The sequence below is a fragment of the Alligator mississippiensis genome, chromosome 9 (assembly GCF_030867095.1).
Source record: "Alligator mississippiensis isolate rAllMis1 chromosome 9, rAllMis1, whole genome shotgun sequence".
NCBI lineage: Eukaryota > Metazoa > Chordata > Crocodylia > Alligatoridae > Alligator > Alligator mississippiensis.
The window spans coordinates 47,384,787-47,456,875 of NC_081832.1; the positions used below are offsets into that span (position 1 = coordinate 47,384,787).

General features: G+C 44.6%; 1 long non-coding RNA gene across 2 annotated transcripts; it reads right to left on the reverse strand.

Moving 5' to 3' along the window:
* Positions 1-40,034: 40,034 nt before the first annotated feature.
* Positions 40,035-49,797, reverse strand: LOC109283087 (uncharacterized). 2 transcript variants are annotated; one of them, XR_009454928.1, is made up of 3 exons: positions 49,370-49,797; positions 47,589-47,772; positions 40,035-40,228 (listed from the first exon to the last, which is right to left on the reverse strand). It is a non-coding gene; the product is annotated as an uncharacterized LOC109283087 (long non-coding RNA). The 2 variants fall into 2 exon arrangements; XR_002090129.2 differs by having other exon boundaries at positions 49,387-49,794.
* Between the last annotated feature and the right edge of the window lie 22,292 nt (positions 49,798-72,089).

The following is a 72,089-nucleotide window of genomic DNA, read 5'->3' on the forward strand; positions in this document are numbered from 1 at the left end:
AGGAGAATGGGAGGAGACTGAACCCCCAAGAGTATTTTGTACAGCAAGATTTGAGGTGGCTCTAGAAAGCAGGGTTGCCCTCTATGGCAGTAACACGATGTGTGCAAAAATGATATGAAGTTGTTCAACATCAATGTAGAAAGCTGGGAGGAGCACATAGAATCCTGTCTGATCTGGAGGGAACATCTGGCACTAGGTGCAGCTCAATATGAAGGGTTTTGATCCAGAGGATGGAAGCAAAGCCAGAAAGAAGAAATCAGCATGCTGTAAATTTGGACTTCAATTCAGACAATATATGGATCTGTGAAACTTGTAACAAGCTGTATTGCTCTCATACAGCCACAAACAGATTCACCAGGCATCTGACTAGACCTCTTATGTGTACACCATGATCCAGAGGATTGACATTTGTTTACTAGACTCCACCACTATTTGAGACCAGATGGTTCTTGATCTTTTTTTTTTCTTGCTGTGTGGATTCTTTTGCAAAACTAAGACCAACATAAGGAGCATAACACCACATTCAAAGTTCACTCAAGTAAGTGGGTCTCTTTCCACTGCCTTAAATGGGCTTTGGATCATGCCTATGCCTCTGTTAAGTTGATGAAACATACTCAGCTTAAATAGGTGACAGCCTCTCATCTCAGAAGTTTCAAATGAATATACAGGCAACCCCTGCTGCTTAATGCCATTTCACTTAGTGCTATAACGCTCATTTTAAATTGATATCTGATTTCAGTTAGTGCTCAGTGAGTTTCATTATAACACTCGCAACCGCCATCTTGGATCTTTGAAAACAATTGTGATCACCATCTTGGGTCATCAAATACTTTCAGTTTTGCTTACCAATTAAGAGTGCTAAGTGAGGGTTGCCTGTACAGCAGTTCTCAAGCAGGTCCCAGGTTTTGCTGCTCAACTTTGCATTAGGTATCTATTCCTGTAGAATTTGCTGATTGGGAAGTCTGTAAACAACACTCTCCCTTCACTTCCTTGGTCTAAATACAACAAGAAACAAATGTAAGCATAGCAATCATTTGCTGGCTTGCATCCATAGATGCTTCTCAAGCAAATCCCGGGACGTCATTCTCCTGTTGTACTCGGCCTTGGTGAGGCCGCAGCTGGAGTACTGTGTCCAGTTTTGGGCTCCACAATTCAAAAAGGATGTGGAGAAGCTTGAGAGAGTCCAGAGAAGAGCCACGCGCATGATCAGAGGTCAGGGAAGTAGACCCTATGATGACAGGCTGAGAGCCCTGGGGCTCTTTAGCCTGAAAAAGCGCAGGCTCAGGGGTGATCTGATGGCCACCTACAAGTTTATCAGGGATGACCACCAGTATCTGGGGGAACGTTTGTTCACCACAGCGCCCCAAGGGATGACGAGGTTGAATGGTCACAAACTACTTCAAGATCATTTCAGGCTGGACATAAGGAAGAATTTCTTTACTGTCCGAGCCCCCAAGGTCTGGAACAGCCTGCAACCAGAGGTGGTTCAAGCGCCTTCATTGAACACCTTCAAGATGAAACTGGATGCTTATCTTGCTGGGATCCTATGACCCCAGCTGACTTCCTGCCCTTTGGGCGGGGGGCTGGACTCGATGATCTTCCGAGGTCCCTTCCAGCCCTAATGTCTATGAAATCTATGAAATCTATGAAATCAAACTGGTGGGGCAAAAAGTAACCTACAACATAAAACAACCAGAAGCAACAACATTTTTAAAAGCCTTACAACAGCAGGACACAGACCCCTGCTTTTCCTGTGGCAAGTTAGGGTGGTTTTAGTGTTTTTTGGGCAATATCTTTCTAGTTGTAGGACAGAATTGATTGTTACTTACATGGGATGGGTCAGTTGAGATAGGGATTTTTAAGTATAGGTTAGACATACAATTCTGTATAAGATGTTTTGGATAGGGATGATCCTGCCTTGAGCAGGGGGTTGGACTAAATGACCTCTAGAGGTCCCTTCCAGCCCCATGTTTCTACAATTCTAACCCAAGGAGATCAGGGCAGTGGGGACCACAGACACTCAGAAGAGATTCACAGTAACTGTAACATATACCCTGGCTTAGGTTTTCTTCAAGTAGTCTCCTATTAAAATAAGGTACAGACTTGATACTTTACCATTTATTTTCTTTGCTGTAGCACTTTTTGTTCTTTTACTGTGACTGTATTGCACACTATTTCTGATGCGTATTATTATCTTTCTGAATGCTAATTCCTGTTTGTTTGCTGTCACCCATAACTGATCCCCAGTCAAATCGTTGCAGTCAAGAGCAAGATTTAGCTCAAGAAAAAGATCATTACTAATGTCTCTTAGTTTCAAGTGCCACAGTTCACAAATAACTTGTAGCATGGAAAAACATCCTTTATTTTCTGCTCTGGTAAGAAAGGACAGATTAATGTGTACTTATTTTATATTCTAAGATGACTAAGGAGTGTGAGTTCTTTCAACAGTGCAAAAAAGGAATAACTAGCTCTTTGCAAACCAAGGCAGTTGTATCAGCAGAAAGGTATGGAAGATAAGGCATGTAACCTCCAAATTACATAAAGGGATGAAGTATGTCTGAAATTACTCTCATCGTGTCTTCACACAGAAGCCTCTAGGGTCTTATTCAGACCTCACTTACACAATTTTAGATCAGTGAAATTCTTTGACCTCAGTAGAGTTTCTCTCAGTTTAACATATGTAAATCAGATTAGAATCCACCCTGAAAACTTCATTATTTTGTGATGATCTTATGGTAGAAGAGACGTCCCTATGAATTTTTGCATGGATGATGTAGATCCACTGATAAAGAATTTTCATGACTATTTGGAGTATTCACACTGTGAAAGTAGGTCTTATCCCAGATCTTATCCAGGTCTTATCTTACCAGTGAATTTTGCATAGACAGGGGATTTGTGGAAGCCAGAGAGAAGAATGCTGCAGTTACAGAGTTAAGCTCTGGGTAAAGGTCTTAGCAGTGAGGATGGAGGGGAAATTGGAATTTAGAGTTGTTACAAAAGATGTGAAATACTTTGAAGGAAGTCAGGAAAAGTGAAGAGAGGAGCTGAAGACAGTACAGGTTGTGAGCTTGGATTAGGGAAAGACAGTGGTTTATTAACAATTATGGAGAAGTAGTGGGGTTGAGTGGAAAATAAGCAGCTCAGTTTCAAACAAATGAGCCAGAGCTGGCAGCAAACATTCAAGAAGTGATGCTGGGGGCAGGTGAAGATATAAGATGGGACAGAAGAAGGACAGTCAAGGGAAAAGTGTTGGATTTGGAAGTCATCAGCATAGAAGTGATTCCTGAACTCACTGGACTGAAATATAATAGCACACAATTTAGTAGTTGCATCTACTTAATTGCATAGTTAACTGCTGGAATACAATGCTGACTGACTCCTCAATAAATCATTTGCTGTTCTCTGTGAATTGTATTTTTCTGTTGGCTTTTCCCTACTAGCACATGATAACCCAATCTGATTTTTCACATTCCACATCAACCACATCATTCAGGTCAGGTTGGGTCTGGAGGAGCCATTCAGCAGTTTCTGAAACCAGAAGAAGAGATATAATATCTTAAATACTGGCTCTTAAAAACGTATTTTCTTCTGATGGATGAAGATGGCCTAGGCCTTACAGCAGAAATGTCAGAAGATTAATTACAATGAAATACTATCAAGATAGTGAAAATCTATGTGCATATTATTTATATGCATACTGAACACACTAAAAGGACTTTATATCAAATAATGGTTAACTTATATCTCATCAGGTGCCTTCTACTTTGGTCATCATATTTTAGGAGGGCATGGAAGATGTAACTGGGATTTAAAAAGTTCAGAGAACAGCATCTTTATGTTTAGAAAGTTGAAGTAAGATTTAAGCATTAGTAATAGGAGCTGTAAAAGTCACTTGTCAAATGTTGTAAATTTGAATACTGCTTTACAAATGTACAGTGAGATGTTCTCTGACTTCAAAATCATCCAGTCTATGATGTGATTGCACTAGTAAGATTGCTGTCCTTACTAATGAAAGTCTGGCTCCATTGAAATTAATGGCAAGATGTCCATTGACAACAAGAGGGCCAGAATTTCACATTTGGTTTACTGAAGCTGGAAAGTAAGAGAGTTAGATATTTAAATGAGATATTTAAGATGAAGAGATTTACAACTGTACTAATCTTCCCCTTCCTATAGACTCTAAAAATATAGGACAACGGTGCATGGCCTTCAGACCCCTTATTTTAAAAATTTCAGCCCAAAAACTTATCAGGGCCTAGTTTCAGCTTTTAATCCTTATAACACAACACTCATTTCTGGTAAAACTTTCTCATTGTGCCTTCTACTACAGTTATTTTTCCATGTGAGCCAATACGCTATTCTGGGGTATCCTGCTTGGGAATCATCAAATTTAGGAGTTCTCAACGTTTTTCGATCAGTGTACCCCTGGCAGCCAGTAGAGAAGTGGGGAGTCGGTTGACAAGTTGGGGGGGAGGGCGAGCGGTCCCCCACATAGCACGTGGCAGCAAAGTCAGTGCAAAGTGCTGGCGGGCTCACCCCCCACTTCTCTGTTGTGCTGCTGTGTACCCGCTGGGGTCTTCCCAAGTACCCCCAGGGGTATGCATACCCCACCCCCTGCCCCTGGTTGACAAGCCCTGATATAATTTTAAAGCTTTTACTTGGCACTTTGCTGTTTACTGTGTTAGATGAGTAAATCCAAGGGACCATCCTATTTGGTTGATTTCAATTATTTTCTTTCTATCGTCAAAGGCTAAATTGTAACCAGTCTTTATTCCACATTATTTACTTAGCATGGACCTCCTCATACTACAAATGGCAATGAGAGAAATCGATGCCTGTGTACTTGTTACACGGCAAACCTAGGTCTCGCTCTGACTCTTGGGTGTCACTAACCTGTAAGCCAACAGTGACAGAAGTTCTAAAACTCCTCAAATGATTTATACAATACTCACATCAATACAGATAAAGTTAGCCCCAGAGCTCTGTAACTGGAAGCCTGGTTAGTGCAGCTGCATCAGCTAAGGAAATGTTAGCGTCATGTAGGAAAAGAAAATATCTAAAGGACTTGACTCCCATTCTATACATTATTGAGTGTCTTTTAGGGATGAGGTTTCATCTTTTACATAAAGAATTAAGAACACATTCCTAGTGATGCTTAAGACTAGGATGCTTTGCAAACTCAGACGGTATCATGAAGTAATAAAGAAGACTTGATCCCCTTGACATTCACAGACACCATGCCTTTCACCTTCTTTTTTTCTCTTTTCAAGCTAAAAAAAAGTAATTAAATAACTTTTTTGAAAGACTAATGAGAATTGATTTTTTTTTCCTCTCTAGGCATTCCGGGTGGAGTTCTGGACAAAACAGGTAGCTGCCTTTAAACGAACTTGAAACAAGGCATTCTTGTTCTATTGACAATACTGACTGACTTGGATAAAAGCCATTAAAGTGCTTAGCCGGTTTAAATCCTTTTAACTTTAGTGGGAACAGCAGGTGCTGATCACCCCTCAAGATTTTACTCAAAGAGCAGACAGAGGGGAGGTTTTCAAAAGAGCTGAAGGGATTTAGGATCACAAACCCAATGGACTTAGCCTTTGTCACTTATTTTATCATCTTCCTGTGTTTAGCACTATTGATCAAGACACTGAATCAAATATATGATCTTTCTCTTGATGGCGTTCTTTTAGAGGTAATTAAAGAAGATAGCTGTCATGCCAGGTCATGGACAGCCATAGCTAGAGGTTACCTTAGGGGTCAGGAGAAGCAGGTGAGGTCTGAGGGGAGCATGTGAAGTCAGAGAGTAGGGAAGCCAAAAGATCTGTCCGGGAAGCGATGCCAGAGATCCAGGGAATCAGGGAACAGGGTCAGGAAGCTAACCAGGTCAGGTGTCCAGGAAATAAAACCTAAATTGGGTCAGGTATCCACAAGGTCAAGGTAAACTCAGGGTCTGTGGACAAGCCAGTAGTAGCAGTACAAGCCAAGGGTGCAGAAACTTTTCTGTTCCAGGTCAGCGGTTTATACTGGAAGGGGTGGAGGGTCAGCTGACCCTGGCTGGCCATTCCTGTGGCAGGGAGTGGATGTCTGGCTAGGCCCTGCTGGAGGGTTCTGGCCACCTGTGTCTACCCTGATAGTCTGCTGAGGAGATGGCAGACTAGGTTGAGCTGCTGTGCCAGGCAGGCTGAGGCCTTAGGTCCAAGGCCAGAACCTGACAATAGCTTTAATCTTATCCTAAATTTTTCCATGTCAAATTTCAGTTTAGACAGGATGTTCAGTGTTGGATTACATTTTTGTCCTATATAAAAAAGATCTTTTTAAAAACTTCTGAACTAAAATTTCTGGGGTGGTATTAGTAAAGAGGCATTAACCCAGGGACCTGTTCTCTCCATCTGGGAACCCTTATGCTGTGTCAACTGATTGGCTGAACAGCTGCACCATCCACTTGTCATTCCAACTTTCCCACGTTGAAGTCTTGAGCACCATATCCCAGCACCTTCATTAGTTATTTATACCACTCTGAGTGTAAAGCTCTGATAAGGGCAAGGTTTATGGCAATCAAAACTGGTCCCAATAATTTTATTTTTAAAGTCAAGTCCCTGAATAAGAGTTTGCAGGATTTAACTTAAGTGCTTGTTTAGGGTTGTGCAAGTAAGTTAGGCATTCATACAAATTTCTGAAAAGATTTTGGAAGATCCCTTGAGACTGCAGTGCAGTTGGACACTATTAAATATAGCTTTCTTAAATGCAGTTATAAGTATTTTTTTACCAGCAAAAGGTCATCTTAAAGAAGGCAGAAATTCATATTAATATTTCATAATGAAACAACAACATTTCATTGTTGCCATGGTTTTGTGTACACAAATGATAATAAAACAACCACAGAACACCGAAAAAGGCAATCAATCACTAGACAGGAGGCAGGAATCATTAAAAAAAAGTTCCCCTGGTGTAGGTAGTATTTCTTACTTAAAAGCAAGTTGGATTTGGCTCGTTTGCAGAGCTCTGTCATTATAATCTTTTAATCTCAAAGCTGTCAAACCTCCTTAGAGCCAATGTGTTAGAGTAAAATGAGAGAGGAAAAATGAGAAAGATGCTCTTCTTCCATAGGAAAACTTGCTTGGTGAATGTAGTTTAGGATGAAAAGCTGGTGGTGTCATTTTGGTAATACTGGTAGTAATTGATTCATGTTATATTTTCCTGGATCATTCCTACATCTATAAAGCCAGAAACTTGGGAAAATAAGACATTGTCGTAAATCCATGGCCTTCTAGGAACTTCACAGTTGTGGCACACAAGAACTGCTCAGAGCCTCATGGCAGCAGCAAGGGCAGATTGCAGAGCTATAAGCTCCAGAAGTGCAGTGATCTAAATTCAACTCTCCACTAACTATCAGCAGTATAAAGCCTATGATATGCAGTTGAACAAATCATGTCTCGTACAGCAGAGAACAGTTCCCCTTGCCATCCAACTCGTAAATATTTCCTACCACTTCACATAATAATAAACAAATGGAGGTGGCCTCCTACAAAGTCCTGGTACAGTTTCCATCCATCACATTCTGTGAACAGGTTGTCCCAGGGCTATATGGCCAGTAGTGCCTCCATCCTTGCTACCTTCTAGTGGCCTCTCTCAAACTTATCATTAATGAACTTCCAGAAACTTGGTAGCCGCTAGGTCTCTGGATGATATGGTGAAGTTCCTTTGGCACCTTTTTTGACTTGTTAATATCTATGAAATAATGTCTGGGAAGGAAGGGAAAAGCACAGTATCCCAGTTTCACAGGCAGATGATCTGCATTGCTTCAGTAACCTTAGCTTTATTATCTCTCACATGGATCAGTCTCTTCCAAGAACAGTTAAACTGTCTGGAGACACACAGATACTGCTCATCACTGCTTGATGAGAACTGCCAATATCACCAGTTGTAATTGTGGGCTCACCTACCATACAGTTGAACTATAAGGGAACCTTCTTTTTACTTTAATGTTTTACCAAGTTTCCCTACAGTGGTTGGAGACACTAATAACATGCCCTGAATTACCTGATACAGCGATCACTTCCATATCTGTATTGGGGAGGTGGGGGGGAGAGGAGAAATACATTTTTATATAAGGCTTTTGCTGTCTGTTCACAGGGTTAAGCTGTTGTGGAGAGGAAGTTAAATTCCCCCTCTCATAAATAGGGCATTGAGAAAATTGTGAATTTCTGGTAGAAAATTTGTGACACATGCGCAGGTAAAGTATCATTTTTCACAGAATATTCACAGAACTACAATTGTTCTTGGCAAATGGATCCTGGTAGTTCCATGAATATTCTGTGCAGCAGACACCAAGTAGTGGGGGGAAAATATTACTGGTGTGGGGGGAGAGGAGGGGGAGGGCTCTTTGCTTTGAAATGGACTTCGGTTTTGTTAAACAAAGGTAGAAAAAAGCTTACTAGCAAAACAAAGTGAGGTACTGAAACATTTCATTTGAACTGAAACATTCCATTCACTTTATTTTAGATAATTTGGGAACTGACTAGAACAAAGATAAGCAGGTATTCATACCTCTTAATATCAGTCCCTAATTATCTTAGGCTCGGGAGCCAGAAAAGCCTGAACTAGTGGCCACTTTAAAAATAGGACAGCTGATGACTTGTTCAAAGACACAAGGGTAGTATAAGGGGGAGTCCCCATTACTTTAATGGAGGACCAGCCATAGGGAGATCCCCAGGTGGGGAAGCTGCTCATTAGGAGACTGCAGAGGACAGGTTGCCAGGAATTAATAGGCTAAGAGTACCTATTGCAGAGCTAGCTGCCCTGCAATAGTACAATAGGACACAGACTGTTTAGGTAGCAGAACACCTATTGCAGAGCTAGCAGCTCTGCAATAATATATTAGGAGGCACCATGGCAGCCATTAGATCAGGCAGTAACCCTAGTTGGAAACACCTATGGATGGCTGGGGAAGGCCTATGACTTGAAGGGGTGGGACTTAGGAAGTATATAACTCAGGGCTGCCAGGAAAGGAGCTGTACACTGAGATTGTTGGCTAAGCAACAGACTGAGACCCTGCTACAGTGCTAACTGCCAGTAAGGAACTGAAGGCTGGTCAGGAACTACCCTCTAAGAGAGAAGGGTTTTGTTATACAGCTAGGATGCTTAGAGATCTAGTTATAGCCCAGGGGCTTACTTTTTTTGTTACAGTTTAAACTGGAGCATTGGGTTCGGACTGACAGACAGAGGAGGCAGATATTATTGTAGTGCCCAAGGGGCAAATGAATACTTTAAGCCCTACCTGAAGTCAGGCTTAAGGCCCAGACAGGTGAATGTTGGGGAAGGTTGAAGCCTAAGCCAAAGGAAGGGCAGAACTAGTGGAAGTTAAACGGGGCTAAGGGGGACCAGCAATTACACAGAGATTTCCTCTGGACTGAAGAAATGCAGGCCTATGCCTGCAGTGGCTCAGACTACAAGCTGGGGGTTACTATAGCAGCCCTCCCTTCCCTTCTACAATGCTGAACTATGGGGGGGCATGGCCAGGCCCCAGCAGGACCTCTGATTAGGGAGGGGCTTAAACTCGCACTCTGCCTGCACAGTCCCAGGCTTTTCCCCGCTCACTGTTCAAGGAGTTGGAGTATTGCCAGACCCCAGACCCCAGCTAGCACTCTGAGGCAAAGGCGGGATATGCAGTGCATGCATCTGTTGATGCTGTATAAACTTTTCAATCTCCCTCTCCCTGCTTCTTCATACTGTCTACAAACCTGACAGGCGAGGGAGCCAGCAGGGAGCTGATAACACAGCATTTATCAGCTCATCAACAAAGCAAAAGCCTCTTTCATTAGTTCAAGCTCTTCTTAAACAGCTTTTTCCAAGGAAGGAATGGAGGGACATTACCAGCTGCCCTGTTAATTAGCTCCAAAAAGCCCTAAGCGGACGCTGTTCTGTCTGCCTGTCCCAGTGAAATAGGAAACGCACCCATACAAACTCCTCTCAGCATTAACTAGCATACCACATGCCTGGAGTCTGTGCTGCTGTGGGAGATGGGAGGGGAGGCCCTACTTGAGCAGTGAGGGGGGACAAGGGCAAGGGGAAGCCTGCTGTGCCTGCAGTCTCTGCCAGAGCTCTCGCTAGGGAGCAGAGGGGTGGGCCCAGCCCTGGTCTCTGAAGCAAAGAACACAGCCCAGCCCAGCCCAGACTAGCCCAAGGCTGCAAAGCATCTGGGGTGCTGGGGGACTCTGGTTGAACTTAAACAGGAAGGGGTCTGGGGCAGACATTGCATAAACCGGCTTGACCCAATTCAGTTAAGTCTAATACTACATTCAACCAGGTGTATCTTAAACCAGTTTCAACCATTTTGAAACTGGTTTATGTGCACTGAATTTATGTTCTGTTACAGGATTAAACCAGTTTCTGATCACTTAAACTGGTTTATGTATAATATCGGCCCCTAGTTTAAATGTTCCTCATAGCCTAACAGCATTATGTGGGGTTAGCAATACAGGCATTCAAAAAGAATAGATTCACTGTTTTTACCGGAAATGATCTTCTCTAAATGTAGGTAGCTTGTTTGAGACATTACTGGTGAGGAAGGAAGGCCTACAAATTAGGGCATGAGCCTGTGATTTGGAAAACTTGGGTTCAGTCCCCTGCTCTGCTGCAGACTTCTTCTGTGACTCAGGAAAAATAATTAGTTTCTCTCTTCCTCACTTCCCTATTTTTAAACAGGGAGGAACTGCACTCTCAGAGGGATGTTTAGAGGTGAATGCATTAATGACTGTGTAGTGCTCAGATCCATGGTCCCTGTTATCATTCTATGTCCTTTAGGAAAATACACTGAGAAGCTGTATAGTTGAGAAGTTGTCCTAAAGCTCCAAGAACCACAACACTAGAAAATTACTTTCTCTGTATCAGTAGTTGGGGCAATGATCTGCAACAAAATACAAGACCACAAGGATCTGGATCCTTCACCTGGCCATATTTTAAAGCCTAAAATCTACAGTTGCATTACTCATCCACAGAAGAAAGCAGGCTACTACTGTACATTCATTCAGATTATCCAGAGAGTGCTCCAGCCAGTCTGTTAGCATTAAATGCGCCATCCTTTTTCCAGTCTAGAGGAGACAGCAATAGATGCCAATCCTCCTCAGTTACACTGGTTCCCAGTTTCCTTCCTCATAACCACCAGCCAGACCCGTGTGACCAAATTAAAAAAAAAAAATAGTTCAGTCACTCAAATTGGAAATATATGTGATACTGTTTGCACTGGAGCAGAAGAAAGATTCCAGAGGTGTTATAGAGGGTAAAGCTAACTTCCCAGTGTGGAGAAAAGCCCATGCCTAATTTAGAAATAATGAAATTTAGGATTCCTGAGGAGATCAAACTCACTTTGTATGTCAGCAAAGGACCCCAATATTCCTTTTAATAGCTGAGGATTTGGAACTCCAGATATTTTCTGTCTTTTTTAAAAGAGTTTTTGAAATATCAAAGGCAGATTGCAGTTTCTTATTAACAGAGGAATAAAATGGGGACTTGGGATTTCAGCATGACCTATTTATTTATAACAAAGTGTAGGATTCACACAAGTCATCCCACATTGTCACCCATAAATAGTTCATAATTTCAGTTGGGAATGGGGTGGAGCATATTGGTTTGGGGAATCTGTAATAAATGTCATTTGCCAGGGAACTGATCCTTTGATTGAACTGTGTAGAATCATCAAGGAGTCTGTCAGCTGAACCCTGCTGCTGGGTTCACAGGGGCTGGAAATAAACCCAGGCTTGCTTGGAAGTTCAAGCTCAATGAACTGAAACTTTCAAGGACAATTCCCTACAGCTACTGTCCCCTCCCTGAGAAACCCTCAGGCTTCCCTACCCCCATTCTAAAATGTTCACCGATTTTACTGAGAAAGAGCAAGCAGGACATTATGGAGATAACATACAAAGAAAGTAGAATAACAGTAGAGCAGTGAGAGTGACCCCCAAAAGGAGATTTATACTGCTCAACACATGGTCAGTCATCAACAAAGCAGGCACCATTCACAACCTGATCACAGAGGAAACTCCCAGGCTGGCAGGCTTCACCAAAACCTGGCTGGATGACTCATCTGTCTGGCGGCTCAGTGATTCATGAGTCTACAGGAAGAAGGGAGGAGGGAAAAGAAATCTTTTCAGATCTAAGCTTAAATGTGAAAGAAATTCATTCCCCAATAGCAGACACTTGAGTGTGTCCAATTGATATGTGAATCCTTGCACAAAGCCAGTGCAGAAATCCTGGTGTGATATTTCTCTAGGCTCCAAAAAGTAATAAGTTGTAGTACCCAAATTTCCTAAGTCCATAGTTTAAAGAATTTCAGTGAATAGTTGGATATAGCACTCCACAAATTGGTTTAGTATATTCTCTCTACTATGGCTATGGAATTACAGAGGTGATCGCCTTACCCAGGTACACATTGAACCTCATTTTAGGATGGGAAATTTTAGGATGGATCTCATTTTAGAGACTGGGGATGGTATGATTACATCCCTTATCACCCAGTCACAGCCTATTTACTCCATGTGGAACTTTGGGCTATTATCATGTGATCTCAAGAATGCTTCTGCTTGCAACACCTACATAAGTCTCAAAAATGGGTTCTTGCAAAGGATTATTGCATTACCAGTACTTATTGCTTCAGACATAGGGGTCACAATGCTAAATGATTTGGAATCCATATCCAGATGGATTTTACAACAATTAAGTGCCAAAAATAAGCATCTCACTCCCTCTAATGGAGTTTGGCCAAAGAGTCAGTTTGTTGTTAGTTTGCCAGCTGTTATGATGAGTGTGCAATACAGGCCTCACACCTACTTCAGTCACAAGGGGCTTTTGCATTATCTGGATGTGACGCTAAATTTATTCTAACATGAATATATTTTTCACCTGGAAGAAGCCATCATGGGCTGTGAATTAATGATGCATAAGAAAAGCCATCTTAAATGGATTATAAACTGTTGGAAAGGAGCCAAAACTGTACTGTGATTCATTCCATTTTTGATGGTCTACACTAGGGTATCAAACTCATCTGGCCCTACAGGCTGGATGAGCGGGAAGAGGCTGGTCTACAGGCAGGATCACACTCTAAAGCGGCCACACGCACTAAAACTAGTGTATAGGACCAGACTGATGCAGATGCCACATGCAGTGCACACCCTGAACCAGCCTCATGTTTTGCATGTTGGATCTTGTGCATGCAAGACCCAGCTGCCTACAGACCCAGCTGTGCTTCTTATCTTGTTGCCCTGTCCTGCATCTTTTGGTTTGCATTTAGTCATTCACATGCTGAGACAATTAAAACTATATTTATTGCAATCGATAATTTTGGCTGCAACTTTCAAGGTATGTAAGTGGCTATTGCCCACTGAAATCAGTAGAAGTTAGGCTTCTAAAGGTCTGGGCTCGGTCCTTAGATTGTTTGTGGAAAACACCTGAGTGCCGTTTGTGATCCAGATACCTGTTCATGAGGAACTAATCTGTCATCACCAACTCATTTCACAGAGGACAACAAGCAACACTCACATGACACTATCTATCAAAATGTGCTGTACTGGAATTAGTTTCTTACAGAAAAGAAAAGTCTCTTCATCCTATTACCAGTTACAGGAACCATCCGGTCCCTCTCAAACCAAAGTCACAGGGTGCATCTTCACATGACGCTATGGCAACGTAGTGTCCATGAGTGTCTACACATAACCAGCAGCTAATTTGCCATAGCAGCGTGCTCCCCTGGTATAGCGCACTGCTACAGTGAAGTAGATGCTAAAAATAACTGTGCGCCCCACATACAGTGCAGTATAGGTGGCTACTGCACTGTGCTTTAGTACTTCGAAAACAAAGTACTAAAGCACAGTGCAGTAACAACATTGCCATAGGGCAACGTGTAGACATGCTCACAGAGTCCCAAATTAGCAATAAACCAGAGGACTGATTACCATAATTAACTTGCATGACATTTGCACCAAAAAAGAAATCCAAGTTCCTTGCATTTTGCTTCTGGTGATTATCACTTTAGTGAATTATGCTCTTCTAATAGAACCTGCTGTTTTTATTCCTGCTAATCTTGTATGCAGCAAGGCGTTTTGGGACATGTAGTGCAGCACTTACTGCTGATCAACCTCCATATTGACAGTGAGAGCATCAACTGGCCACATTTCAGGCCTTCACAGTCAGAACTTGGCTTGCAAACTAGACTTTGGCCCTTGCTGGTTTATTTATATTTGTGGCACAGGATGTGCTTTGTCCATATTCAAAGGGAGCGCTTGTTTCTTTTTTAAGTTTGTGATCATCCATAAAAACGGATACTTTGCATTTAGCCACAGGTTTATGAGCCCTCTGCTGCCAACCTAGCTCTACTGCTTAGCCTAGCGTAACTTACAGCACTCAGCAAACACCTGTGGATAGTGCATATGATGGACCACATTTAACTGTGTTTCTGTTTCTACAAAATATTACACTAGGAAAAGAAGTTGGACTTGAATGAAAGTGGTGGATCTAATTTTAGACAGTACCTATGAATGAAATTTGAAACAAGCTGTTCAGGAAATACCTTCCACTAAGCAACTGCCAGGGAGAGTATGTGATTTAATGGTAAATTAGGCAGTTCCTCTGAACAGGTTAGCATGCGAATTTTTTTTTCTTCCAGCTAAATTTGTGAAAAATCTTTCTTCATTTTTAAATATATGTCCATGCTCTTTTACAAGAAGTGTATGTCTATCAGCTCTTGAGACCAAGTTTCTTCTCTGCTCCAGTACCATATGCCATACATTGTCCTTTGAGTCACTTGTTCTCTGTGGCAACATTCATAAGCACTATTTGATTAGGTTTGGCATCTAGTTAGGCAAGGTGTACAAGTGGAAAAGTGAGGATACAAAAGGATTTTGACCAATATTAGGAGTAACAAAATCCAAAGGGTAAGCACAGCTCTGCTTGTATGAGCAGTCTATTGACTTCAGGATGATGTTGTTAATAGGTAAAAGCCCCAAACTGCTTTGCCTCACTTGTAACTTACATAGCAATGTATTGGGAAAACACTTTCCCCCTTCTTAGGTTTCTCCTTTATTTTTTCATAAATTAAGAAAAACCTAGATCACTCCTGCACTAACACCAGGGTAGGCTTCTGGCCTCCTTCTAGCATACCTGCCTTTTCTTCTTATGTACCAGATTTACGACTGAAGAGGCCTATCTAGTCTGTCTGCCATAGTGAGTCAGCAACAGCCCTGTACTTCCACATACTGTACTTAGGTTTAACCCTGGTTACAGGCACTTATCTCCAGGAGTAGTCTGATTGTCTTCATATGAGTAATAGTTAAAGAATTTTTTTTAAAAGATCCTTGCAAATAATGATGAGCCAAGGGGCCTAATACACCATTACCTCTATGAACTGTTTGAAAGTATTATAACCCAGTGCCTTGCATTTCACAAACCTTTCAGCTATTACTTGAGGGACAAATTTAAGAAACTTCCAATAGGAAAAGTCTTGATCATTTTGATGAAGGTTTTCTACCCTTTCAATATATATGGATCTTGTCAGCTGGAGGACTGAGCCAGAGACATTTTTAGTACTTTCTCATTTCAGCTGGGATGAAAATCTCATGGTAAACTTCCTTTTTATAGTTTGGCTTCTTTTCTTTTCATCCTATATTGACCCCAGCAGGGTAGAAAAAGAAGAAAAATGTTATGTAAGAAAAAATGAATTTGAAAACATTTATATAGATGAAGGAATAGGTCAACTCTTATGTTATCTAGTGTGGTCATCCTGTTCTTAGAAGTATTTCCAATTTGATTGGATTTCCTGCATAAAGTGGTAATTTTTACTTATATAAAGTAGGTATGTATGATGTTGCCATCTAAGATTTTGGTAGCATTTTACATCCAGTTACTCCATATGGAACAGGGGAATGAAGAACCAACCTGATGTTTGCAAAGGTTAAGGAAGCACAGAAGGGGCAGAATAAACTTCTAGGGCACCTATACATGAGCCAGATGTCTGCTCCAACACATGCTAATTAGCATGCATCAGAGCTGCCTCTGCTTCACGTGTATTCAGCGTCCCCACACTTCAATATGGTGGCAGGGACACTTTAACTAAAGCACTGAATACGCATACTTGGAGCCACTCTAATGAAAGCGCCCTCCACCTCAGAGTACATGTAAAGATGCCCTTAGGCCCTAAGACTGTAAGTCCAATAATGATAATATTGTGCACATTTTTAGAATGTTTCTTTTAGCCCCACTGAGGTCCTGAAGTCCTGCATGATACAGTTATATACGCACTTAAATAAAATTTATAATTAAGCCTTACATATCCCTAATAAGAAAGTGATTATTCTCCTAGCTTTATAGACAGGAACACTGATCCATAGTGACACGCACTGGCCATATAGAAGGTTTATAGCTAGTACAAACCTAGCCATTATGGTCTACTCATTTCTCTAATCAGTAGATCAGATTCTATCCTTCAGATATATTTCTGAACCTTCAGAGAAAGATTTGTCTTTGGGGATTAGTTATTATTTCAAATTAGACAATTTATCCATTTTATATAGTAATTTTAGCATACAAGCAGTGAATGAGTATTACTTATTTGGATAATCTGGAGCTGGTCCAGGATCTCCACCTCAGATGGTGTCATGGCCAATTAACTAACAGGGTCCATTAAATACCTTACTCAAGGCACTTGATATGATTTTTGCTGTTATGTATTGGTTATTGCCATGCCATTGTAAGAGATTAAAAGAAATAACCTTCCACATACCCTAAAAAATCTACCATGAAAGTGGGGGATATGTTTAGAGTATAACCAGGGTTGCCAACCCAAGAAATTTTTTTTTACTGACATATTGTGGCAGAGCACAGTGCGGGTGCTCACCACATGACACACATAGCAGCAAGCTAGAGAAAAGCCAGCAATGAAGGCAGCCAGGAGATACCCTGAGGGTCATGTTTTTAAAGGGGGAAGGTATATGGTGGAGCACCAGTGGGGTGCTCGCCGTTCTGGGGCTGTTACAAGCTCTATGGGAGCTTGCTTGCAGAGCAGTGGGGAAAAGCCTCCCCCAGGAACCATTTTAAGGGGGAAGGTGGGTGGCAGAGCACATCTGGTGTCTGCCACTTTAAGAGCTGGCAGCAGGTGATGTCCCATCTCTGATGAGTGGCCATTTTAGATCTAGGCCAGCAGAGCTGGATGCAGCAGTTTGCTACCTGACACCATGGAAGGAACATCTCCTGGTGAAGCTGCTGTTCCTGCAACAGTTTGGAGGTGAGGGAGAAGCTATGGGGAAAGAGGAGGCTTCTTGGTCCTGGGCATGACTTGAAACTGCATCCTGCTGGGATGTGGCAGGAGAGTCACCAAGAAATGCCAGGCCAATCACCTTCCTGTTGAAAGGTGAGTGTGGGGTACCTTAAAACCCCAGCCCCCACAACTGGGTGGGTAACCCTGTAGTAGGGCCTGAGAAGGCAGACCCATGTAAGAGAATATGGGCTAGTTGCTCAGGAGCCTGACTCCAGGCATCCTTGACTGGTGAATACTGGGGCCAGGTCCAGAAGGGTCTAAAGGGCCAGGGGCCCACTGCGAGGGACACCCAGAGCTGGGGGCCTGGGGTTCTGATTGGCCCTGGAGGTGATGCTAGGGCCTGTGTGGCCAAGGATCTTGGAAGGGCCACACCCAAGAGGGAGAAGAGTGCACGGAGCTTGGCAGCCCACAATGAGGGTAGAATAGGCCACCTGATGGGAAGGGATCTAATTGGGGTCCAGGCTACAGTGTTATGGGACCCAGTGTGGGGCCAAAGACATTAAGAATTTGGATGTCTTCTGCAAGGCTTGGGATGCAGTACAGGGGTGGTTGGAGCTACATACGTAGGCCCAGGAGAACAGGGCATTCAAAGGGTAGCCTCCCACCTAATTAAGACCATAATTATTTAACAACAAGGCATGGCAGAAGAAAACGCAGGTGGCGTGCCCAAAGGCAGGTGAGAGACCAGCACTGTGGCCGGTCGGGGAGTTCCCACTTTGCCAAACATATGTTTTATGTAATGTAAATGTACCAGGCCCTGAATGGCAGCAACAAGGACAGGGTTCAAATTCAGGAGTTCAGCACCAACTGTAGTAAAAAAGTTTGGCTGTCAATAAAAAGTTAGATTAGCAGTAAAACAAAATGTTTGGGGTTGGCAACTTTGTTTGACTGCAGCAATTGTTTTTTACTGTGCTGCTGCCACTCCAGGGGTCCCCTGCATACCACACACCCTGATACCTCCAACTTCACCTGCAATGTGCTGCCCCTTCAATCTGACCCCTGCCCCGCTGGCCCTGCTCCCCCATCCCAGCATGTATCACTGCCTGATCTGGCCCTACAGCTTCATCTCAGCCACACCACTCCCTCACCATCCTGCATGGAGCTATATAGCCCTGCCTACCTGAGCCCCAGCAGCATTACAAGCAGGGACATAGCAGCAGAAGTACACGGCTAAGGGGAAGGAGGGCTACAGAGGTTCCTGTGGGCCGCAAATCCCTGACAGAGCTCCATGCAGGGTGCTGCACACCCCCTCAGATACCAGGTGGCACTACTCTGCACTGCCTGTCCTCCAACATTCAGCCTTGTTCAGGCAACTGGAGCTTCAATCGAGCTTCATATGGCTTTGGGCTTTTTTTGTTTTTTGCTTTTTTTATGGACAAGAGTTTTTAGCCATTTACAGATAGTTGGCACCCTTGATTTTAATCCTTTATGGGTAATTGCAGAGGTTTCCACTTGTTGTGCAGCTCTCAACTATCACAGCACTTTGCATCTTAGAGTATTTAGTATCTATAATCTAGTTTGAGTATCTAGAATATGTAGACAAAAGGGAATGCTGAGATAAGATTCCTCTTCCCCTATGGATCTTCAAAGATTTTTTGGATTGAAGTTTAGGAGGGGCACAAAAGTGAACTTCTTCCACCTCATGAAGTACACAGCAGGTCATTTTGAGGAACTTTGTAGTTTGCAGGAGAGCCTTGTCCTGCACGTGTTAAGAGGTTCACCATGGAATGGAGACAGAAGATGCTACCCATTTTATATAGTAATTTTAGCAGTAGGGGTGTGCAGAATGGGCCATATTTGATTAGGATTCAGGCTGAATCAGGGACAGTGATTCGATTTACTGATTTGGATCACTGTCCTCGATTTGATTTGGCTGAATCTGAAGCTGAAGATTCAATGCTGATTTAGAGAATCAGTGATTCAGCTATAGACACAGCTTTAAATGTTCTTTCTACATACCTCAAAGTACCAGGCACAGCTCCTACAGGCTGCAATGCTGGGGCAGATGGAGCATCCCACAGGAGCGCAGTGGGGCCCCCCACGTGCTCAGCAGCAAAACCAGAAGTAGACCGGAAATACTTTCACTTCCGGGTCTGCAAGGGAGCCTGCAGGGGGCCCCCCATGCTCCCCCCTGGCTCAGTGATCGGCCACGGGGGGGCCCTGGGTGCCCCCCAGACCCAGGAGGCACTAGTCACTGAGCTGGGGGAGTGGGGGCACCACACTTGCTGGTAGACCCAGAAGTGGACCGGAAGTGCTTCTGGGCTGCATCCGGATCTGCTGCTGAGCGCACTGTTGAGCCTCATGCACTCCTGTGGGACACTCCATCTGCCCCACCATCACAGCATTCATGAGCTGCCTGGTACCTTGAGGTATGTAGAAAAAACATTTAAAGCTGTGTCTATGCCCAAATAGCCAAATCTTTCCGAATCTTTCTGAATCTATTTGAAGGGTTCCAATTTTATTCGGAGAGATTTAAGGGTCTCCTGATCCAATTTGTATTCAGAGACTCGGCCACCAAATCAGGCCGAATCTCTGCCGAATCGAACCAGGGACCAAAGCTTTGCACAGCCTTACTACCCAATAATCTTCTTACACGTGTAATCCCCAAGATTTTTTTATATCTACATTTTTTTTTCAAACCTAGAACCATTGAAAGGAACTTGTTAGGAGCTCCCAACTTTATCCCCATGACTGTCGGGCCCCCTCTACATATTACATGTATTATGCAATTAACTGGTTAATTGCACAATTAATTTAGACCAGCTGCATGTACAAAGTAACTATCATGTCATGAAAAGGTCCAACCAGATATCAAATTAGAGCTTGGCAATGTATAACAACTTTATAGCTGGTTTCTACCCAGTTTTAATTTGAAAGTGTAGCAATAGCTGTGCCCCCATGGCTGGGAGCCCCATTAGCTGATGGGGCTACCAGCCATAGGTTGCATCATGTGTTGCCATGGCTGCAAGCCCTGCAGCTGACAAGATTCCCAGCCATGGCAGCACCCCACACATTGCCACAGCTATAAGTGCCATCGTCTGACAGGACTCCCAGCTACAGCAGTGCCCCATGCATTGTCACAGTGAGTGTATACACTATACAATGGTACCAGCACTGGGTATATACAGTAGATCCATCAGCAATACTAATAAAAATAATAAATAGAAAAGTAACAGTCTACATCTATAAGGCATCTCTCTGAATAAAGATTCCAGTGCACATCAAACATTTCAATGATACCCAGAGCACAGCTCTGGATGGAGGCACAGCATAACACTATCCATACAATTTCAAAGAAAAGAAAGCTTATCCAAGACCACAGGTACAATGTGCTATTTTTAGGAAAGAGTCATGAGCTCTTTTGGTGTGACATACTGATGATGTTTTAAAGTAAAGCAAGGGAGGAGGATACTTTATTTAACCCTGCTTATGCCTTCTTAGACTGTAAGTTAAAGCATCCCAAATACCTTGGACCTGATTCCTATCTCATGCAAAGGTAAATCTGTGTTAATTCTTTTGAAGCCAGTGAGTAGCAATAATATAGCTGTTCTTCCATGATCTTCACCTTGTGTTCATTTCCCTTTAATCACCAACAGAGCACGGCTTGTACAAAGGCACAAACTGTCTTAAGTATGGTTTCTAGCATCCATAAATGAACAGGAACAGCACACATGCTCCAGCAGAGAGCATAGGATCTACCATGAATTACCTTAGAGTAGCAGCAATCAAAGCCTTGTATTAGTACTTCTGACCATACTTGTAGCCAGAGACCAACACAAGGAATTTTTCATCTCTATTCTAATTCTGAAAGACTTAAAGATATAAAGAGGAATGCTGATATATATATTATATATATATATATATACTATAGATTTCACTGGAATATATATATATATATATATATATATATATATATATATATATATATATATATATATATATATATACACACACACACAGTTACATTTCAATCAAACTGCTTATTGACAGGGAGAAGAGTTCCCCTTACTATGCTTTTGCATTGAGTAGCCTGGCCTCTTGTGTGATTTTTGTGATAGTTGAGATCTGGGTGGCACATGACAAAAAGCCAGGGGGTTGAGGAGCATGTTCCATTTATTTCTGCAGAGTGCTAAACTGCATGTGTGGAGTTGGTGAGGAATGAGAAGCTATGCAAAATGCTTTCATGTGGTTCCTGTTGCTAGGAACACCATTAATCTATATAAGTTTAAAGTGGCTCTGTCATTTGGAATTCCACTTGATTGAACAGAGTTATTCCAGCTTTTCATAAAAATCAGAATCTGGCATTTGGGGCCAAATTCAGATGTGCAACTAAATGTAATTCCCATGAGAAACTCAGAATCAAATTTAGCAGAAACTCAAGTCACATTAGCGGTTTCTTCCATGCTTCGTTAAATCAATGTCATGTTATTGTAACTCCAGTGAAATCTATAGTTACCCCACATACAACTGATGTAGCACAGTGGAGAATCATGCCTATTGCTTCAAAACAGGTGAAAGTTGTAAGGGAAAGCAACTTGCATTCACCTGGTGTTGATTTTGTAGGTAAATGCAGCAACAAACAGTCCCTATCACCTGTCCCCTGATATACATACATTTGCACATATATACACATACTCCTTCATTTAGCTCCTTTATTTCCCTGAACTGCATTACTTTTCTGATCACATATGCTCTCACCATCACTGATTTTACAACTGATGCTTCCTCTAAGGGACCCAGAACCACAAAGAAAGGAACCTTCTGCAATCTGGTCTCATGGGCCACATCCAGACAAGTGCCTAAGTGCTGTATGTGGTGCTGCAGGCACATCTGCAGGACCACATGGCACATATTCAGCTGCAAGGGAGCAGCGTGGAGGGTTGGGTTTTTTTTTGACCCCTGGATGTCCTGGGATCAAAAAAAGAGGTTAAAAAAAAGGTGGACTGGCACACACAGGGGCAATGTGCACTGCTCAAAACTGGATCCTGGCCTGCCAGAGGCATGCTTTGGCTGCCGGCCAGGCTCCAAGCGGCAGGATCGCCACTGCTGCAGCCCCAGGACACCCCCAGAAACCCCGGTCAGGCTTCTGGGGCAAGCCCAGTGCTGGCTCCAGCTTCCCCTACCTTACCCGGAGTAACTGGCCGTGTGCCAGAAGACGTGTGGTGGCACAGTTGTTCCCTAGGGACAACTAGCAGTGTCACAAGATGTCCTGCTGCTAGTTGTCCCCGGGGAACCAAATGTCTATGCTCATGTAAACGTGGCCATGATTTAAGCCTAGAATACTTGAGCTGAGTTCATAGCTTTGCCACCGACTCTTCTGCCTTTGGGCCTCAGTTTGTTACTTTTAATGTGGGCACAGTAATACCATTTTAGGCCTTTGTGAATATTAATTCATTATTTATCAGGTGCTTAGATGCAATGGCAGTGACACCATATAAATGTCTAAGCTAGTAAGCAAAGGTGTTGCTCTGATACTAGGTCCTGACTCCCTCCAGATTATATGAAATCAGTTTTAAAAACTGCACCTTGCATTTGGCCAGAAAATGAACCTAGATTCACAGTTAAAGAAATCTTATCAGTGAGCTATGTCGTAGGGTCTCCATAGTCCACACTGAACTCAGCAGGGGGTTTAACTATCTATGAAGAAAGAAGCCCAAACCCCTTCCCCCCACCCCGCCTCCCACTGCCCTCTGCAGAAACTACTCAAGTGAAAAGGCCCCCAGTGGGCTCACTATATGCATAATCTCAAACCCATTGAGAGAAATTAGTCTGGCCTTTGACTTCCATGGGCTTTGAGTCAAGTGGTCCAAGTAGGGAAGGAAAAGTAGTTTGGGGAATCTTTACAGAGAAAGGAGGAAACGTTCTTTCTTTTCTCCTGATCCACTGAGAAAAATGCATCACATCCTACGCAAGTGGCATGAAGCCCCTGGGAGGCTATAGATTCATAGATGTTAGGGTCGGAAGGGACCTCAATAGATCATCAAGTCCGACCCCCTGCATAAGCAGGAAAGAGTGCTGGGTCTAGATGACCCCAGCTAGATACTCGTCTAACCTCCTCTTGAAGACCCCCAGGGTAGGGGAGAGCACCACCTCCCTTGGGAGCCCGTTCCAGACCTTGGCCACTCGAACTGTGAAGAAGTTCTTCCTTATGTCCAGTCTAAATCTGCTCTCTACTAGCTTGTGGCCATTGTTTCTTGTAACCCCCGGGGGCGCCTTGGTGAATAAATCCTCACCAATTCCCTTCTGTGCCCCCGTGATGAACTTATAGGCAGCTACAAGGTCGCCTCTCAACCTTCTCTTGCGGAGGCTGAAAAGGTCCAGTTTCTCTAGTCTCTCCTCGTAGGGCTTGGTCTGTAGGCCCTTGATCATACGAGTTGCCCTTCGCTGTACCCTCTCCAGGTTATCTGCATCCTTCTTGAAGTGTGGCGCCCAGAATTGCACGCAGTACTCCAACTGCGGTCTGACCAACGCCCTATAGAGGGGAAGTATCACCTCCCTGGACCTATTTGTCATGCATCTGCTGATGCACGATAAAGTGCCATTGGCTTTTCTGATGGCTTCATCACACTGCCGGCTCATGTTCATCTTGGAGTCCACTAGGACTCCAAGATCCCTTTCCACCTCTGTGCCACCCAGCAGGTCATTCCCTAGGCTGTAGGTGTGTTGGACATTTTTCCTCCCTAGGTGCAGCACTTTGCATTTCTCCTTATTGAACTGCATTCTGTTGTTTTCTGCCCACTTGTCCAACCTATCCAGGTCTGCCTGCAGCTGTTCCCTGCCCTCCGGCGTGTCCACTTCTCCCCGTAGCTTTGTGTCATCCGCAAACTTGGACAGAGTACATTTCACTCCCACATCCAAGTCGCTGATGAAGACATTAAAGAGTATCGGTCCAAGGACCGAACCCTGCGGGACCCCACTGCCCACACCCTTCCAGGTCGAGACCGACCCATCTACCACGACTCTTTGGGTGCGACCCTCTAGCCAATTCACCACCCACCGGCTATGTTAGTCAGTTTATGGGATTCTGTCAAGACTGGCATTTTAGAATTACCCACCTGAAGCAAATCTGTCTGTGCATGGCAGGGGCTCTCCCATCTGTTGAAGAAAGAGCTCTCTCATAAGTTGCTCTACACAGAAAGACTTGCGCCTTTAGCTGGTTTCACATTCTGCGCTGGTGGGAAACACTACCCAAGTCTGAGATTTCTGACAAAACAAATTTGGGGCATTTTATGATTATAAATAAGGAATGTGCACAAGCTCAATCAGATATATATTCAGATTCAGCAAACCGTCTGTAAGACCTTCCTCTCAAAACATACATGCATTTTAAACCCAGTCTTGCCATCGTACCTTGGAAACAGTCATGGAAAACTATGTACACAATTGGAACATTGCAAAGCAAGCCCTGGAAAGTTCATAGAGTGACCATGCATAAGTCATGGGCACCCTCTGACACAGTTTATGGTCTTGGAAAACATCCCATGACTTGAAAGTAAGGATCACAGGGAACGAGCCTTCTCAAAAGAAAATGGCAACTGGCACAGGCCGTTTCTATACTTAGCCTTCTCTGCCACCAGCAGACAGCAGCTCCTTGCTCCCAGTCACCAAAGCACATGCACCCTGAGGCACGTTTGACAGCTCCAGAGCACAAAGTGCACACTGGAAGATACCGGCTGAGAAGGGACCATGGTAGCTGGCTGAAGGCAAGGGAATATCTACACATGCTTTCAGCTGGCTGCCTTACACCACTCTGCAGAACTGGAATGATTCTGCTGGCAGAAAGAAGGGTTCTGTTGCTATGGAGGAGCTTCAGATGTGGACACACTCCAGGTTTTGCTGGCAGAACTTTGCAGTGTAGCCTAGGCCTGTGAAAGCACTTACAAAGCAGCAGTTTGAAATTATTTTCTTTTCAGAGTTTATTCTTGTAAACATTGTTTCCATGTCTTTGCATTTGAAGTTGTAGGGACTTGACCAAGCATCTTCCTAGCATAATTTTCCTGAACTCCACTGAGTTCTATTAGGGATGAAGTTGATCTACTATGCTGTCTTGAAAAACCAAAGGTCATTTATGGAACTCAAGTGACACCAGAAGCTTTTATTCTTCGTTATTCACTTTGACCAATGCCACAATTTATTTTATGGCATAGATCAGTTTCATGCCCATATTTCTTGCTCAATCTTTTCTACTATTGCTGTCCTGCTGGCATATATGGGGCTGCTAACAAAAATTGGGATCAAAGCATTTTTCTTCCTCCCTTCTCTCTTTCTTTTTGAAGTTTTGATGTCCAATTGGAATTTGACATCTAAGACATGGCTGGCTATCATATTCTCAGCTGGTTGTTGCCAACCAGGCACTGGCAGGGCACTTCTCCAGCGGAACATTGGCAACCACTCTGGACAATTGGCAGGACTTCTTGAGTGTTCCATTCAAGAGAGGGGCAGGAGGGAGGTCATTAAAGCCATTCTGTGCTCTGCTGCTGTGACTGAAGTAGCAGCATCAAGTCTTTGGGCTGATGTTCAACTACTGTCAAGTGGTGTGATAATTATCCCCAGTGCTCCTGTCCTTGGAACTGGGAAGGAAACAGAAAAAAGGAATGGCAAAATAGAGTGTCTCAACCTTGGAAAAAATGGGCCAGATCCTCAGTTTAAATCAGTATATTTTCCTTATTTTCAGTACAGTCATATTTACACCAGTGAAGAATCTAATCCAGTAGGAAATCTACAAATGAAACTGGGGGTGATGGTGATATTTATGATGACTGATATTTTCAGTATTATCTGTTTGCTCACACTAGTGCATGAATAGCTGTTTTACTTCCCCAGGCTCCTTTTGGCTTCTCTGATCATCTTTCACTTAACAGTTATGTTCCGTTTTTTATTTCAGTAAGCTTCTATAGAAATGCTACAGTACAAATAGTTTACTGTACTAATGCATACATATGACAGCAAAGAGAAGGCATTCACACTGCCTCTACCACTGACTATATTTACAGAAGTGTTCAGCTTCCAATTAGGCACATAACAATGTGACCAAGTTTTCAGAAGTTCCCAGCACTTAGTTGCTTCATTGAAAACACATGGCAGCACATGGGCTTTGAGCCCTCTTGCAAATCTGGCCCTAAAGATTTTTCCCACATGTGCACAGAGTCTAATATGCAAGGAACACATGTAATAGTCGTGTTAGCAGAGCTATTGCCAAATACAGTCTGAAAAGCAAGTATGGCTGCAGCAGTAGTTTGACCTTCTAGGAGTGGGTGACCTAAAAAACTTAGTGGTTAGTTTAGCTGCACTAAGCATCCATCCATCTTTAAATCCACGTTAATTGTTTGAATTGAATTTACCTTTTTAGAAGTTCTAAATATATGGCTACCTAGGATGAAGTCTTGTTCCTTTTGAAGTCAATGAAAGCGTTACCATTAACTTCAATAGGGCCAGGATTTCATAAGGAATTCTTTTCATTTCAAGGATCTGTCTGGAACCACAATAGGGAGGGCCACTAGAATTCATTTCTTTCATTCATTATCTCTAAGGGACTAATGCTACAAGTCACTGAAGAGCTCCTGGGAGATGCTGAACTCTCTACACTCCCAAATGAAATCAAGCGAGCTGAGGGCCCTAAGCACATTGTATAGGACCTATTTGGTAGCACATTGTACAACCTATTTGATAGGTTAAAGAGATTCTAGAAGTTCACATAAACATCAAGGCTGAGCTTTTCAAAGGAGCTTAAGGGGATTATATACCTATAATACCCAAACTCTTGAAGTTTTAGGTGCCTAAGTCCTCTCAAGATTGGCTTATAACTCCTGGATATCAATATACACACCTGCCATTAAACCATCATATCCCCATTTCCACTTTAATAAAATTCCTGGAAATAGCACCTTATAACAACAAGCAAGCCTGCCTTAGTAACACAAAAATCATATTGCTAGAAGTCCAACTTTCCACTGGCAGCACTTCTAGTTAATACTGGAAATTCTAAATATCTGATTAAACATCACTGGAATTTTTGGAAACACATTGAGATTTTTCATGGGGAAATTTCTCAGAATATAACAAATACAACAAAATATCTTGTTGTGGGAAATAATAACTTTTCCCCTTATCAAGTACTCAGTTCCCCCCCAAAATTCCATGTTGTCTCAAGCAGTCTTAAAATGTCCTGTTCTTTATAATGAGCATTTTGCTTTTCAGAAAGAAGTGCATAAATAAAGTATACCTTTGAGAATAAATATTCTTCTGGCCCACAAATAATGACTTAAACATATAATTTCAAAGTTATCCTTGGTGTAACTCCTTCATCTTTATGAGAGTTTCAGCAGTGGTTAATTTAATCCTGTTAAGCAATATTTATAATAGATTTAAAATAAGGAATTAGTGGGATTTTGGAACAGTATGACTGATCATTACAAATGAATGAACCACAGTAGGTCTGTAGTTTCTGCTTAGTTCAAATAAACTATTCAAAAGTTTGAGACCTGATCCAAACTATCATAAATACATGCATCAGCAAAATCAAGTGGAAGTAAATAAGGATCACAATTCTCATTAGTATTTACCACTAAAACCTGAAGGCATTCAGATTGATGTGTTCTGTTGCCATTTCATCTCAAGGAGTGGTAACAAGACAACTGATGGATGAACTGGTCTGATGAATAAACAAGAAGTAGCCTTACATTTTAATTTGAACCTGAATCTTTTAAAATTTGAAATCAGGTGAGAACCACAGCAGTGCATATTATACTTTGTGGGCATGTCCATGTATGAATATTAATGCAATGCAATTAACTTTGGTGCAATTTATTGCTCCTGGTGCAGTGTTTACATGTGTGCCTGGGATTGCAGCACATTGAGCCAGGGCAGCACAGGGGGTCAGCCTGCCAGCTCACTGCTGTGGAGGAACTGGCTAGGGCATGAGGGTGCTACAGTTCAGGGCTAGCTGGCAGGCAGTTCCACACTGTAGCACCCTCATGACCCAGCCAGCTCCACTCACTGTCTACATGTGTGTTGCAGCAGAGTAAATAATTCTGTCATAGAATAGTGCTTGTTTGGGACAGCACTATCCTATGGCAGAGTTAGTTTACTCCAGCCCAATTAGCACTGCTCATGTAGATGGTGATGTTTTACTAATTAGGCAACTCTGTGCTAAGTGTCTCTTCTAGATGCCCCCAGTAAAACCTAAAACACAATTAGTTCCTGGTTCAGACTTAGTAAAGAAACTATGAAAGATGAATCCAAAAATGTTCCTGAACACTTTCAAACCCAAGCTAGCCATTTTATTATCCCCCAGTGGCATTGCGTCTGTCAGGGCTGACCATTATTTTTCTTTTGTAACAGGAAATACAAAAGGAATTGTATTTCCTTTTGTAGTAAAGTGAAATAAGATTCTGCTTGTAGCCTTTCTTTTCCTTGATTTCCCATCTGTAAGATGGGTGTTGTGAGGATCAGTCTGCAGAAGAATGGGAAATGCTCAGACAATGTCATATGTAGGTGATGCTATAAATCTTCAAGATGCCAATGGATAGACAGAAGCTTTTGGTCCAATCTGCTGTAATTCATGATTACTGAGAATGTGGTTTCATTGAACCAGGTATTTATTGGTGATACCTGTCCAATGAAACCACATAATGTCCTGTAAAGCCCAGGGCCAGAAATTCTCTTAGTATGGTTCTTCAGCATACAGTAGAGGTCCAGTAATGTTGATTCCTCATTTCAGACTTTAAATTGCATAAAGAACAGTTAAGCATGAATTAAAATTTTCCTTATAGATCCGTTTCAGAATATGCAATTGATGTTGCTGCTGAAAGGATACGTAAAGATTGTGAAAAGAGTAAGAGGTAACCTATCTATATTTGTGGAATGCAAGATCTATGAGATAATCTCTGCTTCAGTTGACATGTCTCTATGCCAAACTTGAGTACAGCACTGCGAATCATGCCCTGCCCACTCGTTCTTACTCAGTGCACACTTCATCCTGGAAATGAAGTGATGTATCTCTGAGGACGTGCTCCCATGCTGTTTTTAAACCCTATCTCTATAGCAGCTATGTTGCCTCACCTCCAAGATTCAGTACACATTAAACAGAAGCGCAGAAGATGCTTTTCAGTAGCAATCCTAATCCCACACATCAGAAGTGTCATGTATGTGGGGGCCTGAGGGCCCTGTCCCCCCCCCCCCCCCTCAGGAAGAGGACTGGCACCTAAAATGCATAAAACTTTCCACATCTCCCTCCTCTCCCCTGACAAATATATGTTAGTTCCTATGTGTACATTGAAAATTTAAGAATCACATCCACCATACGTGTTTCAGTTTTGTTATGTGGGTATATCTGAAACCAAAATTCTGTTTACCACAGTAGATGAGAAGCTCGCTCCAAAAGGGCCAAAGGACACCCTTTGACAGTGGGGACTGAGGCAGGGATGGAGGGTTTTTCTGCTCTGGTCCTGTAAAATTGTGTTCTGTTCCTGTAAAAATTATTTTGAAAATTATGTTGTGTTTCTTGGGGCATAGGGGGGAGGAATTTTATGTTGTTTTATTTTGGAGACAGCCACAGGCCCTCTGTAGAACAGCAGGGGTGCTGCAGGCTTGGGAGGGGTGGTGGAGTAGGGGAAGAATCTCCACTGGATGTGAAGGAAGACAATGGAGTGGACAGGCAGGGCCGGGGAAAGTGAGAAGAGGTTTATTATATGTAAATCTAAATGGTGGTTGAGAAACACAGTTGAGATTGGCAAGAGAGTTTGCTTTTCTGGGTGTTAGGCAGGGAAGTGTATGGGGCCAGTGTTGGAGTTTTCTAGTTTAGGGTTGCTATTTGGGGAATCTGCTCTTGTTATCTATCTATAAGCTGTTTTGCTATTATTGTAAGCCTCTCTGAGCCTTTTGGTTACAGTGAGATTAATAATAATACTAATAATAAGAGGAGGAGGAGGAAGAAACCGGCTAGACAAGTATTGATCCTAATTCCTGAGCACTGAACTAGAGGGGCTTGCACAGGCTTGGAACAAATCTTTTTCCCTTTTCCTGTAAATTCAGGTTTTACAAGCCTCCAAAGTTCTAGCTAGCAGGGCCATGGAGAGGCGTTCCTCATGCATTTACTTCATCCCAACATACAAGAGAGACTTTAGGTCTTAGGGCTGGAGGCAGACCAAGAAAGGGCTGGTGATGTTTGTGTATATGGGGGAGTATCTGCCATCTAAATGTTCTGTTCAGAGGGAGGTGGTAGGTACCATTGCTGCAGGAACTACTGCTTTCATAGGACAGCCAAGCAATGGCCTTTGAAAGGAGGTTTCCTCTCAAGAACCCACTTAAAATCCCTTTACTGCCTGTTTAATAAGCAGCAAGTATTTCATTGATCCTATATTTCCACCTTATTTATAGTAATAAAATACATTCTTTGTGGTGGTATTGTTTGCATTTGCAATGCTGTCACTTTACCACAAGCCCATTTGTTGCACAGACCTGCTTGCAGAGTGTAGTTTAATAATGTAATTAACATTTAAATATTGCACAACCTGGCAAGTCTTCAGTTCCAGCAACTGGGAGCCATGTCCAATGTAGCTAAATCCAGTAACAAAAATAAATCTTTGGGATACCCTGTGTTTTTTTACAGTAAGATAGTTGCATAAAACTGGACCAAGATTTAGGTAGTTGAATATCATAGAGGCCAGTTCTACACTGACACAGGAGAATGAATTACTTGATGTTAGAGGTCTTTTTCAGACTCTAATGTCTGTGGCTCCTTAGGAGAAGCACTAGATCAAGGAATAGAACTGCAGAAGGTAATTCCATTTTTATACAGTATTCAGCATTTTTGAAAGGATCTTTATTCTTATTTATAGAGGCAGTAAAGTGGTAAAGCCCTTGCTCATTTTTATTCAGTACTTTCACAGGCAAACTCATATTCAAATAATTGGAAGCTGTCAGGGGCTGTGTATATAAATCACACCCACATAGTTTCAGATTTTTTAGAAGTCTAAGTGTGTTTAATAATCACAGTGCCAACAAAACCAAATTTAAGGGGGATGAGAGTCTATCAAATCTCTGAATGTAGGCAGGGCTGCGCTGGATCACTAATTAGGTAAAAGACCTGGGTGAAATATGTACTGTAAACACATATGGCAGGAAGGATAATCTAATGGTTAGGGCATTAGCTGTGTTACATTCCTTACTCTGCCACTGACTTGCAAGACCTTTGGAGAATCACTTAGGGCAGAATCGTGGTTCACTTCACATACCCAAATGGCAGTTCTCCAGCCATTTTTGGCACTTGAACAGTTTGAGATCCTATTCTTGGGTGGTGTGGATTTGAAAGTGTATACAGTGCTGCATACTTGCCCAGCCAACATGCCACCTACTGCACATGCACACTGCACAGGAAGTAGGATCCCAAACTGTGCATAAGTCCCCAAAATTGCAGTTGCACAGATGGGCAACTGCCATTTGGGCACATAAAATGAAGTAGGATTCGGCTTTTAGTATTTCTTTTCCTTGATCTCCCATCTGTAAGATGGATGTTGTGAGGATCAATCCATAGAAGAATTGGAAGTGCTCAATATCATATATAGGTGAAGCTATAAATCTTCAAGATGCCTGTGGATACACAGAAGCTGTTGGTCCAGTAGATATGATTCATGATTGTTGGGTAACTCTGAGTACAGTCAATAAACACCCTTTCCCTTCAGTGAAAGCTCCTTACAGGATGTATTTAAAACATCCCAGCTTTCTGAGGTGCTGCCTTTTGGATAATCCTTAAAGGTGAGCTCCTTCTAACCTTCTTCACTTATCAGAGCAATTTTTTGGCAAAAGCTAGGGATGTCAGTGCAGATTTCTTGGACAGATTGTAAAATAAAATAACCACATTCCACCTGCCTAAAATGTAGCTGCCTTTCAACCAGATCCAGTATGTTTTACTTCCTGTCCTAGGCACCTAATAGCATAGGAGTGAGTGGTGGTTAGAGTGCTTCTGAGCTCCATTCCAGAGGTGGTACATTTCAGTGGGGTGTGAAATCCTTCTATACAATTTGTTTAACAGGTTGGGTACCCCTACCAATGAAAGGTGCAATATAAATATCTCTTATTATTCTTTATTAAATAATCTATATATAGGCTTTTCAAATAGACTCAATAGAACTTAATTAGCAAAAGTACAAATTTATCAAAATTAAATGGAAGTCAAGAGAACATACTGTCTAAGGGAACAAGGCAGTTCAGACAGTTCTACAGCAGCCTAAACACATGACAGACTCAAGCAGCTCCCAGTGCTGCCAACACAACTGCCTGTACAGTCTGCCAAGAAGCCAGATGCTGCTGCTGGAAAAAATATCTTCCACAGTTTGGCATCGGGATCCTATGATTACCATCCAAATGGGAGGGGAAGGAGTGGTAGAATGTGAGTTTAGTATTTAGCACCCCAGAACTGCACAGCAGCCTTTGAAGGAGGAAGAAGAAAGTTCAAGCAAAATATTTTTGCTAAAAATATGTTTGGAGAAATTATTTTAAAAAAATAAAAGAAAACTAAACTAGTATTAATACAACACAGAATATTTCATGTCAATACCAATTAAAGAAGTGAAACAAAAAAGGGTTGTGGATTCTTTTTCCTAGTAAATTTTGGTAAGGAATATTTTCATAAAGGTCAAGTATGAGTTCTTTGTCTCTTCTGCTGTTGCTAATGGAAAGTTCCACTGCAGATAGCATCACAGAAAACTCCCCATACCCAAGACAAATAGAGATGGGTCTGAACATTCCCAGTTTTGGGAAAGTCTGAATTTGTATCCAAAGTTTGCAGAGTTAGCTTTTCTCTCTGTAATGAACAGAACCAAAATCCCTACTTCAGCCTCACTCAAAGCCTAGGGGAAGTTTGAATCCAGCCTGTTCCAAGCTTTGCTGTTTAATCCCATTTCAAAAGGGAAAACCATGAAGAGATGAAACCCTGCTTAATGAGGTTGAACCACATTGCACCATTTTTGCACATCTGCATTTATGAAAATTGTGGCCATCCATGAGTTTAAAAGGGTTTAAAATCCCCTGCTGATAATGATTTTACTAGTGCTGCCTACTTTAGTCATCTACAAAATTACAGCTGGAGATCTGGGTTTAACAAATCTGGGGCATTTGCAGATACAGAGAAATAATCAAGCAGAAGAGTTAAAAAATGATAGAGGACAGTAAGCCATAACTTTTCAAAAACATGCACTCACTTTCAGTAGCAACATGCTTGGGTGACCATTGAATCAATGAGAGCTCAATTTTCAGAGGTGCTGAGCATCAATAACCTTTTTTGAAAATCTGGACCAGGTGTCTAATAGTTTCCCTGTGCTCCCCTGTCTGTCTGTATCCATCTTAGATTGTAAGAGGCAAGGGCTGAATGTCTATCCATGTGTTTGTATAATAACGAGCACAATGAGGTCCTTGTCCAAGACTGGAGCTCCTACATGTTACAAAAACAACAACAACAACAGCAGCATTCCAAGTTGGGTACTCAAAAACTCACATGTGCCAAATCCACGATCAGCTTTGAAATGTTATGCCTAAACAGCCTTTTTTCTTTTTTTTTTCTTTACACTTTATTTGGGCAGGGTTTGTTTTGTTTTGTTGTTTTTTGTCTACTTTTTGGTTTTACTGTTGTTCTTTTGTAACGTGTGCTTTATAGCAGATTTTTTTCTCATGGTTTGTTTTAATATTTCAGAAAAGCACCCTATTTACTCAAATCTAAGAAGACCCTAATTATAAGATGAACCACCAAAATTAAATTCTGTATATTGAAGACTTATACATTTCATAGTTTCATATTTGTTATAATTTTCCAGGTATAGAATCTAAATATTGGAGGTTTAGCTTGAATTTGTTCTGGCACTGCTACATCAGGGGAAATAAATCTGAAGGTTCAGATAGCCCGCTTGCCCTCTGCCTTTCCCCAAATTCTTTGCCCTGCAGCTCCTTCCCCCCCTCCTTACTGTCAGACCCTGGTCTCCCTGAGCACATGGAAGTGAGAAGCACATTTTAAAACACTGACCTTGAATTAAGCACAGCTGTAGTAATTTTCAAGGAATATCAATATACTTAGTTCATCCAGAATTGATGCATTTCACCTTTTTTGAAACTGGTGCAAGTTTTAGCACAAATACTTCATAAGGACTAGAGGTGTGCGAAATTTCGCTGGCCGTTTAGATTCAACACTGTTTTGACTCATTTCAAGCTCAGAACAGTGAAATCGAATCGAAACGAAGGGCTTTGAAACAGCCTCAAAACAAAATGAGGCTATTCAAAACGTTTCAAAAGATTTGAGTTTCATAGCAACCAGCAGCGAGGTGGTGGGAGACAGGAGAACCAGGGCTGCGCTCCCAGCAGCAGCCTGGCTCTCCCCATCTCCCACCGCCGGGCTGCAGTAAGCCTATCACAGTGCAGGGGAAGGGAACTGAACCTGGGCTCAGTTCCCCTCCCAAGTGCTGTGATGGGGCTGGGGAAAGGAACTGAGCCTGATCGGTCAGTTCCCTTTCCCACCCCTAGGAATGGGCTGGGAATGGGAAGTCAGCTCAGCTGGGCTGACTTCCCATCCCCAGCCTGATCTAGTGCTGGGGAGGGAACTGAGCAATCAGGCTCAGTTCCCTTCCTCTGTCCCAGGCCGCAGCACCTGCTTCCCTCCCTCATCTGGCAGGCAGATCAGGGCCCGCAGCTCCGATTTGCCTGCCAGATGACAGAGGCTGTTTCGAGCTTCCCCATTATATCTAACGGGTGAAATGTCGAAACAGCCTCACTGTTTTGACAAAGCAAAATGGAACAGCTGTTTCAAATTGAAATGAAATTCGAAACAAAACGCTGTCCATGGAAACCTTGAAACAAGTCAAAACGGAACGGTGCCATTTTGCACAGCCCTAATAAGCCTACTTTTAAGTAGCTCTTTGGCACCTTCCAAATCTAGAAGAAACATTTTTTTTATTTAATTTGTATCCAAGGCCAAATTAGCCAAAACTAATTCCAAATCCAAGAGTCCAGAACCATAAGTGGCCCTACTACTGGCAAACATCCTCCACCCACATCTGGGGCTTCACATGTTTCCAAAACCTTTGGCAGGCATCCTACTTGCAGGCCCAAGCCCGGAGGCTTGGGGTTTGGATACCCCCGAGTTTTGCTTGCCCTTAGCTCTAGGGCCCTCAGAGCAAGCAAGGGTGCAGACTCCCATTTCCATAAACTGGGCTTAAAGTTGCTGCACCTCGGCAGGTACTGAACCATGCCAGAAGAGCAGTTCTCCTAGGGTGCTGTTCAGGAAAACTGCCTTCTTGGACACAGATGCATGGTATTTACCCTGCCAGGTTAAGAAGCCACTATACTTGTCCTGAGTCTTCACAAAGCCAAGAAGAGAACAAACTATGCATTATATTAGTTCAAAGCCAAAAGACTCATGATTTACCATATAGTTTACTGGGCTGGGTCCCACCAGAATCAACAGAATTTCAAGCCATGGTCATCCCATAGCTCAGCACTGCTCAGTATGTGTGTCTACTCCAGATACCCCCCAATGAAGGATCCATGTGCTAATTAACCTCGCTCTTATGCCTGAAACCAGGTGGTCTTGTCATGAGTCCTGGGATGCTCCGAAAACGGGTAGGTAGAGGAGGCATAGGGCAGGTCTGGCTTCACCTCAATGGGTGGCAGGGCCACACTAATCATATGTGACAGACTGAGAGAGGGGGCAACAGAGGGACTTTGGGTGAACTGTTTGGGCCCCCTTCCTCCATTGGGTGTTATTTGCCAGTCATTTAAGGCTGGTGGAGAAACAGGAATAATTGGAAATGGGCAAGAAAGGTGCATCTCAGCTGTGGGACTGAAGAAGTCTAAATATGCAATGCAACTATACGCAATGTAGTGGCTCATCATGACCTAAAAATGAGTTGATGCTGAGGGGAACTGCACTTATCGAGCAATATTATATATCTTATTCAGATAGGCTACACTAACCTATCCTTGTGGCAGATTCCCAGCAGCATGTTTGCCCAATATAAGCCATGTATATTATTGTCATGCTCAGTGTTGGCTACATTTAATCACCTTTATAATTGGTGATTATTGGTGATCAGGGTGGTTTTATTACTGAGCACATGCTGCTTTTAGCAGCAGTTCAAAAATAGACAATGTATTTAATGAGGTTTCCTTGTAGGCAAATATAACATCTGGGCATTTATCCCCATGCTGGTTGTAGGAAAAAAACCTCATCTTGTATTCAAGTAAATGCGGTACAAATAAAGCCATCCATCTTCTTTCCTAACACTCTGATTGCTGAGCAGTGCCAGATTATTAGGATTGGCTAAGAGACTTTGAGATGCCACATGAAAGCTTGACCTAGGTCCTTCAGGGCTATGAAAACAAATAAGTAAATATTCCACCAACTGATAGATAAGGTTGTTAGTGGTTACATGTACACAGGAGGCTTTACCATGTACTAGACTAATTGACTGCATGGTAAAGGGTCAATATCTACACGTGCAGGCGCTTACTGGACTGTAAATTAGTCTACTGCTTGGTAAATTTGCTACCTGCAAATGCAGATAGCAAATTAACTGTGCTCTAATTACTGCACAGTAGCACACGTGTAGATGCCAAGCAGGCGTAAATTTGCTCCCAGTCAGCCCCATCATGAGAGGGCCACCATTGGGTTAGTCCCAGGCCCATTAAGCTCAGAGCTTCTCCAGCTCTGGGGCTGGGGTGGCTCTTTGCCTTCCCCAGCTTGGCCTTTAAAATGCTGTGGTGACCTTGGGGCCTGTGCTACCTGCTGCCTGCTTCTGGCCATCGGATCCCAAAGCAGTGGCCCTGGGCCAGCTGTGGCAACCTTCCTGGGCCTTGGCACTGGTCCCCAGCCCAGCCCCACCACCTGCCTGCCTGTCCCACACTGTGCCCCTGCACTATGTGCTAAAGGCACCTTCCCGGTCCCGGCAGACCCAGACACTCACCCACAGCCCCTGAAGGCCATTAAGGGAGTGACTCTGGTGTTGTTCTTGATGCCACACATCATCTCCCAGGGAGCCAGCTGCTCCCAGGACAAGACCATGAACCCTGGTGCACTAGGGGGTAAGGGTGCAGTCCAGAGCCAGTTTGACCATAGGGGGAGGCACTCCAATGCCCACATCTGTGAAGGCATGGTGGCCCACATGCGGAAATGTGGGCATGACCAGTCAGCGCCCCAGTGCCACATAAAAGTCAGGGCCTTGCGGGCACAGTGTGTCTACATCACCAACCAAGGGAGGACCCCTGGGGACACCAGGAGCATGTCCTGCTATGGTCTGTGCCCCCAGCATCATCCAGCAGCTCCAGCAGCCTGGGCCAGTGCCTGCCCCACCAGCTCTGGGTGTGCATCCCCACCAAGAAGGCCAGCCTGGGGGTGGCACCACCCACTCTAATGAGCTTGAGCTCCTCCCTGGAGGGAGCCCCTGCCTGGACAGCCAACCAGTGTGCCCCTGCCTTCCAGGACACCACCAGGAGCCACACATCATCACCGCCATCAGAGACAGACTCAGGCCTCTAGGCACACCTGCCATGCCCACTGGTAAACCCTGCACTGGAAAGGGGGCTCTCCCCTCCCTATCACTGCCCATGCCCCCACTCTCAGCCTGGCCTGGCTGAGCTCCCCCCAGCCCCTGGAGTCACCGTTCCCCCCCAATAACATGTAGGAAGGTGGTAAGCAGCACAAAACTTTATTGAGTAGCCAGTGCCCCCTTAGCTAGGTAGGCATGGGCCTCTCACACATGAAGAAATGTGTCAGTGCCTGCAGCAATGTCATCCTTGGCTGTGGGGGGGCAGGGACACAATGTAGGCACAGGTACTACTCCAGGTGGTGGTGAACATTGTGGGGAAGCATGGGCTTGCCCACACCACCAAAGCTCAAGGTCCCGTGTCAGGTTCTCAGGTGTGCTGGGGACACCCTAGCAAACCATCATCAGCAAATCATAGTGGGTTGAGCACCCCTCAGTCTGCACAAACAGCTTGCTGTGGTGCACTTGGGACACTCTCATCAGGAGCAAAATTGGGAAGCAAAGCACATACAGAAGGGGCCTGCCTTGGGATGCCTCTCTGGAGAGACCCCCTGAAGGTAGGGCAAGGACACCACCAGCTGTGTGTCCCAGTTGGCTGGAAGCCCCTTGCCTCCCTCACCTGGCCACTATGGGCCTAGAGGCAATGGAGAAGACAGCCTGGCCTGCAGGAGGAGAAGGGGAAAGTAAGTCTAGAGCACCTGCAGCAGGTGCTGCCAGGCCTGTCCCAGCCTGGGAAAGGGGCAGGGAAGGTAGGCTGCCCATGGCAAGCACCCAGTGGAGCAAGCGGGGTTGGGGGGGGGAGGGGGAGGGGTTGGCCAGCAGCTGCCTGTGCTAGGGCTTGCCTGGCCAACTTACCATGATCCCTGGCCACCTATGCATGCACGAGCCCCAATCTAAGGCCAGGTAGTGCACAGCCCCCTGGTATGTATAGGGCATGCTATCTCAGAAATGTTGCAAACTCTCACAAACAGCCTCTTTCTCCTGGCTGTACAGGTCCAGCTGCTGCATGCGGGGGAGAGGCATCAGCTGTGCATGAGAATGAGCCTTCAGGGTCACCATGAGCCTTGGCCGGGGCCCTACATACACACTGGCTCTGGCAGCAGTGGATGCAGGACAAAAGCCAGTTGCTGAACCGGCTGGTCACTGTAGTGGAGGAATGTCACCCCATGAATCCACCAGCCAAGTGAAGGGCTCTGTGTGCAAGTGGGAGAGGGCCCAGAAGAGAGCAAGGGAGGAACAGGCATTCTGGGAGAGGCTCCCAGCCCTCAAGGAGAAGCACATCACTCTCCTTGAGAGGAAGGTGGAGGCCCAAGAGTGGCAGGCTGCCATGGTGGCCAGGGCAGTGGAAGCCACAGAGGAGAATTGCTGGGTGCTGAACACAATCCTGCCTATGACAATCACCTTCACCCCACACCTTCCTGCTGCCCTGCCCCTGGCCCTAGCCCTGCTTGCCCCCTGACACCATTTGCCCAATCTCCATGCAGTCCCTTACCAGGAGTTGCCTGCAGCAGGGCCAGCACTGCATATGGGTCCCAGGCTGCAGGAGCGGGAGCTGGCTGTGCTAGAAGAGCAGCAGCTACCCTCATTCCTGGGTGAGCCCCCCCCACCTGTCACCCTCATCACAGCATGCGCACTTGTGGAGGTGCAGGCAGAGGCCAGGGTGCTGGGTTCCTGTCCTTGAGCTCTGCCTTGAAGGCACCCCAAACCATACTGTCCTCCCAATTCAGGAGAGCACACAGAGCACTGTAAATAGTCTGTACAAGGAAGAGGGTACTTTATTGTTGGGGGGTGGGGGAGCTTTGTGGTTTGGGGGGGAGGGGCTCTAGGGTGAGGGGGAAAGGGAGTTTGTGTTTGTGAAGGGAAATAAAGTGCTTTCCAGAAAACTGTCTGCAGTGAGCATGGTGCTAGGGGTGCATGGTTGGGCTGTGGCCTGGGGCTGGTTGGCCAGGTGGCTTACAGTGGTGGATGCAGGAGCAGGTGGTCTGCCAGTGCCTCTTACACCCAGTGCCCTGGCCCCTGCTGCCAGATGTGTGGTTTGCTCAGGGACTTGGGGCAGGGAGGCTGTTCCTATTGCTGTTGCCACAGCTGGCACTCCTGGTACCAGGAGTCCTCTGCCCACTTTGCCTCTTCCATCCAAGCCTCACAGCTCCCCCCCCAGGCCTCACAGATGTTATGCAGCCCATAGGCCACAATGATGACCCAGGGGATGTTGGTGGTGACCTGCCACTCCAGGTACAGTTGAAGCTGGTTGAGGAGCTCCTGGAAGGAGGCCCAGGTCATCCAAAGTGGCTCCAGCCACTGCTCATCATCCCAGGTGCACTGGACAACATGCAGCTACCAGCCCTGACTGGCCAGGCAGGTCCACAGACAGCAAGGCTGGAACCTCCAGAGTTCATGGATGGCACTGGTGGTGGTGTACACATATGCATCATCAACATCCCTATCAGGGTCCAGGAAGTGGGCCAGGTGCTGGGTGGCATCAGTGCAGGGGCAGGGGACCTCAGATGCAGCACTGAGCCTGGCCACATGGCTATACAGCACTGGGGGGGCAGGTAGGGTGGAGACTGCCACCTGGCCCAAGTCAGTCACCACAGCAGGAAAGCACAGTGAGCAGGGTGGGAAGCAGGAGCCCAAGGTACAAGTCATCACCCCCAGGCCCTGGGAGTGGAGCAGCCATCACAGTGTGCACAGGCTCTGGTGACAGAGTTGGAAAGGGCTGTGCCAGCATGCTACAGCCTATTCTAGGCCAGAAACACAGATGGCCAGGGAGCACCACATGGGCTCCTTTTTAAAGGAGTGACCCTAGCCTAGGGTTGAGCAAAATGGGGCCCATGGGCCACATGTGGCCCACCAGGCCATTCTATCCAGCCCATGGGGCACACACAAAAAAAAAAAAAAAATGTAGTAAATTAATATTTATTTGCTCCTGGCTTCCTGTCATCTTTGACGGGGGCAATAGGACCCAGGAGGAACATGCAGGACTGAGTAGCCTAGCCCACTGCAGCCCCAGCCATTTCCCTGCCTTCCTTCCCCTAGACTGCTCCAGCTCCACGTGGCTCTCAGCTGCATTGGCAGACTGTGGGAGCATGAGGCAAGCCAGTACCTTAAACTTTGGTGGGGGGGGGGGGGGGGGGAAGAAAGGGTTGTAGGGAAGGGCAAAGTGTGTGTGCGCACACACGCATGTGTTCGTAGGGTAAGTCCCACATGCACATCTCACCATACTCATGCACCCACAACCCCCCTTACACTGCCATACATGCAGACCCTCACACCCACACCCCAGTCACTCTCCTCCCACACACAAGTCCCCACAAACCCCATACCAACCCACACCCCACATAGCCACACAGACTTCCACATGCTCCCTCAACACCTATGCACCCCCATAGGCACAGCCTCCCCCGCACCCCACATACCCACAACCTTATACCTACCCCACCATGCCCCCCACAATATACCAGAGTAAGACTTCATTTTAAGCTATTGTGCAATCACCTGTATGTACACTATACAAACACATGTAAGCCAGGACAAAAATATTTTTTGAAATCAATTAATAAATAGTGTATATGTTTTTTTAAGAATATTATTTGGTATTTTTCTGGTTCCGAGATGGCAAAACCCATTGCTGAAATGAGTACTTCTGGGGACAAGGGGAGGGACTTCTGGTGGCAAAGGTCAGGGGGCAGGACTTCCAGTCACAAGATGGCAAACATGGGGCAGGGCACCTGTCAAAGGGTGGGGCTACCCATGCAGCTTTCCAAAACATGATAAGTAACCCTCTACCCAAAGTAATTGCCTGTTCCTGCCCTAGCCCCAGGTATCTGTGGCCAGAGCCTCTAACTCCCCCTGGCTGCTGCAGAGGGGCAGAGCAGGGCCAGAAGAGGCCTGGAGCAGGCTAGTGCCTTGAGGAGCAAATCTTCCAAATGGCTGCATGTGTAGATGCTGCCCAGGGTTGGTTTACAGCATAGTAAATTACTGTGCAGTAAACCCATCTAACTGTAACTGCACACATAGCTACACTCAGGGTTTTACAAAGTAATGCCAGTTTCCCTTGAATGAGCAATGATAATCCCTCAATGAAGCTATGATTGTTGTGTCTCTTGATCAAGGTCATAAGGAAGGAAAAGAGAGTAGAGACAAAACTTGTTTATCTCCAGAATGTCTTATACTACCTTGTTCCTGATTAACCTGTTAATTGCTTTGGGTAGAGTACAGAGTCTAAGGTGGCCTCATTGGGCTTGTCCAAATGAGTATGCACATGTGGATTGTGGCGACTCAGACCTGTATATGGCACTGCAAACTGCACATGGTGAATGTACAAGTCTGTGCTGCACTGCAAATTTGCAACATAGTGCCAAAATTTGATACTGGGAAGTCCCAGTATCAGGAAAAGAGAAAAAAAAAAATAAAATGAAAAACGTTGCAAAAAAGCAGCTTGGTGCACATAGCAGTAGTATGCACCACCAGAAGTGGAGCTTGACCATGCAAAGTCATGCTTTGGCTGCCAACCAGGCTCCATGCATCCAGATTGCCATCTCTGCTGCCCCAGGAGGACCCCAGGTAAGGCTGCTGGGGCTAGCAAAAGTGTTGGCCTCAGCCTCACCCTACCTGGGACAGTTTGGCATGCACCGGAGCACATGTACAGGGGCATGTGCTGGAGCACAAAGCAGTGACAAAGATGTGCACCATTGCTTTTAATGCCCCTGGATACACACGTCTCTGAACATGGGGATGCTCCCATTGGCTTTTAAATAACTTTTTATGAGCAACAGAGAAAGATTCAGTGTAAATGCTGTCTGTGTGCAGTTTTGTTGTAATTAGTTAGCCCAATATTTAACCTTTTGGTATCTACTTAATTTAGCTCACTTGCTTAAGGCTCTTCTTTGTCTTTCACTTTTATGTAATACATATGTAAAGCTAGTGAAAGACATTACAAGTACCCCAAGCTACAGTGGCATCAGTATACTATGACAGGTAAGGCAAACTTGGACATGGTATTTTTCTGCTTTCCCAGTGCCTGGCCAAGAGATATCTTAGATAACAATGAGGTAGCTGAGGTTTGGACTCTCTGAAATGGTAAAGTACAGTGTTTGTAGAAACTGAAGTACATGATAGGAATGGCACCATCTCTCTTACTTATATGGATTCATTGATTCATGTCAAGAAAGTCTGTTATGTGGAAATATTCCTGGATCCTCAATTGCTCCTATAGTCTCAGATGGACATAGTATCTTAGATCACTTACAAAAAGTATATTTCTGATACATGTCATAATACTACAAAATACCAGGACTAAAACTGTTGGTACCTTTTTTACTGCCATATTGCATTGCAAACTCAAGTCTAAATTACTAACTACTGGGTGCATCTACATGAGATGCTTTACTGCACAGTAGACTAATCTACTGTAATGCATACTGTGTAGTAAATTAGTTTACTGCATAGTAATGCACATGTAGACAGCAGACCAAAAGAAAATTGTTCCTGGTCAGCCCAAGCAGCAAGGAGTGGGGGAAAATTGTCCCCTGCCCCAGGTAGCTGCCTGCTTCCCAGCCTTGTGCCATGATCTGCAGATCAGGGTGCAGGACTGGAAGGCAGCTGGCTCAGAGGTGGGACAGTTCCCCCACCACCCAGAGCCCAGGCCTGACCCCAGCACCCCCTGCCAGTCTGGGGCTGGCACCCAGAGGAACCTGGAGCTCCCCCTGGCTGCTGTAGGGGTGGTAGAGCAGGGCAGGAGTAGCCCTGCATGGAACAACTCCTGTCGGGAGCAAATTTGATCCCGACAGGTGCATGGGTAGATGTGCTTCCAGGGAAAGCTTACTGCACCTTATTTTGCTGTGCAGTAAGCTTAAAGCACATTAATAGGATGTGTAGATGTGCCCATTATGTCTAGGTTTCTTTTTGCATTATCACTTTCCTAGATTTTCCTCTCTCAAATATCTGTTTTACAAATCAACTTATCTTTTCTCAAAGTAGATCTCTTTCCTATAATCTTCTGCCCATGTGTTGCCCAACTCCTGGTTTCTCTAAAACATTAGATCTCTGTTTCAGTAGTAACTGGGAATCCTCCAAGTTTAGAATCTTCTGTGAAGATCATTAACTTGTATATTAGATAGTCTTTAGACCATTAATGAGGACATTAAAAAAAAAAAAAAAAGAGCTTAGAAAAAAAAAAAAATCATCAGCTCCTATAACTCACTAAATAATTTTTAAGTCTCTCCTGACTGAATTTTATTATGGTTTTCATTTATTCACAAGTTTTTCTAAGCTGATCATTGGAGAACCTCAGCGATTCACCATGAGGTAGTTGACATCACATGTTTACACATGTGAGGACTGAGGCACTTGCCCAAGGTCACACAAGATATCCATGGATGAACCAAAAATGGAAGTTCTTGTGAGACCTCCTTGGTACCTTAACTAAAGTACTATCTTTCCTCTCAAAGAGATAGATTTTTCTGACATGATGATAACTATTTGATACTGGGCTAGATCCTTTTCTCACTTACTGGTCAGATCCACCCAAGACACTGACTGTGCAGTAGCCCATGACTACTGCACAGTAGCGTCACATGGTAGGAAGTCCTTATACAAGTACTAAATGACTGTTCAGTAATGACTGTGCAGTCAGCATCTCACGTAGAATGTGGCCACTGTGGTGTAAATCCAGAGGAAGGTCACTTAAGTAAATGAAGTTCATTTGAGTCTACAGCGGTGGAACAATGAGGTCACTGTTCTTTGCTTACTGGTCTTTCATGCAGTCCATTAAAAGATTTACCACTAAAACTACTCATTATTTCAAATACACATACCATACTGGATTTCTCATTCAATGGCATGGGTAAAAATTTTGAAGTAAACAAACAAAAAAAAAAAAAAAAAATCACCACATTTTGGGATGAGTGTTCTTCTAGTCAGGCTTAAATATTTTCTCTCTGTTAAAGCAAAGGTCTGCTATCCGGTTCATATACTTGTAGGTACCAACAAAAAGCCTAACATAAGGTATCCAGATGTTCCACATGCCCAGAAGTGTCATGGAAAGCATAGCATCCCCACAAAAAAGTCAGCCATTGAAGGCACTTCTTATATAGGCAGGTGGCAAGTTAATCTTTGTAAAGAATTACTCCTCCACACTCTGTCTGAAATTCAAATGAATCTCTATTTAAAGTGACTGGAAAAAGCTAGCCATTTCTTTAAATTACATTAACAGTTAAAACCATCTTTGTGAAATATGACCAATCCAATTGCATTTCTAGTGGCTGGTACTCCAGGTTAGACACTTGTCTGAGTAGTACTATAAGGAATTTTAACTCAATTATTCCATATATTGTCTACTGAAGTATTGAAGTAGCATTTGACATTACATTGCAGTAAGATTTAGTCATTTAATATGTTAGGATATTCTAAAATCATAAGTGGTAGAAGGCTGGGGCTAACAGAGCTCAGCCCCCCCAAACACAGGGCAGTGGGTAGGGCCACAAGGCAGCCCGGCCACAAGCTCCAGGTGGCTGCAGCAGGGGTAGGGAGGGACACGTACACAGCCAGGATTGCAGCCCAGTGTGTGGATCACTGGCTGCCCAGAAAGGAAGGCAAGTACCAGTTGATTCTGTGCAGGGGAGGGAGGGGAGGGGGGGTCAGTTCAAGGCCCCCATGGTGAGGGAGGGAGCACAGCAGAGGCAGGTCCTGGGCTGAATGGGGCCCCAGCTGGGCTGGATGGTGGGACAATCAGAGCCTGGGTGGCTTGTCCAGGGGCGTGGGGAGGAGGGCTCCTGCTGCTGTGTGCACACTGGGAGAAGCCCTGGGAACATATGCCCACCCAATCTGCATGTGGGGTGGAGGCAGCTGCCACTGTGCACTCACTTTGCACCCTGCTGCAGCTGCCCTGGGAGCAATGCAACATCACTGATCTGTACCACACCCCTGCCCACCTGGCAGTGGGACGCACATGGCATCATGTGGCTCTGGAGGCAGCAGCAGCTGTAACAGGGCACAAAGCACGATGCGCAGTGGCAGCCACCTCCACCCTGTGCACAGATCTGGGGGGCATGTGTCTCCCGGGCCTCTGCTAGGGTGTACACAGTGGCAGGACCCCCCCCCCCCGGACAAGCCACCTGGCTCCAATTGTCCCACCACCCAGCCCGGCCAGGGCCCCATTCACCCCAGCCCCTGACCCTCCTCTGCCCTGCTCCCTTCCTCACCATGGGGGGCTCAATCTGCACCCCCCCTTCCTCCACAAACTTACCTGTTGGGGAGGGGAGCATGCACATGCACGCACACATGCTCAGCACCCCCCCCCCCAATCATTTTTTCTCCCTCCGCCTATGTCTAAAATGTCTCTTGAAGTGTTCACATAGTCCTGGCATCATACTAATCTGTGTTTTAATATCAAGGTTTTGCCTGTAGTTCAAAACCCATTCTTGGGTCATCTTCTAGTAGAGACTATATCAGACTGCATGTTTAAAAAGATTTGCAACTCTGCATTTAAATAAAATTCCTTTCATAATAGGCACAGGTACACCTTGTGGGGGAAAAAAAAAAATCTGTTTCTTCCCATTAGATCCATCAAATCAGGAGGGATAGGCTTTTTTGTTTTTCCAGTTTGGGCTGCACAGGAGATGGAGGACTACAGAAAAAGGATTTTACCACCAAGAGGTTCTGATGATTTTGATGAGATGGAAGACAAGAGCAGAAGTGACAAGCCAGGTACCCTAACAGGGGCAGATCCAGGATTTGGCAGAGGGAGTGCAGGAGCACCACACATGCTACACGGCTTGCTGCACCCTGGCTCCCAGCCTCTTCTCTACCTCAACCACCAGTGTGGGAAGACTGCTGGGGAGTCTCTGGGGACTTAAAAAAGAAAATAAATAAATAAAAAATAAAAAATCTCCAAGGCATGTAAGAATCCCACTTCTTCTTGCTCAAATGCACATCTCTCCCCCTCCCTCGTCCACCTGCTGTTGCTTTTCTGCAGCTTCTCTTGCTCCTGGGATAGAGAAGCTCCTCCCGCTTGCTCCAGCTAGGCTGCTTGGAGACTGGGCTCAGCTAGGAACAGCAGCAGCAACAGGGAGTGTTTCTTTTCCCCACACCTGCTCCTGTGGGCAACAGGCAGGGTGAGGAAACCCACCTCTCTCCTATTGCTGCTGTCCCAGCTAAGCCCAGCCCCATGCAACCTGAGTGGAGCAGACAGGAACAGCTTTGAAGCTTCCCTTGCCACAGGATAGTGGGGAAAGCAGAAACAGGGGAAAAGGGGAGGGAAGCAGATGTGACGTGCCTTTGAGCATGGAAGGGAGGCAGGAGGGATTCTTGCATGATTTGGGGATTTACAGAAGCCGTCAGAGGCTCCTGTGCCATGGTCCAGTCTGAAAAAAGAGGGGGGGGGGGTGTGCTTCCACACAAGTGCACCCTCTGGATCTGCCCCTGTACACCATTGCTTCACTGTAGGCTCCCCTGTTCTCTGTATTCCAGGCACCCAGGAAACTGGTTCAACAGTAGCACCTCCAATGTAGTAGTGAGGGACAGGAATAGAAAGAACAGAGAAACTGCATCAGCAGGCTGGAGACTATACTTATTGTATTGTGGACTCTGTAATTATTAAACAGACTTAATTGAGATTTAGCCTTCACATTGCTCTATTTCCTAGCAAACCCCATCTTCACACCCTCTGGTCTCTTATTATATGGGCCTGCCTCCCAATTAAGCCACACACCTGTTGTAACTCCAGAAACTGCCCAGTGCATGGCAGTCATTAATATCCTCCTCACCTTGTGACAGGGCCAGACTAAGTACCATGTTCATTTTCTGAATCCCTGATAGCACACGAAGCATTCCCAAGCTACAAAAGAATCAGGCTCTCCAGGTTCCTCACTGGCATGTTGCAATCTGTGCTGCCATCATCATCCTTCCAAATACAATCCACTTTATGCTCACATTCTCCAGCAAAAGTGTCTGTGGAGAATATGGGAAGCAAATGTTAGGGTTGTATGTAAGCTTATAGGGTGCAACTGTTTTCCCCAAACATGTCAGCTGGGATTAACAAAACTGCTAGAAGTGGGTCTGAACACAACTGTCAGATTTGACTATCCTCAGGCTGTGAGGAAGTTCTCATTTGGATCCAAGCTTTGCAAGTTCTTCCTATCTATAAAATGGGCCAAGCATAGAACTCGTATGTTCCCCGACTTCTAGGAAAGTGTAGATCTGGCACCAGAGTTTCCATCTTAACTAAAAACAATAAGCAATGCAACATACAAAGAAGACTGTAAATCATAAGCCCAGCCTTTCCTCTGACTGAAGGAGAACATTCTTTAGTCAAAGATGTTTTTATTTCTTAAATTTCCAAAAGCTTCTAGGCTTTCAGAAATCCTGAACTAGTGTTACATATCATCATCCTTTCTACTGGATTACATTTTATGAAAATCTGGTGAGCTACATGTAAGTCAGCAGCAAGCTGCAATCTTCGCTGGCTGGCCAAGTAGCATTGCAACTGCAGCCATGAACAGAGGTTCATTTGAAGTGCTCCAAACCCTGGTATGCTTCTAATTCAACACACAGCACCACACCGCAGATGTGCCTTCCCCCACAACTTGTCCTCCACTTTTCAAAGTGGCCATGAGAACATGCAGCAGTAATGTCCTACAGTCAAAGGTCTGGAGAGCAGAAACCCCTGCATGCCTCTGGTCTCCAGAGGTTTCTGAAAACAGTTGAGCACACAGGAAAGTGCTCACTGGCTATCTATCACACCTTCTCTTTAACCACACAGGGGAGAAGAACAGAAAGCAGTGGGATGTCAGGGGACTGGATTCACTCTAGTTACTCTGGTCATAGGACGGGGTTCAGTAAGATGGCCGTGATCTTCCTAAGGCCCCCTTACCGTGCCAAGTTGACCCAATGGGCACCCTCAATCCTCACCCGCCATGTCTTTGATGACAAAATATATAATTGGGAGGCTGCCTTTCACGCCCTCTTGGTCACAGTTAGCTGTACACTCTGACCCCGTGCATTCCCGGACCCCTTGTGGGTCCCTCTCCAAGATAGATGGTACAACAGGTGTTTCAGGGCACCCTAGCCTTATGGGCTACGCTTGGCTCCAACCACCCCTTTACCATGTCCCAAGCCTCACAGGTGGACCTGACATTGTTCAGTCTGGGCCTTGTTATAATTTGGCCCCTTGCCCTTTCTGGGCCCTGCCCCTTTTGGTCTGCCCCCTCTGGCGCTAGACCTCTCCATGGCCCTGTCTCACTCTGCCCTCTCCGACTCTTGGGCTCTCTGCAGCCTTGTCCCGCACTACACCTTCCTGGCGCTTCTCACTGCTGCCCTCTCTGGGGCTGGGGGTCAGTGCACCCCAAATGCTGCATCCCCACTGGCACTGGGGTCCCCACACTGCTGTGGGTCCCCTATGAGGACTCCTCCATGCCCTAATAGCCTCACCCAAACCACCGGTTTTAAACAGTAAACAAAACACAAGCCCCTTGGCTATAGCATAAACCAAAGCCACGCAGCTATAACAATGGTACTCAAACCACCCCAGGGACGCTCCATCCTTTACCAGGCTCAAGGCTGTACCTGCAGTCAGGCCACTCCTCTCAGCTTGCTCAGAGAGAGCTCCATCCCCCCTGGCTGCTGGCAAGGGGTTTATATGTGCCAGGCCCTGCCCCCCTTTGATCAGCTGACCGCTGACAGGTGTGGGTCACTAACTACTCTAGTTGCCCTGGTGACTAACAGCTGGGCTCCTGACTCACTGCTAGGGCTCTTTCCCTAGCAGTTTCCCCTGTTTAGGAGCAGGGCACCTTAGTGCTCTGCGACAACTCTATTATAAGACTTATTTTTACCTGCCCTCTGTCAAAAGGTAAAGTAACTTGCAATAACCTAGAAGGACAGAGAGCAATAAGCTTATTATTTTGGCATTTCACACTGTGACGGCTATAGGTGTTGCAGGGCTTTCTACCACTGCCCTGAGTTTGTTTTCCTACAAGCGGTGACAGGGTGGACCTCGGCTTCAGATGACTGGTCTGCCAGGAAGTTGATCTTCTGTTTCTTTCCTGCCATGACTTTGATGAAATGATATGCCTAGGAGGCAATGCCCATGGTGATCCTACCCAGTCTCAATTCCTGGTTTCTTCTGTGGAGCTCAGAACCTTCCCTTTACTCCACCCTAGCCTCTCCAGATGGTACTTGAAGTCCTCTGCAGCCAGGTCTTAATACTGCTTGTTAGTCTATTGTTCCACCCTCTACCATTAGGGTGACCACTGGCTTTGGTTAGGTGCACCCTTCCAGGGCTGGCCTTGACCTGAGCTCAAATATCCACAAAAAAAAAAAAAAGGAACAAAACCCACAAAAACCTGAGTGCTCTCAGTCTCCTTGGCGGGCTCAGTCCATGTGCCCTGGGATCAGGCTCTCATGTCCCAATCGCACCAGAAAGAAATCAGTCAGTCCAATCACTGTTCTGCATAGGCCTGCCTGGCTTACTTGTGAACATTCACAGTTCCAGTGAGATCTCTCCCATGCGCAGCAAGGCTCTAACCTGAGACAGCAGTTCTTCCGTCCTCTTCCCCGGATCCTCAGCTGTCACTCTGCTCTGGAGATTATCAAAAGCCATGTGCGTGCAGGCCTCCGCCTCCCTCCTTCTCAGGTTCACACCCAGGCGTTCCTCTGGCAAGTTTCGCAACACTTGCCTGCCGGGATGGTCAGCTGCTCCTCGCAGAGAATTGAACCCATTCTGCCCCTCTCCGGGGCTGGAAATACCCCGAGCAGCCTCCTTCCTCCAATCCGGAGCGAGATGCTGCTCGGGAAGTGTGGTGAATGTTTCTCTTCCCTTCTGGTCTCCAGCTGCAGCCCTGCCCGCCCTCCATGCTCTAAGTGTTGTTCGTTTTCACTTTCCCTGTCTGTTGCTGCACAGTACCTGGGGGCTTTTGTTTGCTTTCTCTCACCCTTTCACACACACATATCTTATTGTATTTAGCATACCACTGTATAACCAAGCCAGTATAATAAACATGGTCCTGTTAGAGGTTTTTATCAACCCTTAAACACGCAGTCAAAGTAAGGAGCTCTGAAATATGCAGTATCTCCATTTCTTCATCTTGAACTAAGTATTTTCACTGATCCTTTAATAGAAGTTATCAGAAATGCTTGTATTATAGCAACTACCTTCCTGGTTGGGCAAGATGTTACTAAACTAGTCATGTCTCCAGAGACGTGAATAAGCTGCAGGAACTCTTGGTCAATTTTTTAAATCAATGATTACCTTTATGTCTAGTTGCTTAAACAGAGAGTCATTCATTATCACATTTGCATTCCTGGGATGTTAAATTATCTCAAGGCCTGGTCTGATACAGTTCCAACTATCTGGTCTATTTCTAAGACTTATTTAGGTAGATTTCTGAATATCCTAAGGAGGTATGAGATACTTGAACACATAGCTTCAGTACAGTTTAAGATGTTTACAGCATTTTCTTTTTAGGGATAATATGATTTTATTCAGGGAATATAAGTCAGTTTGATTCAAAAGCTGCTGATCATTCCCTTTAAACATCAATTTGACTCAAAGAAGCCCCAATTACCTTCACAGAGTTGTATCAGTCGTAAAACCATAAGAAAATCAGGAAGTCACAAAACAGGGGCAATAATTAAAGTTCTCTTCAATGAAGAGAAATTAACCTGTTATTTTACAACCTACCAAAACCATGTGTTTGCCTTTAGTGTTTCCAAAACAGGGACTGCAATTTGGCAATTAGCCAACCACAAAGTTTTCTAGTAATTGGCAAGTCCAAAACAAGTTTTCACTTCTATAGTGTAATTTTAAAATGACCAGTTGGAGCTTAATTGGATTTTTAGACTAGTTTTATGGGACCTTACAAACCCAAAAAAGCACATTTTCAATATGTCAAATCCACACCTTTTACACTTGATATAAATACTATTTTGTTTGAAGTTCTGCACTACCTTTAAACCTTATTTATGGTCTTTCTTTGTTCTGCTGTAAAACAACATCATGTACTGTAGGTGTGTCAGACATTTAGGAGAACTCAAGAAACCTCATTCATTGCATTTATAAAAGTATCTGAAACACTGTTCATTCTCATTCTCAAAGGCAATATTGTAATTCATATAATTCACTCTTGCTCTTCCAAATTCTTTTAAACACATCCTTCTGCTTGGTCCAGATGTGGCAGAAGCCAAATACAAAGCCATTTTTAAATCCATTTTGATCCTATCAACTTGATCAAATAAATCAGTCAGTTCTTGGCAAAGTGTTCTTTGCAATGAGGCACTGTGCATTTGTGTGCACAGCTTACTTGGGCTCTCATGGACCAGTTTTCAAAGGTGTTGAACATTTTCACCCACTATGGCTGCTTCTGAAAATCACAGCATGAATGATCCCTCCTTTTTATGTAAAAGACTTGTTATAAAGATAAACTGTTTTAATGTGTGCTTTTTAGACCCCTGTTACCGAGACCTGCAAGGTTAGGGGCAGCCAATAAGACAGATTTGGGGATACACACATCTGTGTTTACAAGAAATCAGTGAATCAGTTGTAGCAAACAATGTACTAGCCAAAATGTAGTATATTTTTCTATTAACAATTTATTTTCTGGTATTTTATAATTTTCTTAAATTTATAACGAAAAGTTATTGGCCATATTATAATTGATCAGTAAGTTGTTTGCAAGAAACAAATTGTGAGGATTCAATATTCATATGACTATTGATATGTTTCCTAAGAATGACCAGGTGAAGGCCTCAGTGTTTAATTCTGAATAAGAAATCTGTGTCCTACTCACTAACAGGTCTTAAATTCCAGGTACACAAAAGCTCTACACTCCTTTGAAAATCAGCAGTATTTTTTCCCCTAAGGTGATAGCCTTAAATTTTGTCACAAACTAAAATTTTCCTTGGAACTGAGAGACACGACAAATAATTTTAAAGGTTTAAAACAGCAATACTAGCCATTAGAGTAGGGGTGGGCAATTATTTTGGCTGGTGGGCCACTTAATGAGTTTTGGTGAGCTGTTGAGGTCCACACACACAAAATCTTTTAGAAGATATAATTTTAACAAATTATAGATAAACAAATAATATATTAAAAATCAAACATATACTATATGTTAATCTTTTTACAAAAATATTTTTGTCCTGATTTCTGATTTTTGAGTAGTGCATGTAGAAGCAATTCATAATAACTCAAAATGAAGTCTTACTCTTGTATATTATGTGGGGGGTGAGGTGCTTGTGGGGGTGGGGGAGGGGGATTAATGAATGTGTGTGGGGGGCTGCCCATGTGCTAGGTCATGGGAGCTAAGTGGAGGTGGGGGGAGGGAGGAAGGTGGGGACAGGGGGGCATGCAGCAGAGCTTGCTTAGGTAATTCAGTGCAGGTGCAGTCTGCCTGCTACCCCCATGCAGCTGGCAGATACCCCCACAGTGCTCTCCAGCTGCTCTCACTTGGGGTAGCCCACACCCACCCGTGCCTGCTCCAGCCGGGTGGCCCCTGTAGAAGCATATGGGCTCCAACTCCAGCTCCCATCTGCATTCCACCTACTCTGCCCACCTGGCATGATAAGCAGCCAACTATAGGTGGCCAAGTGGGTGGAAGGTGGCTGGGAGCTAGAACTAGATCCCTGTGCACTGGGGCAGGAGCTGCCTAGCTGCAGCTTCCCTACTGCCTGACTGGGCATCTGCTGCCTGGCACGCAACCCCATGGCTGCTGGCCTTCCCCACACTACCTGCTGTCCAGAGTGGCACAGCAGGGGCAGAAGGAAAGGCCACTGGAGGTGGGGAAAGCTAAACAGTATCCAGGCAGCTGCAGCTGCACCAGGAGCAGCCCTGGCAGGAAACTGTGAATGCTGGCTAGGGCTGGGGCCAGTGGGCATAGGTGAGAGCACGGCACCAGCTGCCCTGGAGTGGGAATGGGTGGATCTCAGCCCCATGCAGGAGCCATGGAGCAGCCAGGGTCAGATACAGTCAATTGGTGCCCTCCTATGGGCCAGATTCAATCAATTGGTCAGTCAGATCTGGCCTGTGAGCCATAATTTTCCCAACCCTGCATTACAGAATGGTAAATTCAGCATGGGATCTTTGTTGCACCCTTACCAGTGGACCCTTCCAATTTCATGAGTTCTAGGCATAAAGTTCACCTGTCTCTCACTTAGATCACACACCCACTGTGAGCTTGCTGTATCATAGCTATTCATTCTCTCCATTGTTATAAGAGGTCCAGCAGCACCCATGGGATGAAAGAAATGGAAGCCTGTCAACAAAGTAGATGGAGAAGGGTAAAAGGAAGGAAATTCTTGCTTTGAGAGGAGAGTACAAAGAAATGACTATGGTAACATCTACACTGGGTTTTTGAAAATTCTCAGTATTGGCCTAACTCTACTCCCACAAATGTCAATAGCAAATATCACAATAACTCAATGGGAACAGAGTAGTCCAATTCTGAGGGCTTCTGAAAATCCTACCCTTCAGTTTTTCACAATTTACTCAAATGATGCCTTTAAAACAGTGCCCTGCAGTTATTTCTTTATTTTGATTTGAATTGTCATCTGGGGAATAATCTAACAGGAGAATCATGATGAAGAAAGATAGAATCATAATGTTGAAAATGATCTCAAAGGTCAATATGATCTGACCCTCAGCACACATGTAGGAATCCTATTCCTATTGCTATCAAATGCTTATCCAGTCTCTTCTTGAAAATGAAAATCTCCAGTGAAAGAGCTTTTACCATGATCAATCTACTCTATTGCCTTTCATTCTAACAATAAGGAAGGTTGGGGGGGTTTCTGGAGATCTAACCTAAATCTGTTTCACTGCAATTTAAAAGCACCGCTGCATGTCCTGCCCTCTGCAGAAAGGGAGAACAATTGTTCTTCCTCTTCTTTATGGCAGCCTTTCAAGTATTTCCTATACGTTGTCATGTCCCTCCTTAATCTTCATTTCTCCAAGCTAAATATACTCACCTCTCTCAGGCTTTTGTCATAAAGCTCACCTTCCAAATTTTTTAACATTTGCATTACTCACCTCTGGTCCCTCTCCAACTTCTCCACATCCTTCTTAAAATACAGAGCCCAGAACTACACACAATACTCCAGGTAAAGCCTAACCAGTACCAATTGGTACTATCACCTCACATGTCTTATACCTAATACTGCTGTTAATGCAGCTCAAAATTTCTTTTGTTTTTTCTGCAACTGCATCATACTGCTGACTCATGTTGAGTCTGTGATCTGTGAAGTCCCCAGATCCTTCTCAGCAACACCATAGCCCAACCAGTTATAGCCTAGCACCTTATATTTGCCTATGTTGAATTCCATGCTGTTGTTTGATGCCCTGCTCTCCAATCTCCCAAAAGCTTTTTGAATTCCACTCCTGTCTTCCAAGGTGTTTGCAGTTCTCCTCATTTTCATGCCATGCACAACCTTGATCAGGAAGTTCTTTATTCTGGCATCCACATTTTAATAAATGGTAAACAGTACTGGGTCCAGAATTAACCCCTGTGGGTGCATCTACATGTGCACCTGACTGCACATTTGTTACTGTACAGTCATTTACAGCTTCCTTTAGCAAGTACTAAATGACTCTGCAGTAACTGCCATTACTGCACAGTCCCAGCAGCACATAGATTGTTTCTAACCCTACCGTGCAGTAGCATCAGCCTCATGGTTCATGCCCGCCAATGCTATGTTGCTGTAGCGACATGCTATGGAGACAGCATTTCATGTAGACTCACCCTGTGTAACTCTACCTGAAACTTCCTGCCATAGATCTATTTATAATTACCCTTTGATTGCAGTTACTGAGTTATGTATTCACCTTACAGTAATTTTATGTAGTTCACAATTCTCCAGTTTACAAATATTCATGTGGGACTATATCAAAAGCTTTACTAAAGTCCAAGTATAGTATGTTCACAGCAGTCTCTTCATCCACCCATCTAGAAGTAGAAGAGGATCAAGTGGTTTTGGCACAATTTTTTTAACAAATCCATGCTGCCTGCTAGTGATCAGCCTTTCCTCCTCCAGATGTTTACAAATTAACTTCTTTATGACTTTTGCTGTGCAGGCATATTCATGGATTGCTGCTAGGTGACTCTTTTCAGTTCAGGCTAATGTGATGTGGACCAATTAATTCGGGCTGTGATAATTGAAGAATTAGGGTTGTAAAAGATGGGTAAGAAGGGAAGAAGATGAAAGGGTGAAGAGAGGGAGGAAGAGGGAGAGAAGCATTATGAAGTGACAGGCATTTTTTCATGTAGTCTAAGATCTCTTTATCAATATTCTGATTAGAATCCAGCCACCCCAAGTCATAAAATTTCCCAAAAGGTTAAAATTGTTTCTGTAGAGGACAAGCCGTAGGACTTAATTTATATCTAGGTCTTCTGCTGGCCATTAACATCAGGACAGTTTTTAAGTGGAATGATTTATTGTCAGAGGTAATAGTAGCATGCAGTAGAGATGGATCCAAGCCTCAAGATTTTGGTCTGATTCCAGATCCAGATTCCAGTAGCTATCTACACATTCACCATTGTTTATGGGTGTTTGAATCTGGAGGCTTTGGTTCAGCCCATTTCAGGGTTTAAGACTGGTCATGCAATTCTAAATCAGATCTGGATTCAGATATATAGGTAGAAAAAGCTCAGGCGTAAGACATTCTCCCTTCAGTCCTTTGGAGTTCTGATCCAAAGAAGTTTGAGTCCATTTCTGTTGAGACCTGCAGAGAAACTCAGTCCTCTAGAGGGCATGATGATATTCATACATTTTTAATAACTACCTGGAATTACATGGCTTCTCTTTTCACTTTTCAGTGTAAGCCAAGAGTAACAGTGTGACATTAATGAAGTTTCACTACTGTTAAACCTCAAGAGAGTAGGAGCAAACTCCCTATAACTTCTCTTGTCTTTGACAAGGCTGATTAGCTACTAGGCTCAAGACTTGGGTACATCTAGTGAAGAAATCTTCAGTGAGGCTACTTCAAGTTTCTTCTAGATAACAAAGTCCTGTGTGGAAATCAGTCAATGTTATTTATAGCACATACTCATTTGGGTTTATGTATTGGTAAATCTCAATATAAACTTGGCTGCAGTCAAACAGGACAGTAACATAATGGTCAGTGTTCCAGGACTGGGATTCATCCTTATCTGTGATCACTATGTCTGATAGCCACCAACATTAGGAGGTAACTAACCCAATTAACCTTATCTGTTGGCTGAATTCACTGAGCCAAATTCTAAAGTCAGCAGAGTTGTGCAGTTGTTAGGAAGGGCATCATTTGTTGCAGTGTACATGTTTCCTGGGCATGCAGACACAGCAAAGACAAACTAGGAAGCTTCTGGTTCAGAAGCAAGAAGCTCTATCAAGTTAAAGCTCTATTTAGCAAAAGTACATTTCTCCCATTGAGTCCACAGGAACTATCTTAAGCCTTGTTCATCTGAAAGTCACTTTTTTATATAGCTTACACAAGGCTTACTTGTCTATAATACAAACACTTGTACTTTATTCAGTTTTACAATATTTAAATCCCCTTATAAAATAAACGGCTAACTTGCTGGCACATTACCCATGCTGTATGTCCAGGATTTAACTAATTTAAAAGCTATTTTCTAAGATGCATTGCAGGGAAACAGAGAGAGACTGTAAGTTACAGAGAGAGAAATATCAATCTATTTTTGTGGCTGACTCTAGTTTCTGAGTACATTTCACATACTTAATGTTAAGATTTCTTTCCTGGGTTACTGACAGTGCCAAACCAACACCTGGGAACCAGAAAATGTGTTAATGTGTATTAATTTGTTATCATCACTGAGTTGTGCCACACAGTATCCATTTCCTTCTCTTTTCTTAGTTGCACTTGGAAGTCATCCTTGGCTATCTCATCTCCTTGTCCTAGACCATGATATTTATGGGTCTTATGTTTTCTCAATTTGCTGAAAAAAGAATGAGTCCATGTTGCTTTTTTTGGGTGAATTTTCATCTCATGTTTGAGAATGTGATGCACTTAATTGTTTTAAAAGACATCCAATGGTATATGTGTGAACAGACATTCCTCCAAATGAATATGCCTCACATTTCAACAATGAATCTATGAGGGAATATCATTAGACTGCCCTAAACCCAGGCTGACCTTGTTCTTGAACATCATGAGCCAATGCTTATCCTCACTTACATTGTAAGAAACTTCATAGTCAATGGGCTTGCAGGAGGGATTTGACAATCTCATTTTTCACTGTCCTGAAAATAAATGGTTAGGATTAAGCCAATGAAAAAAAACCAGAGAAACAGAGGAAGATTTTGTCAAGTACCAGCATAGAAGCTGGAAGGTGCTTCTAACATTAATGAAAGGTTTGAACAGCCTGATGAGCAGGGATCCTGTTTTTCTCTGATTTAAAAAAAAATCCCAATTTTCAGTTAGAAAAATAACCCCAAATCCACATTTTTTCCGTGATTAAAATGAAATACCACTAATCTATCTATCTATCTATCTATCTATCTATCTATCTATCTATCTATCTATCTATACAGTGGTGTTTATATCATTTTAATCAAGGAAAAATGTGGATTTTGGGTATACCCCCAAACACCCTTCTCAACCACAACACACACAACACAAACAAATACAGGGACAGAGAGAGAAATGGAAAGATGCTGTGATTCACTTCAGAGCTATTAAGTGAGTAAGTGGACTTTGGGGCCTACATTCTGTTTTACTCCACTCTGTTTGTGTCCCTGAAAATGGATAATGTCAAAGGTGGTTGGGTGCTCCTCCTCAGTGCTTTTTTTGGGATTAAGGGTAAAATGTTTGTTGTTACAAAAGAAGAGGCATTCATGGTTTTTCAGGGATTCAGGCTGAGTGAAAATATAATCCTACTTAATTGCCTACCTTGAGCTATATACCTAATAGGTTGAATAGAATATGGCCCAAAATGGGCAGGAACATGTGTAAACTATGTTGCATTTTTTTATTTGCAATTAATAGTCCAAAGGATTTTTAGGACATTCTTAGACATTGGGGGCAGAATTCTGTTCCACCTAGTGGATGACCAAACCACAGCTTAGGACCTACTTTGAGTTAAAAACAGAAATAGGAAGACATCTGCACATCTCTGGAGGGTGTTCCTATTTCAATAATGGGGGCACTTGCACACTCTGAAGGGATAATGGAATCACTCCTATGCCTAAATCAGGTAACTCAGAGTTAGGCCACATGCAGGCATTATATAAATGTCACCCTCCCAGTAGACACTACGAATGTTCACTCAATTTCTTCTGGAGGAAACAGGTCACTTTTGGGAGAAATATCTTCCAGTTGTAAATCTGCAAGATCTGCCTTAGAGAAAAATCTTTTACAAGAGTGAATGGTCTTGTCTGGAAGGGGAATGAAGCAGGGGGCAATGCTCCCTGTACTTCCCCAGTCTGGAGAATGCCCAGCAGCGGGGGAAATGGGGGGAAGCATTGCCTCACTGCTCCAGTTCCCTCTCAGGCCAATCTGGGAGGAGACAGGAGCAGCAGGGCAAAGACCTGCACCTGCTCCTTAGAATAAGGTCCCTGGTCTGAGAAATGGGCAGGGGCTTTGCCTTGCTATTCCCTTCCCCTCTCAGAATAGTTCAGGAAGGATGGGAGCCAGCTGATGCTGCTCTCTGCCTCTTCCCCAGACTGGGCACTGCTCTGCTTGGGGAATGGCCTAGGGTCTTGACCTTGCTACTCCCTCTGCTCTACTCTCAGAAACTGGCAAATGTCCCCTGCATGGTCCCCTCCCCCTCTTCCCCAGTCCCCCACCACCTCTCCTACTTACCAGCTCCGAGTCTGGCTGCAGCTCTCTGCTGCAGCCACCGGGGACTGTCTGAATCATCAAAGCTCTCCAAATCTTTTCCAAAGATTCGGAGAGCTTTGAATCAATTCAGACCTTTTAATTGGTCCCTGATTTGATTTGGATTTAGAGATTAAGCCACCAAATTGGGCCAAATCTCCTCCAAATCGAATCAGCTCATGAAACTTTGCACAGACCTACTTCCCACCTGTTCCCAGACCTTCCCACCTGTTCCCCATCTGGGGAAGGATGGGGGGTCTTTCTCCATCACTCTATTTCCACGGAGGACCAGGAGGAATGGAGCACCTACTGCTCCCCATGTCTTCCCCAGACTGGCATCAGCCTGGTCTAGTGAAGGTGCAGAGAGCACAGGAGTGGGGGTAGCTGCAGGCTGAATGCCTGTACACTCCTTTTCCTGAAACCTTATCTACCAGTGTCAGGTATCCAGGTTGTAGCCATATTGGTCTTGAGGAAAAGGCAATCAGGACTTGTAGTAGGGATGATATTTTTTATTAGATCAACAAGATTTTTGCATAAAAAATTCTTTAATTGCAAGCTTTTGGGCACAAATACCCTTTTCTCCAATGCCCGATGAACGGTGTTTGTGCCCAAAAGCTTGCAATTAAAGACATTTTTTTTACAAAAATCTTGTTGGTCTAATAAAAGATATCATCTCTAATATGAGTCCTGATTGTCTACCAGTAGAAATTTCTGAGAAATTTCCATGGGTAGAAATAAATGCCTATTCATGTCTCAGTGTTACTGCACTTTGTTCATCAAGTAAGTGAAACAGAATTCTGCCCTTAGAGTCGTGTTCTCTCACCAGTTGGTTATTTGTATCAAACTTGGTCTGGATTTTTCAGGGACAATTGCAACTTCAGCTGCTTCAGAATCCTGGCCTGGCACTTTACAGGAAATTGCCTGGGCAGTGGTAGAACTTGGTTTTCTTAGTTAGTCAGAATGTCCCAGGGTTACAGGCAATGGAAAACCTATCACACTGAGGTTTAGTACTCCACTGGTTAAACTACTTTTGTGGCAGACAGGCATAGTCTTGTAGATGTTTTAGCCTCCATGCCTATGATACAAGTATGTGACCAGTATCTGGCTATTCTGACTCATCAGCAGGGATCCTGGTTTTCTCTGAGTTAAAAAAAAAATCCACAATTTCATTTTTTTAAAAGTAACCCCAAATACACATTTTTCCATGATTAAAATGAAACACCACTAATCTGTTGATAGATAGATAGTGGTGTTTCATTTTAATCATGAAAAAATGTGGGTTTTGGGTACTTTTTTTAAAACAAAAATTGGGGATTTTTTTTTTAATTGTGTGTGCAGGGCTTGCCAGTCTTCACCTGGCTCTCCAGGTTTAGGAGACCGTGAATGCAATGGGTGGAGCAAAACCCACCAATCAGAGACAGACAGGGGAGGAGCCAGGAGGAGAGTTCACTCCCCCAAAACTCCAAAGTGGAGGTGGGGCAGGAGTGGACTTAGTTGAGAACTGCAGTTTCAGCCCCCCTAGTTGATTCATTTTCAATCTGGGGGGTGGAGCCCCAGAAGGGGATATAAGCAGCTGAGTGCCAAGCACGCAGCGCAGCCGGCGAGGGATGAAGAAGAAGGGGTCTCGGGGCCAAGAAGAGCTGGTAGAGCTGCCAGTGGGCATATCCAGCTGCCCAGAAGAGCCTGAAAAATTTGGCCACTGGATGAGAGTGGTAGGTGGTGCAGGCGTCACTGCTCAAGAGGGTCCATGAGGGACCGGGACCCTGAGAGCCACAGCAAGGCAGCTTGGGTCTCCAACCCCAGCACGAGGCTGGACTGCATTGCAGGCGTTGCTGTACGGAGGGTCCACAAGGGACTGGGATCCTGGGAGCTGCAGTGAGGTAGCTCAGGTCTTCAACCACAGCATGAGGCCAGGCACAGGAGTCAGCACTACTGCAGGGTGAGTCATTGTGGGGTGTAAGGCCCAGGAGAAGGAGGGGCTGGGTGGTCTGGTACCCATTACCTGCAGTAGGTCTGCAAGGGCCCCAGGAACAGAGTGGTCCCTGGGCACGGAGAGCAGCATTCAGAGTAGCACAGCCCCGGCCATGCACGAGGGGCCCAGGCACACAATTCCCCCCAAGGAGGACTGAGCCACTAGGATGCATGAGCGAGTCACACAGCTCCCCGGAGGCCTGCACTGAGCCCTCCCTGGAAAAACATTAGCCAGGCCAGGGGGATTATGAACACTGCCGCACCTGGCTCCTTGGGACTTGTGGGTCAGTGGGGAAATGGGTCTCCCACTGGGGAGTGACACTTGGGGAAGGTAGCCTCAATAAAGTGGCAGAAGGAAGAGATCCCCTAGAGGAGGGGAACCACTAGAAAACTCTTGCATCTTATATTTTGGAGTGTTTATTGAGTGTTTGATACACGCTGTGCATCTTGGAGTGTTTATTAACTGTTAACTGTACGCCTTGTATTTTAGAGTGCCATTTATTGTTGTACTTACCTGTTCATATCATTTGGGACCATTATTTTTACCATTTGTATTTGGGTGTATATATAGTTATATGTATTTATAACCTGTAAATGCTCACTTTAGTTCACTACCTTTTTATATATACCTATGTTAAGTTTGCACCCAGCTAAAACATCACTTTCTGTCCCTCCTCTATTGAGACACAATAGGTGGAAGGGAATTGCGAGTGACTGCAGTTTCTACCCCAGCACGTGTGCCCTGTTGGCTTTCCCCTTCTATTGGTGAGGGGGGACACGCATTTTCAGGACACCTGGATTACACAGAGAAAACCAGGATCCCTGCTGATAAGTCAGGGTAGCCAGATACTGGTCACATATTATATCATACGTATGGAGGCTAAAATGTCTGCAAGACTATGCCTGTCTGCCACAAAAGTAGTTTAACCAGTGGAGTACTGAACCTCAATGTGATAGGTTCTCCATTGCCTGTAACCCTGGGACATTCTGACTAAATAAGAAAACCAAGTTCTACCACTGCCCAGGCAGCCATCTAAAGCTAGCTGAGGTACTAGTAGCAGTCTAGGTCTGGCAGCATGGAGCTCAGGCTTCTCCATATAAAGCTAGTTTAAGTATCTTTACACGATACTGCAGTCTGCAGAATAGGTATTACCTTAAGCAGATTCTGTGCATTTACATCGTTTCCTACATCACTGAAGAAAACAAAGCATGTAGGCAGATAGGAAGGCATGAGGGGAACAGTACTAGGCTTTATTGGCTTCAGCACTAAACATGCTTGCTTAGATTGTTATTGCTACAACCATTTTATTCTGATTTATTCATGTCAGCCATTTTTAGGCCTCTTCAGCACTTCTCTGTAGCCATCATGCTGAAGAAGCCTTTGGCCAGGCTTCATTTTGCTTGGCTGGTGTCAGCTAGGGAGTGTGTGACACTGTTACACTGTTATCCAAGTCCATCTCCCCACAAGAGCTCAGACAGCCAAGCCCTGCTGGCCCTGATGGATATTGCTCAGCAGATCTTTGTCAGACCTGTTAAAACAAGATTTGTTACCATTGACCTACCAGCTCAGAGTTCATGCCTCTAACTTCAGAAGCAGTTATGTTCCATATAAAAGCATTATATTAGTGTCATTTACTTTTTGAAATAATTGACTGTTGTTAGATGCTCACCCTTAAGGAGGATTAGCTTAATAAAATAATAGTATTTCTTTATTATCCAGTGCTGGATGAGTAATTCATCCCTTTGCTTTTAGCTCCAGTATGGATCTGCTGCACATGGAACTGAGAGAGTTTTAACCTTAGACAGAGCCAACTGCTATACAAACTTCCCCCTAACCTCTGCCAATATATTTCATTGCTTGCTCCCACACCCTGGACTTCTCCTAATCAGTGGCTGCCAATCATGAAGGTATACAATGGTTTCATGCGTGTCCAACTCACCTGTTTGCTGGAGACCTGAACGAGAACAAACTTGTAAGTTCCTAACTTATTTTCACTTATTCCTATACGTGAGCCAAAGCCACATAATTCAGATCTATATCCAGGTTTCAAAACCTCCTGGACCCATTTTTATATATACTCCATGACCTCCTTCATTACACCAAGGTAAAGTATATGAGTCTCAGGTCTCCAAAGATGGGTGGGCTATTCAATTCTCAGGTTTTGGTTCAGAGCCATCATAGCATATGACCTAACAAGGATTTGAACCGCTCTCTAGAAGTAAAAGGCTGATTTTCTTTTGATTTTATTTATTTTCATTGACTTCAGTGATTTTATTTTTGATTTACACAGCTGTGAAATCAGAATCAGGCCCTCTGTATGTTAAACCATAATACAACAAGTCCCATTTTGGCCCACTTCATTTTGACAATTGTTATATTTATATTTGGAGCAGAGGACATTTTGGATCCTACATCTTAAGTAGCTGTTTGTTTTTATACCTGTTGACTGAATTTAGAGGAGAAGGTTATTCTAGCATCATGCATATGGGTAGAATGGTTCATTTTTGCCAACTGTCCTAGGGAGCAAAACATTTAAGCAGCAGGTAAGGTTCAAGTCCTGGTAGACTGGGCAAATTCTTCATCTTTGCAAAACAGATCAGTTAGGTACCAGGCAGTTTACTGTATTTGATTTTTTGGACAAGACCTTAAAAGCCAGAGTCCTGTCTGCTTTGCATGGGCACTGGAAGCCTCACAATACATTTTGTAAGTGGTTTCCTCTACAGTCCTCAGTCTAAATTTTCTAGGATGGAGCAGAGGTGTCGCTGGGCAGCTCCAGATACAGGGCAGCCATGCAACACCCAGGACAGTGCTGGCTGCTGCAATATCAGTTGCAGCAGCCTGACCAGCCACTGCTGAAATCATGATTATTTTTGTGTCCCCCAACAAAGGTGGTGCTTGGGGATGCTGCCATGGTCACTGTCCCCTCCTCCATCCAATTACACTACTGGGATGCAGTTGAAAATATTGGCAGACAGTACTGGCATACAACATAATGTAAGAGGATGATTACAGTCACTTTGTAAGAATGTAATTTCCTACAGGTGACCTCCAAGCAAAAAAATTCCAGTGGAAGGTGAGAGCACAAATCCCCTGTGAATGGAGGTCAGACATGTGGCTGCAGGTATAAGGAGTTATAGCATTATCTATTTTAAATGAAGATTACTATTACATTTTCAAAATTCATTTCAATATCCTAATTAAGAACAACCAAACCAAACTCTAAACTGAAGCCCTACAGCTCTCTGTCTATCCACAGATGGGTAGTTTTGCCAAATAATGATCTTTTACCCTGCTCACTATAAATGATTTTCTGTCCCTTCAATTTTTTCTACTTCCTCCCCTACCTTGTAGTCAGAAACCAAGTCATAATTTTTCAGATCAGGATGGAGGAATTTGGATCAGTAATTTGGGCATCTCCACACACTGCACATTCTCTAGTGCCTGCTGAAATACATTCATATCCATTGCACCTGGCAAACCTTTTAACCTTAAGCAGAAATAAGTGGAACAATCCTGCTCCCTTTGAAGTAAATAAGGTTGTCTTCTGCCAACAAAAGTGGGTGTAGTACTGGCCACCAAGTTATTTTGTACATGAACAACCAGCTGTTCTATAGACCAGTAGACGTAGATACATTTTATGTGGCTCACTCTTCACATGGGATTTAAAAGTTTGGGTCCAGCAACTACCTGCTCCTAAAGTTCTATCTTGCGTTCTTCAAAACAGTTAAACAATCATTGGCTTCAATGGAAGCTTGAGATGCATGTGGAATACAGGACAGAGCTCTAGATATACAGAAAATTTTGCAGATATAGAATGTGTGGATTGCTGCAGCAGTAAGTTTAGATAACAACTGACATGCATTGCTTTTACTCTGATGACCCATTTGTTCACAAGCAAGGTCTGCATGTGGTTATCCTTGCTTATAATGCATGCAACATGAACATTCAAACACTGTTCTCATCTCAAACTCTATGCATTTAAAAATAGCTTGGAAATATAATCAACTTACATAAAAAAAAATGTCTGCAGGGGTGGAAAGGACCTGACAGTCATATTGGGATGCAGGCACACTGTCTCCCAAAAGGGAAAAAAAATACACAGATGTAGAAACAGGTGTTCCGGATATGTCTTTCCCACCTTACATCCCTGTCCAAACTAATCCACATTTGAGGACACAAAGCACTGTAAGCATTCCTTCTTCTCCTGATACAACTGTGTTCATTCTTCCATCCCACAACTTTCAGCACCATGCATATTCCATCCACACAGAACATAACTTGCATACCTCACTCAACCGCAAACACACATCCTACTCGCAGTTTACTGTGCTTGCTAGCACAGAACAGGGAAAGAGTATTTAACCTCACTTCTATTTTGGCTGTTGTTCCAAGGCATGTGTATCAAGAAGGAGATCCCCTTTGTCTTTTACCCATTTATCCTGTGTCACAGAAATCTAAGCCTTATTCAACCTCTTCCTGTCCCTTTATAAACAAAATTGTCTGGGAAATATAGGGAAAGAATGTGACTATATGCTTGTTTTAGCTACAAAAAGGAATAATTGTGAGCTTCAAATGAAAAAATCCTGTTAGATTATTTCACGCTTCCCCAATAGAGGATGTAAACAGCATACTTTCACACTGCCTTTTAGACAAAAGACCAATTCATTATAATTACTATAGATCCTATTACCATATTTACTCAAATACAAGAAGAGGTATTTTCCCCCAGTTGGCATGGGGAAAAAAGCCCCTTATTTATAATTGCATACAAGGAACTCTCACTAAATACATTGTCTATCAAAGGCAATGGGAACCACCTAAGAAGCTGATTACATTCAGCCAGCATTGAACATGACTATAAAACCCATGGCTCATATTGGGTAAACTTACTGATAGAAACCATTTTTTTGTAGCACTTAAAAACACCAGCAGTTGCTCCCCCCGGGAGGGAATAAGTATTAGGCCTGGAGTGCTGCAGTACCAGGTCAGCATTGAGAGACACTGGAACAAGGTCCAACTCCCTTCCCTGATACCAGAAATGCTGGTGGGAACCCTTTTTTTTTTTGTCCCTTAAAAAAACCAGGCAGGTGCTCCCTCTAATGAGTTAGATTCTTAGATTCTGTGAAGCTCTTGGTTAATTCAATAGCAATAGGACCTATCAATAACTCAAATACAAAGACTGGAAATTAAAAGGGGACGGGTGCCCAGAAGACCAAAGTTATCTCCTTCTCATATGGTCATTTGTTTCTTCACTGAAAACTGTAAATAGAAGCGCACTGATAGAGATTTTGGCGGCTGATACCAATAGCCAATTTTTAAGAAGACATATCAGCTGATACTGAGCTGGGCTGGGGCTGGGGCTGGGGCTGGGGCTGGGGCTGGCACTGCCCAGCTGGGGCAGGGCAGGGCATGGGACAGAGCTGCGGCTCATCTGGGGAGCATAATGGGGGGCTCCCTCCACTGCACGCACTGCAAGAGGGTACAGGGGCAGGGCGTGTGGCCCCAGATCTGTGTGGGGCGGGGCAGGCTGCAGCTGCGGGCTGGGGCCAGGACTGCGTCAGGCTCTTCCCAGTCAGGGGTTGGGCCAGGCTATGCTCAGGGCAGGCAGTGGTGGCACTGGGAGGAGGGTTACAGGGGGGGGCTGCAGCCTTCCCAAAATTTACCATAGGCCCCCCAGCCCCCTCCTAGTGATGCTGCCACCCACCCCGAGCACAGCCCCAGCTCAACTCCCCCCTACATGCACCAAGATGAGCCCAGAGCAACCCTGGCCCCAGCCTGCAGCTGCAGCCCACCCCGCCCTGCACAGAACTGGGAGCACATGCCCTCACCCCCCTGTGCCCTCCCAGGGTGCATGCAGCAGCAGGAGCTACCCCCACAGCCTCTGGACAGGCTGTGGCTATGACTGTGGCTGTAGCTATGGCTATGGCTGTGGCTATGTGGCTGTGGCTATGTCCCGGATCCCGCCCTAGCTGGGCAGCATCTGCCCAGCCCCTGCTCCGCTCCCTCCCTCACACTATATAAGGTGGCATATCTCCCATTCTGTAAAGTGAAGGTCAGAAAGGGTCTTGTTTAAATTTTAGATCCCAACTACATTTGGAAGCAAACTCAACATACTCAGTAAGAGGGTTTGGCTCTGATGGCTGAAGAGGCCCCAAGCCCTGTTTCCTTCTACAAATTTTTACCCTGGACTTGGATAATTCCCTGAAGATGCTGCCTCTGGATCTAGCCCCTTTTGTGATGTTCCAGTTCATCCAGCTGCAAGCTCTTGCTTCATCAGAGTATCATTCCGTATTCCAAGGGGTGAAAGAAAGAATGGGAAACATAAAGCCACCAGCATCTTTGCTTTTGCTTCTTACTGACATTAGAAAGAGCAACATGAAAATGAATTAATGATGCTTCACGGGTAGGGGGGTGAACATTTTGAAACTTCAAAAAGGTTTTATTGCACTTTGATTGAAGGTTTGGGCAAATATTAGTCAGCTCCCATTCTAACCAAACCAGTTTCCCCATCCAGTTGGCAACCAACAGCCCTGGTAGTGAGGGTAGGGTTGTTTGAGAACCTCTGAACTCAATGGAAGTCTCTCCATCTATTGCACCCTTTAGAAAAAAACCCTATAAGAAAGCTTTTATATTTATTTAAGCTACACCCCAGCTATCTAAAGAAGTAACAGCAGCAGAGAATTTTCAGGTTTATTATTTTCATTTCAGCTGCTGGAATGGTGTGGACATAATGTGAACAAACGAACAAGCCAAGAGGGTGTCTGTCAGTCAGTGAGCCAGTTTTCAGATCAGACAGACACAAGCCCATAAAAAATAGGTTCAACCCAAAAGTCATGATAATAAATAATTTATTTTCATACATTTCAAAGCACCAGATACAGTAAGTCAATGTTTTCCTTGGAAGCAGGCTTTGCTGGGCGGCTGCATTAGCTTCCCACACCAGAAATAACATGTACTGTATGAGTGTAGGGAGACACCGACCACCATTCTGCCAAAGCCTACTTGATTTTAGCTGAAGGCTGCTGAGCCTGAGTAAATCACTCTGCAAGAAATAAATGCACATTTATGAGATGCACACCATTGGCAAATCTCACTGTGCTGGTAAAGAGATTGGGTCAGCCAAGCGGTCATCTGAAGAGTGCTGACTTCTAGATGTTTTTTCTTCATGTTCATTCTTCATTGGCCCTTTACAACAGATGAAACATGCTAGAGGTCATTTTAAAACTATAGGGATCTCACTTGGACTGGTGCTTAAAGCTACAAAATAAAACACACAGCAAAACTAGATCTAATCTCCATTCAGATAGGGAGTGAGTGTCATAAAGATCACACCCTCCACTCTCTACCATCATTCCCATAAGATATATAAGGAATTTTAGAATCAGTAGCTGTACAGGAAAGACCCTAAAATGCCATTCCCAAAAATGATGAAGAATGGTCCATGGGTCTTGTGGGAACCTGGCACTTGAATGTGCAAGACATGGGGTGAAGTCACCTATGCAGAAGAGCACAAACATGGGCACTGGATCTTGCAATAGTTTCTCAGGCTTAAATACTTCAGGCTTCTTTATGAACCTTAGAGAAACTTCCAAACTTCCACTCTGTACTACAGGTGTGAATACACGATATCCTTCTGTACTAAAGGGTAATAATTAGAATGACACCACAACTCAAAGCTGGGGACAGCAGCTATGTACACAGGTCTGTCAACTTCTATAGCATATAAGACCCCTTGCTTCATTTGTTAAATTAGTTGGAAGATATATGATGAATGAGGTAGGCAGGTGCAGCCCAGGGCTGCCCTGAATTCTCTCTCTGTCTTGACCAGTGTTCTGGATGATGCTGGCCCAGTTGCTTGAAACAGACTTTTCACAGGCAATCACTACCTATCTATGCCTCATTTTCTGGGTACCTGATGAGATACCCTGAAATCTGACTTGCAAAGGTGATTAATATTCACACCTACAACTGAAGGCACAGGGAGTTGTGCTTTGAACATATAAAGCACTCTATAAAAAATAGGTCCTAGGTATCTCAAATTGGATATCCAAACTTAATGGATACCTTTGAGCCAGGTATAAACATTACTGTGGCAGCAAGGTGCCCCCACAGGCTCTCGAGGGAGAGAGAATAGAGCCCGCAGACCCCAGACCCTGAGAACAAGCCCCCAGAGGGGTGTACGTACCTCCTGGAGAGCAGCAGGAGCTGGAGCTGCATTTGCGGCCACAGCTGCACAAACCGGCATTACGCCGGCTGTGGCATCAGCTGTTTCCGGCACGGGGAACAGCTGAGCCAATCCCAGCGACTGTATTGGCCACTGCGGTAAGATTTAAAAACCCCATCGGAGCAAGGATGGGGAGAGAGCCAAAGAGAGAGAGCATGGGCTGGCAGCTCATGAGGCGAGCTCCGGCACAGGGAGGAAATGACCCAGCCTGTGAGGCTCCAGCAGGCAGCCCAGGGAAGGGCTTTAAGCCTTCTGCGGGAGGCAGAGCAGGAGGCAGACAAGGAGGTCAAGCAGGGGCACCCTTTCAGCCACCTGAAGAGGCTTACACCCAGGGGGCAAGGGAGCTCCCTGCTTGTGGGAGGGGAGAGGAGGCAGCTGAGAATCCGAGAGGGAGCTGGAATAAGGGGGATAACCCTGCAGCTCCTCCTGACTCGGAGGAATATTTTCTATAATAAAAGAAATCTTCCCCAAGAAGGGAGGGAGAGCGACCGGAACCCTGGGAACCGGTCTGAGGCCATCATACAGGGCCAGGAAACATCTGTAATGCATCACCCTTGGCTGGCGTGTGGACAGGGTGTAGGGGAGGCAGAGCCCCGTGGAACATCACGTTGGACGACCATGAGTATCACCGTCTATCGGGAGGCCCATCCAAGCAAAGATCCCCACTGTAGACCCCTCTTAAAGTGTGTTTAACATCCAAGTCGTGGCAGGAGAGTTGAGGGGAGGGGCAACACCCTGATAGACTGGGCAGCAAGAAGGGCGCAAGCTCCACAGTGGTGCATTGGCCGGGAACATTCTTATACAGCATTAGCGGGACAGTGTTCCCGACCCGGAATTAAACAGGGATGCAGCAGCCAGTACTAGCACATGCAGAGCTGCTTACACAGGTGATCCAGGCCATAGGGCAAGTGCTGGAAGTCCAGCAACTACAGGGTGCACACCAGCAAGAGTGGATGCAGCGAAATGCTGCTCTATTTAAAATGCCCCGGATGACTAATGAGGATGATCCCGAAGCTTATATTGAAGCATTTGAGAGGACAGCTATCCAGACGGGGTTGGACCGTGGTCAGTGGGGCCATCAGCTAGGGTCGCTGGTGATAGATCAGGCTCAAGCCACCTACCGAGCTCTATCAAGGGAGGAAGCCCAAGATTAAGAGACAGTCAAGGCAGCGATCCTCTACAGGCTTGAGATTTCACCAGAAAGTCACCAGCAGGCCTTCAGAGCCTGAAAGACCAAGGAGGCTAAGCGACCCAGGGGTTTGTTGCAAGCTTTAAGGGATTCACTTAATGAATGGTTGCCAGCCAGCAAGTTTGACCGGGAGGGCGTGATGGACCATATCCTACTAGAATAGTTCATATGGGATTTGGAGGAAGACACCCAGAGATGGATGGGTACGGAGACACCAGCCACAAACCAGTGAAGAGGCGCTCCGCTTGGCTGAGGCCTTCACTTATTCGGAAAAGGAAAGAAGATACGGGCGAGGCTACCGAGGCCCAAAAGAGGGCCAGCCAAGTGAAGGGGAGAGGCGGATGGGCCTGAGACAAGGACCACCAAAAGCGGTGGTGTGCTATCGCTGTGAGCAGACAGGACACATCTCCTGCAAATGTGGGATGGGCCTGAGCGAGTTGAGTCATGCTCTGACAGGATATCCTCCCTCTCGGGAAAGAGGCAAAGAGGTGGAGAGAGGGGAGCCCATGGATTGCAGTTTTGGGTCCGTCACCCAAGACGGAGGATGGAACCGACCCGTAGTAACCGCATGGATTGGAGACAGGGCGGTCAAGGCCACATTGGACACGGGGTAGAGAACGAGGGGGCAGACAGGACGGAAGAATGCGGGATCCCTGACGACGACCTGTATATTAGGGGGAAAGATGCGGTTCCAGACTTGTTATGTGCCGTTCCGGGTGATGGAATTTAGCGGAGAGCTGCTAGTCGGAATTGCCCCAACCCTGGCTTGTGAGATACTCCTAGGCCGAGAATGGGGGCCATTCTACACAGTCCTCAAGCGAGTGAGGGCAACGGAAGAAGAAAGGAACCGGATTAGGAGGGGAGAGGGATGGGCCGGCAAGGGTTCGGCCCGTCGGGATGAAATAACATCAGGCAGCATCAACTTAGAGCAGCTCGTGAGCGCGGCCCAATTCCATAGAGCTCAAAATGAAGACCCGGAACTCCAGTGGCTGTGGGACACAGATCCCGGGGAAGGTTCCTCACGGAGTCGTCCCGGCTTTGAGGTAATAGGGGGGGTTATTATATCGGGTGCAACGGGGTG